The 68154-nt window shown below is 37.7% G+C and overlaps 13 protein-coding genes across 13 annotated transcripts; 4 read left to right on the plus strand and 9 right to left on the minus strand.

The window, feature by feature from the left end:
- Nucleotides 1–3600: 3600 nt before the first annotated feature.
- MELLADRAFT_105052 (uncharacterized protein) lies at nt 3601–7488 on the minus strand (the record flags this gene model as incomplete). The annotated part of the gene is made up of 9 exons (XM_007408541.1): nt 3601–3626; nt 3977–4869; nt 4944–6163; nt 6604–6664; nt 6744–6864; nt 6953–7029; nt 7127–7222; nt 7306–7373; nt 7468–7488. The coding sequence occupies 9 exons, from the start codon at nt 7486–7488 to the stop codon at nt 3601–3603; spliced, it is 2583 nt and encodes an 860-aa protein (XP_007408603.1).
- A 4798-nt stretch (nt 7489–12286) lies between these two features.
- MELLADRAFT_105053 (uncharacterized protein) lies at nt 12287–12769 on the plus strand (the record flags this gene model as incomplete). Its single annotated transcript, XM_007408267.1, has 1 exon — nt 12287–12769. One exon carries the CDS (start codon nt 12287–12289, stop codon nt 12767–12769), a length of 483 nt encoding a protein of 160 aa, XP_007408329.1.
- Nucleotides 12770–13248: 479 nt separating this feature from the next.
- MELLADRAFT_61917 (uncharacterized protein) lies at nt 13249–14411 on the minus strand (the record flags this gene model as incomplete). Its single annotated transcript, XM_007408540.1, has 6 exons — nt 13249–13405; nt 13535–13652; nt 13766–13842; nt 13929–14024; nt 14218–14285; nt 14391–14411. 6 exons carry the CDS (start codon nt 14409–14411, stop codon nt 13249–13251), a joined length of 537 nt encoding a protein of 178 aa, XP_007408602.1.
- An 11361-nt stretch (nt 14412–25772) lies between these two features.
- MELLADRAFT_124206 (uncharacterized protein) lies at nt 25773–27730 on the minus strand (the record flags this gene model as incomplete). Its single annotated transcript, XM_007408539.1, has 4 exons — nt 25773–25843; nt 25932–27353; nt 27434–27484; nt 27568–27730. The coding sequence occupies 4 exons, from the start codon at nt 27728–27730 to the stop codon at nt 25773–25775; spliced, it is 1707 nt and encodes a 568-aa protein (XP_007408601.1).
- Nucleotides 27731–28491: 761 nt separating this feature from the next.
- MELLADRAFT_116032 (uncharacterized protein) lies at nt 28492–30923 on the minus strand (the record flags this gene model as incomplete). The annotated part of the gene is made up of 5 exons (XM_007408538.1): nt 28492–29476; nt 29565–30055; nt 30141–30158; nt 30261–30528; nt 30604–30923. 5 exons carry the CDS (start codon nt 30804–30806, stop codon nt 28951–28953), a joined length of 1506 nt encoding a protein of 501 aa, XP_007408600.1.
- Nucleotides 30924–31873: 950 nt separating this feature from the next.
- On the minus strand, nt 31874–32766 carry MELLADRAFT_35039 (uncharacterized protein; the record flags this gene model as incomplete). Its single annotated transcript, XM_007408537.1, has 5 exons — nt 31874–31955; nt 32078–32192; nt 32259–32336; nt 32417–32502; nt 32597–32766. 5 exons carry the CDS (start codon nt 32764–32766, stop codon nt 31874–31876), a joined length of 531 nt encoding a protein of 176 aa, XP_007408599.1.
- A 758-nt stretch (nt 32767–33524) lies between these two features.
- Nucleotides 33525–34184, minus strand: MELLADRAFT_105058 (uncharacterized protein; the record flags this gene model as incomplete). Its single annotated transcript, XM_007408536.1, has 4 exons — nt 33525–33615; nt 33709–33836; nt 33916–33960; nt 34074–34184. The coding sequence occupies 4 exons, from the start codon at nt 34182–34184 to the stop codon at nt 33525–33527; spliced, it is 375 nt and encodes a 124-aa protein (XP_007408598.1).
- Nucleotides 34185–34599: 415 nt separating this feature from the next.
- On the plus strand, nt 34600–35437 carry MELLADRAFT_29359 (family 1 glycosyltransferase; the record flags this gene model as incomplete). The annotated part of the gene is made up of 4 exons (XM_007408268.1): nt 34600–34738; nt 34814–34956; nt 35039–35227; nt 35309–35437. Coding segments are annotated over 4 exons (600 nt in total), but the record flags the coding sequence as incomplete, so codon positions are not given.
- A 355-nt stretch (nt 35438–35792) lies between these two features.
- On the minus strand, nt 35793–38166 carry MELLADRAFT_71469 (uncharacterized protein; the record flags this gene model as incomplete). Its single annotated transcript, XM_007408535.1, has 9 exons — nt 35793–36534; nt 36634–36642; nt 36759–36841; nt 36922–37136; nt 37203–37291; nt 37376–37464; nt 37534–37641; nt 37754–37829; nt 37912–38166. The coding sequence occupies 9 exons, from the start codon at nt 37986–37988 to the stop codon at nt 36228–36230; spliced, it is 1053 nt and encodes a 350-aa protein (XP_007408597.1).
- Nucleotides 38167–38688: 522 nt separating this feature from the next.
- Nucleotides 38689–40842, minus strand: MELLADRAFT_42897 (uncharacterized protein; the record flags this gene model as incomplete). Its single annotated transcript, XM_007408534.1, has 10 exons — nt 38689–39228; nt 39289–39297; nt 39485–39533; nt 39612–39645; nt 39714–39928; nt 40005–40093; nt 40163–40251; nt 40332–40439; nt 40549–40624; nt 40702–40842. The coding sequence occupies 10 exons, from the start codon at nt 40770–40772 to the stop codon at nt 38898–38900; spliced, it is 1071 nt and encodes a 356-aa protein (XP_007408596.1).
- Nucleotides 40843–41863: 1021 nt separating this feature from the next.
- On the minus strand, nt 41864–43667 carry MELLADRAFT_84885 (uncharacterized protein; the record flags this gene model as incomplete). Its single annotated transcript, XM_007408533.1, has 10 exons — nt 41864–42206; nt 42287–42295; nt 42377–42425; nt 42503–42536; nt 42612–42826; nt 42896–42984; nt 43054–43142; nt 43227–43334; nt 43408–43483; nt 43591–43667. The coding sequence occupies 10 exons, from the start codon at nt 43665–43667 to the stop codon at nt 41864–41866; spliced, it is 1089 nt and encodes a 362-aa protein (XP_007408595.1).
- A 2146-nt stretch (nt 43668–45813) lies between these two features.
- On the plus strand, nt 45814–48174 carry MELLADRAFT_84886 (uncharacterized protein; the record flags this gene model as incomplete). The annotated part of the gene is made up of 9 exons (XM_007408269.1): nt 45814–45891; nt 45974–46143; nt 46216–46340; nt 46403–46534; nt 46595–46933; nt 46993–47121; nt 47180–47490; nt 47590–47628; nt 47677–48174. The coding sequence occupies 9 exons, from the start codon at nt 45814–45816 to the stop codon at nt 48172–48174; spliced, it is 1821 nt and encodes a 606-aa protein (XP_007408331.1).
- Nucleotides 48175–52717: 4543 nt separating this feature from the next.
- MELLADRAFT_71473 (uncharacterized protein) lies at nt 52718–54674 on the plus strand (the record flags this gene model as incomplete). Its single annotated transcript, XM_007408270.1, has 5 exons — nt 52718–52856; nt 52924–53046; nt 53130–53674; nt 53750–53864; nt 53942–54674. 4 exons carry the CDS (start codon nt 52950–52952, stop codon nt 54046–54048), a joined length of 864 nt encoding a protein of 287 aa, XP_007408332.1.
- Between the last annotated feature and the right edge of the window lie 13480 nt (nt 54675–68154).

Below are 68154 nucleotides of genomic sequence, written 5' to 3' on the forward strand. Positions count from 1 at the left end.
TCACGTTAAGTAATGTTTTACTTAATGTAGAGGTTGTTACCGCACATGATCAAGTTAACAACTGCAAACAAGTGTGGATGCTCTTAAGGGTTAGTTATATGTTACAAGTTAGTCTTTGGGTACATACATATGTACTCAGGGCTGACATCTACCCTGATCCCACTTTTTGGAGTCCAATGATTTGATAATCATGAGTCTATGGTAAAGCATAATCCATCAGTTGTTATCTTTCTGCGAAAAAATCAAATTAATAAATCCCTCAAGATTTTTGTATTTAAATTTCTATCAAGAAATCAATTTATGAATTGTTTCAAAGTATATTTAATAAACAAGAACAAGTGCCCTTTTTTCATAAGAATGCACCGCCAACATAGATGCCTCAGATTGAAAAATCCGAGGCATCATTGGATGGAAACCCTCGGACAGGTCTTGTCCAAGGATTTGATCCGAGGTATTTTTTGACGCAAAATAATACCTCGGATCAAAACCTCGGAGAGATTTTGTCCGAGGATTTGAGTCCGATGATACCTCGGATTTTTCAATCCGAGGCATCTTTGTTGGCCGTGATGTAGATTGATTCATGAGTTCTTTTCTGGAGTCTATGTATAGGTTAATTTTTAGGTTTCAATTTGTTCAAACATTCATCTAAATCAAATCTTGAATTTAAAAAACCAAATATTTCAAGATGAGTAAACCAAAAGCAGTTTGTTTGATCATCTGTCTATATAATAATATAAATTGCAGAAGCCTATATGTAAGTTAATCTCATGTGAAAGATTGACAAGACATCTTTTGTTTCTAATAGAGGAGATCTTAGCTCAGTGTTTGAGTTTGTTCTACTCAAGTCAATTTGTCAGCCCTGAGTACCAAACCATAGTACCAAAGGCTGACACATAATAATAAGAAAAGCTTTAAAAACAATAATTACAACTCAGTCTCAGTCTGAAGAGTCAAATTACATATGAATTAACATATGTAACATGTGTAAACCATATGTAAAAGACTGTGTAAGTACACAACTCTTATATTTCCTAAGATTACATACATTGTACAACTGTAACATGTATGTAACAAAGTAGAAAGGTTTATAACTATATGTAATAAAACCTAACCTTGGAACCGCAAATTGTGCGCATAAGATTTTCAATCAAGAACCCTTAAACCTGCATAGTAGCTCCATTAGTCAGAGTTTAAAGTGCTAAACACTATAAAAGAATTTAGTGTTTTTAATCAATTTATTGCTAGTCAGGAAGATAATTGATTAAGGGAAGTCACTGAAGATTCAGTGCACAGTTTCTACTAAAATACTAGTAGAAACTTCTGACAAATCCCTTGAAAAGCCTTTCTTTAAAGGTCCTCTAACTGCAGTCTATGCTTGTTTGTTACAAGTATTGAAATAACAAAACACGGAATGAAATTCTACGCGCTTGAGCAGATGTTTGCACCTGGACAGACAGGTGAGATGATTAAGCTCAAAGACTCGAAAAGACTTGTAAAGAGAAAGATGGGCGGAGGGAACTTGACGCCTTACCTGGACAGACAGGTGAGATGATTGAGCTCAAAGACTCAAAACAACTTGTAAAGAGAAAGATGGATGGAGGGAACTCGACGCCTTACCTGCAAGAGAGCAGGACTAAAACAAGCAGAAAGTTGTGAGTGAAACTTTCCCTAACGGTGTTTATATATTCCAAGTAATCAAAAGAAATAAGAGAAAGAGCAGTAAAAAGAGCTATGTATTCACCTGGACAGACAGGTGAGATGATTGAGCTCAAAGGCTCGAAAAGACTTGTAAAGAGAAAGATGGGCGGAGGGAACTCAATGCCTTACCTGCAATAGAGCAGGAGTAAAACAAGCGGAAAGTCTAGAACGGCAAGGTGAGCGGTTGTCGTATACAATGTACTGGAGACAAAAAACTTACTCTTAGTGAAACTTTTCCTAACGGTGAGGAAAGAACTCAGAGTCAGAGAGGACAGAGGTATATAAGAAAACACGAGGCGAACAAACAGAGAGAAAATTTTTGACAACATTGTATGAGCTAGCCCAGAAGGGAAACCTAGAGAACTACGGGTAACAACTAACACTCAAAGCGGATCAGTACTACTCCCAAGAGGTAAGTTCTTCCATATCTATATCACCCTTGAAACTACATCACACCTGACCATTTCTCCCTTCCATCCTTCTCCTTGCTTGTGATGTACTTGACCATAACACCCTTAATACCATACCGTGGTTTTTACCATAACAAGTATAGTACAAGAACCTTGTTTTGTCCTCCTTTAAACTTTGTAAATCAGAATCCCTACAAGTTTCTACCTGTTCCGTAGTGATTTATCCCTGGCCCCCAAATGCCAGGGATTGAGCTGCCCAAGCAATCAACTTTTTTTGTAAAACATCAGAACAAGCACCAATCCCCCCATTCCCCAAACTTCTTTCTCTCTGAGACCTAACCTGGTTCCTGTACCCTGACCCCAGACAGGTCACCAGTCTGCCAGGGAATCACTGGGGATCCTCAAGTACCATTCCCTGGTGGTTCTTGGCAAATACCCCTGAGCACAACCTTTCCCAAACTTTGATTTGTCTGCTTTTCACACAAATCTTTTCCTTGGCTTCCCTGAGGAGAATCACTCTTTTTTGACTCTCAGAATGACCCTGGGCCTGTCCATCCCCATGGTTCTGGGACCCTTTGGATGCCAAAACAACCTGCAGGGGTGTACTGTGGGGAACCCCAATTTAGAATTGCTTTTTTGACTCTCAGATTTACCCCTGGACCCAACCATCCCCATTGTTCTGGGAACCTTTGGAGGCCAGGAAAACTCCCCAGGGTGTACTGTAGGGATCCCCAATTTGACAGGTCTTGGGGCTCAACCTGACCTACCACCTGGCACCATAACATCTGTCTTAGTTTTAGAGGTCTTTTGTGAAACTGTTAAAGTTCTACAACCAATTTCACAAGGAATTTATAAAAGATGTATACTTCTAGTGACTATGGGGTGGGTAAGACCTTTTTCATCTCCAGAGAAATTCAACCTAATACTCACTCTGGTCTTCCTATAACTTCAAACTTACAGATCAGAAACCAGACTGAGATAAGCTTTCAAAAGTTTTCATCACACTTCAAAAAACTTATATGTACCCAACCTAAATGAATTTCTACAGGTAAGAAAGATTACTCAATCAAAATAATTTGACAGGCACTGTGATTTAGTTTATCTAGCTGCTCATGAAGGTCACTCTTTTAAAAATTCAAAAAAAATTACTTGGAGGTGAGGTTTTTACACCAAGGCTTAATTGGAGGTACATACTAGAAAGTTGACAAATGCATTCAAAATAAACTCAATTACAACAATAAGAATGGATGAGTTCCCGGGATGTTTGGTTTGGAAAGTTAGATTCTTCAAATCAATTGAGTTGAGTTGAATGTTTTTATTGGTCTAGTCTTCAACTTATGAAAGCTTTTTTCCCTTGCTTTCTCTCTTTCTCTCTTTCTCTCTTTCTCTCTTTCTCTCTTTCTCTCTTTCTCTCTTTCTCTCTTTCTCTCTTTCTTACTTCTTTTTATGTATGGTCATCAGTATAAGATCCTTTTCAACATATATTCAATTCTTATCCTCCGCAAAAGAAAACCCAATCTTTCAACAACATTGTATCATATTTTTTTTCACATATTTATCCAAAGTAAAGAAACCAGAACATATATATCCAAAAAAAAACGTAGCATAAGTGATATCCAAAAAAAAGAAATTTCCAAGAAAAGAAAAGAACAGCAAAAAACGATATCGAAAAACAAAAGACCAAAACTTAAAAGAAGCAAACCATCCCAACCACATAATGTTTCACACAAACTCAACCTCAACACCCGCCATCTCCAATTTCTTCAAAACATCCGTCTCATACCTAACCCCACGATTTCCCAACTTCCCATCCTCTCTATTCCTCGTACACCCAACCAACTCCAACCTAATTTTTCTTTCCTTCCTACGATTTCCCAAACAATCAATCAAATCAATTTTAGGGTTCCATAACTTAATCTCTTCTAATGTGCTAGGTAATCGGTCTAGATAGGTTGTGGTGATTAAATCGGATTTGTAGTGAGACAAATCTAATGATTTCAACCGGTTTAAACTCATTAACCCTTCATCCAAATTCATTTCCTTCCTACCTTCTTCTGATCCTAATGAGTTTTCTTTTTCGTTAGTCAAACAAGTCGGATTAAACCAATCTTCTTCAATACATAAATGTTCTAAACTGTTACTAAAGTTTTGTAAAAGATGATTGAATGGTTCAAGTTGATCAGATCGGTGATGATGGTTTCCAACTCGGCTTTGTAGTTTCGAATCAAGAGGTAAAGAAAGGTTAAATTTTAATCGGTTTAATGTATTAGGTACTAATTTTTTTAGTATTAAACATATTTCATGAATCGTTAATGGGATTCCATTCCCGATCCATAGTTCATGGATCGATAAAAGATGATTAAGTTTAGGAATAGAGTATGAACTAGATCGTTTCAAATCGATTTCTTGATTAGGTTTCAAAAAAGTATTAGTCGTATTAGTAGAAGAAGAGATCGTCAAAAGAGGTCCGCTGATGATGAGTTTCTTCAAGACTGATGGGTTAGGTAACAAACTTAATCCGTTAAGTAAACCGAATAATCCTAGATGATCACCTCCTCCTATGATCGTTAAAGATCTTAAGGAACTTAGATGATGGGAGAGATTGCTTAGAGATTTTAACACTTTTGTACAGATCACTTCGGGTGCGTGGATGTAGAAGTCTTGGAGGTTGGTCGAGAGTGAGAATAAAAGGGATGGGATTTCTAGGATGTATAGGCTTGGATCTTCTGATGGTTCGAGGTCTGGGTTCTTAGTGATCGGACTTGAAGGTTCATTAAAACAGATATTAGATTCGGTTCATGGTCTTTGGGACGCTTAGAGAGTTTGATGACTTACGTTTTAGGAGGTTCAAGTCTTCTTTGGTTCGGGTAAAGTGGATTAGGTTTCATAGGAGAAGGATGATGAGTAACCAAAGAAGTAAGTAAAGTAGAAGACCTAGATCGTACTATACTTTCTTCCTTGACAGTCACTCCATTCTGGTTCAACAAAACCATCGATTGTCGATTAGGTTTTCCATTTGATCTGGCTTGAGATTGAGATTTAAAAGAATGAAGATGAGTAGGTAGGATTAAATAACAAGATTTGATTAATTGAGATAAAGATGAATTTGATTCGAGTGATCGAGTAATGGATTGGATTTTCGTTAAATTGTTTAGAATTAAACATGACCATGAGATGGTTCGGGTGATTGATAAGAATCTTTTGGAAATTAATTTTAGTTGATGTGATTGAAGTTGAGATTCGATTAAATGATTTAAAACTTCAGTCTTGATCAAATTACTTTGATGAGTTTCTTCATTTGAATTTATGGGGATTTGTGATAGAAAGAATGATGGGTTTATAAACTTGAAGACTTTTGTCCATATCTCAATTGATAATCCATGAATGAGTTCAGGTTTGATTGGATTTGAAAGGGTTTGATAATAAGTTGAATTAGATAATTGAATTAAATCAAACTTTGGATCTCGTTTTGATTTGTGTGTTTTAAGTTTTTTAGTTGGAGTGGTATGGTTTTGGTTTAGTTTTAAATTCGAATTCGAATTGGATGGTGATGAAGGATTGATAAGGTCTTGATCTGATAGTAGTAAATCGTCTTCTTCAATCGTTCGTTTACCTTTACCTTTGATAGTTGGATGATCAGTATGATTTGATGATTGAAGTGAAGTAGTAGATTGAAGTGAATTGGTTGGATTGGGTTGGTTTGATGAATTAAGTTGAATTGAAAGTTTTACATTTGATTGGACGGTAGATTGAGATGATTGAGATGAAGCAATCAAGTTTAATAAATCTAAAAGTGATAATACTTGATTTGATGGTAATGATTTAAAGTAAGATTGAATATCTTGAGTATCATATAATTCAAAATGATGATGTTCAAGAAGTGATGTTGTTGTTGATTGATTTGGTTTGATTTCTGATGGTTTGATTAGTTCTTGATGATTTTCCTTTGGATGTTCATTTGCTGGATTTTCTTTTATGGGTGGTTGTTGTTCTTGTTTAGTTTGTGATCTTGTTTTAGGTCTGAGTGTTGGTGGTTGTTGTTGTTGTTTTGATTTCTTTTTTCGAAAGAATGATAACATTTTCTTATGCTTTGTTGGTTTTACTTGATTTGGTATTTTGGAGCTTTCTTTGAGACTTGAGCTCAGCGACAGTCTGGATGTATCCTGTCAAGTCTCGTTCGATGAGTCAATTGGCAATTTGTAGCAATTTCAATTCAACCATCACTCAAACTCAATTACAAAACATCTTCTAGGTTCTTCTTTCTTCTACTAATCCCACATCATCAATCATCATCATCAAATCTTGTAATGTCATTCCAATCCACCAAAATCAATCACAAAAACCACATCCATCAAATCACCACAAAATACATCTATCTTCTATCTATCTAGTATCTACAACCTCAAGGTCCAAACAAACCCCAATCAATAAAAACCAATCCAATCTTAGCACAAAGAAACCCAAACACAGCCTTCCAAAAAGTAATCAAAAGAACCGTGATCGGTAAAGGCAGTACACCAGAACTAGCAATATCTGAAACAAAATTATCATTTTGTCTACAACCCACCCAAAAAAACAGTGATAAATTTCTTGATTTTTTTTGACGATGGGCTTTTTTTTGGGGTGACTACTTACCGTTTGATTCGATACTTTGAATCGGTTGGGGATTTTTCTAGGTCGACTCGGATTAAGAATTTAATTCTTCTGGGCCAGATGCCTCTGGGTAATAAACGAATTTCAAGTTCTTCAGTTAATTCTATTCACCCCCCCCCCCAAAAAAAATATCTCATCATCGTTAGTTTTGGGTTTGGTTAAACTTAGATGACATGAGATCTTTGGTTTACCTAGGGTTGCTTTTGTGTGATCTTGATTGAACATCACTGCATCAAATTCGATTTTATTATTAATAGTCATCACTCGACTAATCATAAGAAATTCCCCCAACCCCGAACAAAAAAAAGGATTAAAAACCGTTTGAATAAGTTTATGCAAAAGGTGGTTTGGTCTTGATGACTTACAAGAACTTATAAATCCCTTTCAAGTTTTCTTTTCCTCTAAATCTTAATGCTTGATTAATAATCGGATGTAAGATATAAGCATCTTCTGTAAAATATCTAAATCCCCAAACCAAAAAGAAAAAAAAGACTTGGTAAGCAAGAGGGTATGTTAAGAGAGAGAGGGCTTTGGTGAGTCGTACTTATCGACATTCTTGATGATTTCAGATGCTTCATATGGTTCAGTTATTGATCTAACTACTTCTGTTAACTTATACAATTAAAAAAACAGATACCCATGGTGATCAATTCGGTTTTTGAAGTATAATTTGGAGAGTCTGTTTTGATAGAACTACTTGACTTACTTCTTTTACTGGGTTATTCATCCTTCTATTGACTTGAACGTTTACTAAAACGAGAATTATTCAGGAAATGTATATAATGGATAAAAGAAATTTAAAAATCAAATAAGTACAGTCAATCTAGATTAGCTTGGCCAATCGAGAATTTTTATTTTTATTTTCAGACGTATACAGGCCAATACAGGCCATTTTATAAGCATACATAGCCTTCAACTGCGACACCACATTCAGTTGAATGGGCCCGTTTTGACGATTCAAGCTTCTGACTGATCAGCATCTATCAGCATCAATCCATTCCGTCCAAACCCATCCTTAAATCACTTGAATCCTCTTTACCTCGTCACTAACTATCCTTTGAAAATTGTGCATATCATCTAGGCTTTCATCCCGCGATCCAACCACCCTTTCGATCTCGGCTGTAACAACTCGGCTTTGACTCAAGTAAGCTCTTTGAATATTGTTCTCATATTGCGATCGATCATCTGATCTTTGAATATCTTCCTTGTCTGTCCAATCGGTCCAATGTCCTGGTCCATTCATCAGATATCTCCAAGCTCATCGACTCAATTCCCTATCTTATTACCAATTCAGGGTGTGTATTTTCTTTGACTTAAGTCCTGTTCACCGACTAAACCCCCGCTAATTGAAATGTTACATTTCTTTGGACTCCCTTCTGCCTGTCAACTCAAGCCCTGGTCTTTGGTTTAGACACTCTAGAGTAATTTGGGGATCCAGCAATCTAATAGATCCAATCCAGCGGCGAGGATCGATCTTGTTTTATTGCAAATCATCAGTAAGAGGCTACTTACCCAGTCTGTGGATCTCATTATATTGTTTTTTCTTGCTATCCGATTTCGCTGTGCTTCTCGAGAAAAAATCAGTGTCTTATCTGTATATAGGAATTTTGTACCTGTCATCCCAATGCTCAATCAATTCAATAACATGGACTGTTTACTGTCATCATCCTCAGGTCTAGTTGATATAATTTCTGGGCTTTTTCTGTTGCCTATGAGTTCATTAGGCCCACAGTCTCAGAATGCACAAACCTCTTGCAAATGCTTAAAGACTTGCACTGTACTTTCTTACTTTGCGGTCATGAAGAACTGTCTTATTTCCTTTTCAGTAGGACCTGAGATCATACTTGGTGGTTGCTGGCTTCCTTGCATACTCCAGTGTGGAGTACACGATCTATGACTTGATCTAAGAACTGTTGGCACTCTGCCTATCTGTGACCATGATCATTGCACACGATCTCCTCACTTTCTGGCATGGTATCAATGGATTTGGAAAGCGATTGAAGCACCACATGAAGAGACTGTATCCCAATGGCAAGCTGAGGCTAGATGAGATACAAGCAGAATGAACATTGAGACAATGGATTTGATCTGATGTGACAGATTCAAAGCTAAGGAAGATAAATAAGAAGGGAACGATTGAGTTAGTCAACAAATGGCCAGAGCTTAACAGTTGAATTTACGAGTTGGATCTGGAGCCTAAAGAAGGGATTCAAAAGTGAGAACACGGGCTAAAGACAGCCCTTCACTTGCATCAAAGCCAAGATTTCAAAACCGATAGACTCAAATAGACATAGAGGGTTGAATCGAAGACGCAGAGGGCCAAATCGAAGCTTAGAGGTCTGAATTGAAGTAAAGAGATTGAATTCAAAGCCTAGAAGACAAGGTCAAGCTCACACTAGAGGTCCTTGGCTGAAATGGAATATGGGATCGATGCGTGTAGGATGAAAGTACGGTGCTGAAGGTTCATAATAGTGAAGCACTGTTGACTGTGGTCAGCAGTGGTTGGTCTGACTCATGACCAGACAAACATAAGCATATGAATCATATGTTTATGCTTATAGATTTACCTGTATTGCTGTAAAAAATAAATAAATAAAATCTGCTCGGACAAGCTAATCTAGATTGACTGTATTAGATTCTTTCAAAAAGGTTTCTCTTAAGGAATGATATGAATGACTCTCTCTCTCTTATGTGAAGAGTTTTTGAAAGGTTTTTTAAAATTCGTATGCGCATGATATGATCATGAATCATGATGTGATGGCTTCTGAAATTCAAGGGTTGTCTATCACCGAGCTTAAAGGACTGCACAGCTTTTTGATCAGTACGGTTGGTTGATTTGGTGACACAGCGTTAATCTTTCGAGCGGTTGGGTTCGTTGGAATCGAATCAGATTGGTTGTGATGCTTTTTCACATCTTTTGAACTTTCTGAAACACACATCGACCGGTTTTGTTGTTTGATTATCCAATTCATCTCAATTTCTTAAAAACCAATTCATCATAGTCATCCGTTTTCTCAGAAACTGATCCCAAGATCTTTTGAATAAAGTTTGAGATATAAATGTGTATAATGTTTTTAGACGATGTGATGAATTGGATTTTGTTTGCTCGCGATTTTAAAGTATCCAAAGATACGCAAGTAAAAGTTCTCCCTAAGGAAACTGGGATTTTGAACTTTTTTACAGAGGATGAACGTGGAGGAGATTTTAATGAAGAAATTGGTTTTATACATAGTGCTTCTGTTCATGATGAAACCAAAGCCATTTCCAAATCTCGTGAGGGATAGGTACCACTCTGGCTCATGATTCTTAAAGCTGATGACCAGATGAAAAGTCCCGAGTGATGCCAAGTCTAAGACTGTAGTCAGATTGTGAAAGATTTTGAGGATTCAAGTCTTTATTGCAGCAGAACTCAAATAACACAGATAGTCACAAAACAACTAAAACAAGAAAGTCAATAACATAGCATAGCAAATTGAGATTGATGTAGACAAAGTTTGAGTACCTAAAACAAGATCAACACAGGTATGAACTCGTTGAGTATAAGTAACTATTAGGATTAGTGGATAGTCCCTACTGTTGTCTACAATTGAAAGAAAGATTAATACAATATTTTTATTGGTTTTATAACAATCACCAGTTAATTTATTCATCTTATAACAATAGCTAGGTAGTGATCTCCTCCTGCAGTTAGTTATTCTCAACAAGACTGTTTTGTCGTGGTGATCTTTGGAGTTGTTATAACGTGATTATACTTCTTGAGTGATTGTCTTATTATGATATGAAAGATATGAGATGGAAAGTAAAATGAAATAGAAAGTAGAAAATTAATATTGAGACAGAAACTGGGCACAACTCATCATTCGAACAGGACAGTACATTATAGGAAAATAGGAGAAATAGGAGGTTCATATTCTTTCTGTGAACACATAGATTCTTTGGGACATTATGTAAAATATCAAATGGTTCTAAGAGCATCTCCAACGCGACTCTGTAAACGTAAGTTTAACGTAGCCATTTAGACATAAACGTAAGCTGTAATTTACGTTTAGCGGTTTGGCCACAAAAACCAACCTCCAGCGCGCACATGATTTGTCACAAGTTGCCATGTGTGTGATCCCTCGTTTTCAGCTTCGCGGTTCTCTCGTGTCAAGTTCTCGAAATCGCTAGGAAAAATTTGACGTTTGGAGAATGACAGAGGAATGACAGAGTTGCCGCGTATTGGACGAACGTGGTAATCTTATTCCCGCATTCAGTCGATCACAATCGATGATCACATCATCGATTGTGATTGATGGCATCTTATTATCAACTTGGAAGATAAGTATCTGGCATTTACGGCAGCCGCATAACCTTGGGTGGGGGCACCTCAGGTGCGCGTTGGAGTTAGTCAATTCTCAAAAACGAATACAGCCTGCTGTACTTCTTCAGCAGGCCCAATTCGGATGTGTATGAGTTTTACAGATACCGACTGCGTTGGAGATGCTCTAATTCTTTTGATTATGTAATTCGAGCTGAACATCATTGCTTCTACATAATACCATGACACTTTACCAGGGATGATTTCCAATCCTTAGCAGATTGATGGGGTAGGTGGTGGGACCATACACATTCCTATTGTCATTGACCTGATCAACAAACAAGAGAGATTAGGCCTGTCAGAGCGAAAAGTTCAAAAATGTTATGAGAAATTTTCGGCAGGCAAAGGTAACAAACGAATCAGGGAGTTTTTAATTTTCATAAGGTGATATCGAAGGCTTTAAAACAACTTCATCAAAAGGCTTTTTCTTGGGGGGGTTCGGCTCGATGAATCATTTCTTTTCATCAAGATCAGTTTCATCAAGTGAAAAATCAAATCAAATCCAATTTCGTTAAACTCAACTTCAGATTTAAGCTTTACAAAACCATCTCACTTGTTTGACACTTGTTTGATTGAGTGAGATCCACTAACCTTCGATTGATGAGGTTTTTTTATCTATTTATAAAATTCAAAAGGTCCTTTGGTGAGCGAACTCGCTGAGTGTTCCTCTGAGACAGGGACATGACTGAGTTTGTTTAATTCATCTTCGACTTCGAGGTCACTTTGAAATCGTAATCTTTTGAATACATCATGATAAGATCTTTCTCGATCTTGCCAAATCTCATCTCCCCACACCTAGACTTGATCTCACTTGTTTCGAAACACAAAAAAAAAAGCTTTTTTGGCCACTCCATTATCTATAAAGGCCCCACCCATTGTCTGTCTTTATCCTTCTTTCCATCATATATATTACAAAGATTCATTTATAACTGCGCACACTTTGAAAGAAACAAGTTTGGATTCATTGAGAGTAGACCTTACACTTATATTCCGAATCCAGCTTATTTATATTTTATATATTTTATATAAATATATATTATATTTATCTAAACTCCACAATCATCCTTGCTCCCAAACCCATTCTTGAACTTTTGGCGAAAAAAGCACATCTTACCTTATTTTATTTTCATATATCTAACCAAAACCAAATTCTCAAACACTAAAAAAGATGAAATCATTCTTTTTAGTTATACTTTTCTTTCCATCTTTCTTAGCTTTACCTACTCCATTCATCAAATCACTAAGATTCCAAACCGATCGACCAACTTCAATCAGACTAGCCAGACGTCATTTACTACAAACAATCTTACCAGATCATCAAGAAGTTCATCAAACCCGTCTTCATAAACGAGCCTTTAGTCGAATGAGTCAAGCAATTTTACCAGGTATGAGAAGTGGAGCTCAACATTTAGATGCAACAAATATGATACCTACTAGTGCTATCAGTACTTATGGTAGATTGATGGATGGCTTTACTGTTCCTACTAACTTTGTTGTTAAAGATGATGTTTTTAATCAAGCTGTCAAACTTAGACAGATGGATGACACTTTCGATATATATGATGGTTTTCTACCTCAGCCAGGATTAAATGTTGGTCAACTTTTTTTGTTTTGTTTTGTTGGAATCTTTTGTCTTCCTTCAAAAAGCTGATTATCTTTTCTTTGGTTTTCTGTTCATTAGCAATTCCAATCATGATAAATTTCTGGGAATTCTTTACCACTACAATGAATCTTGGGTTGATTTTTTATTTAATTTGATGGAATTTTGAATGATTTTATCAAAATGGAGATCTGGAATTATTTTTTCAAGTTTGGTTCTGTAACCTATAAGGACTTCATCTTATTTAAGCAGTTCATTGTAACTTATAAAGAATTCATCTTATTTAAGCAGTTCATTTCATTTTGAATTCATTTTATTCTATATGAAGTTTTCTTTGTTCTTTTTTCCACAACTTCTTTTGTACACTCAATATCTCACTTCTCATAAGAAACTTGATAATTACAAATACAAAAAGACAATTTATTTAAATCACCATAATCTAAAAAAAAACAAAAAAAATAAGATACATGATTGAAAAATAAGAATGGACTTTAGATTAAAAAAAACAGGTTCTTTAGTAGTCACTAGATTCAAGCTCCAAAGAATTCCTTTTCAAGTAAATATTTTCCAATGATAGCTACCCAAAAGCCTGCAAAAGATTTCATAAAAGTAATCATAGATACCAAGATCTGATTGAATGGTAAGATACCCAACACGTTGAGATCTGAAACAAACTGATCGTCTTGTCTATTGAAATCATTTCAAAAGATTTATAGAACGGAAGAAAGGTATTTTCTGGTAAGTCAATAAATGAAGAAAGGGAGATTCGTTTGGAAAAAGAATGGTATTAAATGGTTTAAAGAATGAGTGACATACCTAGTGATTCTGTATTTACCATCCGAAGATTTTTCTAAATCTAATCTACTCAAACACTTTATATGAAAGACAAACAATCCAGCTGGAAGAAATCTTGGTTCGAGACGTTCAGTGAATTCTAAAAACCAAAAACAAATCATAATGATTAATTATCATACTGGGTAAGATTGGATCAATAAGGTAAAGAGATGTTGGGAAATCAAGCTTGATTGAAATTGAAATTCATTTTACCTAGTGCTGCTTGAGTTTTGTTTTCATTAAACGTGACTGCATGAAATCTTACTTGATTATTGATTAAAAATATTCGACTTAATTTTTGGTTTTCCCCAAAGTTCAATTAACAAAATCATTGAATATTGGGAATTATAAGTAAATCGGAACAAGATTCACTTACTACACTTTATAAATTCCTTTTAAATATTCTTTTCCATGAACTCTTGCTGGTTGATTTATTAATGGATGTAAAATGAATGCATTTTCGGTGAAATACCTGTATGTATTGTAAAAAATTTAAGCGGAGATTAAATCAATCAAACTATATGATCGATGGGAAGTCTTATGGGATAGAAACCTTTCATGATTATCGAAAGGAATTTGTTTTATGAAGAGTTTCGTTGGTAAAAGAAAAGGCTTTAGTAGAAAAGAAAAAAAAGGGAATCCGAACAACCAGGTTGGAGGCTTACGTATCAAGATAGTTTGCAATTTTAGTTGCTTCATATGTTTCAGCACAGGCTCGTACCACATCAGGTAGCTCTTAGACGAAACCCAATAAGAAGTTTTGAAAGGCAAAGCAGTTAGTTTTTGAAATCACTGAAGAAATGAAGGAAGGAAGGAAACCCAATAAAACTGGACTTACTTCCTTCACCGGATCGTTCATCTTCTAACCCAAAGAAAAAGTAAAATCAAGTGATACTTAATCTACAATTCGACAAATGGATCAAAACCACCCAAGAGATAAGAAAAACACAGGTTTGATGATTTCGATTTATCCAACAAGCAAGATCGTATGATTCTTTTAATCTCCAAATTAAGTTTCAATTTATGAACATCTTCCTAAAGGAAATCAAATTGTGTGATTGTGATTCCATATAAACTAATGATTTTTAGTTCGTATTGATTTTTCTAAAGATCCTCAAAGTCATATTATTGGGTATTTCGTGGTTGATTAATTTTTCAAGTTTGTTTTCCTTTTTCAAAGAATAAAGAAAACAGTGTAAGAAAACAATCGAATCACGGATTGTTAAAAATTTGAACGGAAAGGTACCTTCAGAGAAAGCTTCAACCTACAATACCATGTCAACTTCTTTGTGATCAAACTGATCATCATCAAGGCAAAAGATCTGCATGGTCCGGAGACACTAGCTTTTGGCAATCAACAAGTGTGGCCCAGATTTATCTGTGGCGCGACCTGTGACCTGCGGGCTGGACACGGGTCCGGTCCCGGTCCCGGGTAGATCCAAGGGCTCTCAGGGTCTACTCAGGGCCAAGCAGGTCATGCTGTGCTTGGCCCTGGCTCGGGCCAGACAGGGCCAGACCCACATATACACCACAGGGGTGTTTTGCCCGCCTGCAGGCGGTCCATCCAGGCCACCTGGAGACGGTCTGCCCTTCTGCAAAGGTAGGCGGTCTCCAGGTGGCCCTCACGCGCGATGTCTGGCAGGCACCTGCTGGGCTCGCCGGTAGGCTGGCTTGCTTGCGCCCGCTGGCGGGCTGTGATCTGCCTTCCGTCCATCAAAAAAGCAGATGTACACAGTATGTACATTAAGGACAGAACCATGTCGTAGTCCTCAAGCAGATACTTCAGAATTTCCATGAAGGATTTGTTACTTTGTATAATTATATACAAAAACAAGCGACTCCGAGTTCAAACCTGAGCCAGGATCATCACGAAAGACACCAATCATATCGTGATATTGGTTTCACGAGTGATTAGCGACTCTTGATGTCCTCCAGACTCGAACTTGACAATGATATCACGTAAAAACTACACTTGGCAACCTTCTTTCCAGGTCATTGATCGTTTTTTTTGCAAAGGTTTGACAAAATTAGCAGGCAGACAGGCCGCCACCGCGTATTTGGTCTGACGATGGCCCAGAGGCCGACTACGGCCTCGATTTCTCTTGTCCATCTTCAGGCGGTCAGTGGGCCGCCGATCGATGGCCTGCCAGCCGGTCTACAGGTGGCCCTCAGGAATGACCATTCTCAGACTAAGAAAGGCCATTTCTAGACTCAAAGCCCCTCCGTGGTGTAGCGTCAAACAAGGAGTGGAGAAGGGATATTTTGGATCCAATTTATGGTTTAAACACTATACAAGCATACTTGTAAAGAAAAAACACAACTATGAGAGCCAACTTGACAATGAAGAAATCTACTATCAAGGCTATGGGAGCATGATTCACATGTGTAGAAGGCTATAAAACCATACTTGTAAAGGGAAACCAACTATGACTGCCTACTTAGAGAAGATGATGAAAAAATTGAGTTATCAGAGAATAAGATGTTCCACTTATTTCACCAATTCTTTCTTCCAGCTCTTTGGACATATTTGAGCTTCAAGATTAAGAGGAGTGGAAGAAGCGCAATGGTCACTCATGACCCTCAACACATTAGAGAAAGTACTTTCAGATGGGGCAGAAGTGAAAGGCACTGCGAGAATTGCCATTGCCACACAATCAAGGTTGGACCAAAGGTGTTGGTTGAGTTGCCAGAATTTGAGGGGGTTGCAGACTTCATCTTCTAGACTCAAGGTGCAGTCAAATATTCATTGACTTTGTGCTTCATTGGGATCATCTTGTGGTGTTTGATAAAGTGCTGAGGTCAATCAGGATTGATTGTTTCCTCAGGTTCAACAATATCAATGTTGAAACGGGATTGAACTTCATGGCTTGTTCAGTTGAGTATTTGATTAAGTTGTCAGTGACCCACCCAAGGGATTTGAGAGTCTGTCCTTTAAGTGTAGCAAGTTTCAGATGGGGTGGCAAGGATTGCAGAACAGGTGTATGGGCAGCTTTCTGATATAGGATGATCTTCTTGATCATTGGCATGATGGCAACCTTCAACTCCTTGCATTGAGAGTCAGCCCAGCCCTAGATAACAAGAAGAGAACTCAATCAGTAAGTTATTGATTAAATAAAGGAATCAAAATAGATAGAGGGAAAAATAGACTAAATGGGTACCAACTCTTTCAAGACAATCCACTAGCCACTGATAGTTGGGAATATCACAAGAGAAAATTGGGTACAAATGACCTCCAAGATTCTTGATGACATGAGCCAGAGGTGATAAGAAATGTACAAGATTCTCAACCAAGTCCCATTCTTCATCTTCCAGTTTGTAAGTCTCAAGGGCAGTGTCACAGTTAAATTGGCATTCCAATACCACTCTGATTTCCACAAATCTATTGAGAGAGGCATGCATTGATCAGGACCACCAGGCTTAGAACTTGTGCACCAATCCAACCTTTTTTTAACTTAGCACAGCTTGAAATGGTGTTGTCAAGAGCCATGTTGACCTGGGGACTATGCTTCACATGTTTGTGATAGCCACAAATTTGAGTGAGGATTGAGCTCATACCAGCATGTGGAATAGGCTCAACAAATAAGGTAAGACAAGATTGGTCTTGACTCTTGAGGTATGGCAGGATCAAGGGCATTGACTGGAGGACACATAGTCTTTTGGTCAAACACAGCCATGCCGGCTTTAGCAACAGGGTTGACAATGCTGGCCACACGCCCATGGAGGCTTTGGGAGGGATTGAAGTGAGGGATAATAGTCAAGAGACACTGGCCCATTGTGGTGTTCTTTGAGGTGTTGTCGGCGGTTATAAAGTAAAGTTGATCAGTTATGTGAAAGGAATCAAGAATTGACTTGAGTAGTGCCATAATATTCAAGATAGTTTGAGGTCCTTCTATTGGCCTCAACACTCTAGAGTTACACCACACATCTTGAAGGTGCTAGTGAGCCAGTGGGCTGTAACACCTAGCATTGCCATGTTCTTGGGTGAGGGCCAGCCACTGCAGGTGATACTAATTTGTTGGACCAAAGATACCATCATGATGATGGAAGCACAAGTTGAACAAAAGCTTTCCACATTTCCATCACTGATGGCAGTCCATGTAGATCAGAGTGTTATGACATGGGCTAGGGGATTCTGGTTCACGGAAGTGAGGATCAAGGTGCTGTCAATAAGCTCACTTATTTGACTGTTGATTGAGCTGATATATAGATTAAGGAGCTTATAACTAGTAACAAATTTCTAGAAATATAATGTAGAATAAGTTTAGAGCGTAGCAATCACTAACCTAAGGGATTTAAAGTGGTGGTTTAAAGAGCAAAGGTAAGAGTGGATTGGGACGCTGGGAGCTTAAAGGCTAAGTTGAATAACTAGAAAATTGATTTGATTATAAGATGAAGAAAAACCAAAAAGAATCACGGAAACAAGAGGCTTTTTATACCTATTAGAGCCACACAAAGCTGCGTACAAATTAGAACTATTCAAATGAAGCAATACATGTTCAATATCCGGAATCCCGTTAAGCATCATCTTTTCATCATTGATTATCCCCTATTAGACTATTTTTTCACGCGGCCAAGAACCTTCACGTCACAATATAATTAGTCACCCATTTGGCTAAGGAATCCCAGAATGTCAGACTAACGTTTCCCAAGCGTTAAGTCTTGTTTAGTTTTATATTTCAAGATGCCGGGTTGGGTCATCACTCCAACCCATTATCCAAACTGAGATACCGTTGCTTCCTGAGTTCATAACTACATCCTTCAGTTCAGGGAATTTTACATAAAATGCTCGGATTGTAGTTATCAGAAAAGAAAATATTATTTGAAATAATCAATAAAAGAAGGATTTGAAAATAGAAAGAGAAATTAGATTTGAAGAAATAGTTGGAATTTTACGAGTACTTTCACTTGTCACCTGTTAGCCAGGAGATAGGTACAACCTGTACTTATGCCCCGGCTGACAGGTGCTATCTAGTCATATGATGAGATTGTTGTATGAAGGAAAAGGACTATAGTAGTCTAGTGATGTAAGTACAAGTTAGTCTTCAATACATGATATGTGTGTCGTGAGTTTCACAGATGGACTCATAACACAGAGCAAGAAGGCCATGGAATTGATCATCACAAATGTTTCACAAGCATCTTTTACATCAACCAGGAAAACTGGGGGTTTGCAGTTGACAACTAAGTGGATTATGGCATCCTTGAGATTTGCTCTGTTGAACAGGTTGACCTGGTAACAGAATCAAACAAAAAGAAACAAAATTTCGAAATCAATTCATCAATGTCAATGAAAATAATTGAACAAAAATGATTGAACAAAAAGAACTAGTAAAACAGAGTAATAAGAATTCAAAACTTGCACTGCTGAATTTTCCATCAACAAAGTAAGAACCTAAATCAGCTTTATTGGTTTTGACAGAGGGTTCAATGTGATGGGCTCTGGAAAGGTGATGGCTCATTAATTTGACTTGAGTTTTTTTGAACAGCAAGGGCTTTGATTTCTACTGGTGAGCCAGGATTGGTGTTAGTAGAAAGGATGGTGTTGATGAACCCTTCTTTTTCTTGACAGACATTCATCATGAGGCCGTTTACTTCTTCCTGGACAAAATACCGCCAAACCCAAGACAAGTGTAGAGCAGTTGTTGCATCAGATGCAACTTCAGAGTATGAATCAGACAGAGCACAACTGTTTGTAGTCACTGGGCTTTGAGGAACACTAGAAAGAGCACCTGATTTCATTGAGTGGTTTAACTCCAATGATAATTGTGTGACAGGAGCTGAGTGTAAGGGAATTCTGAAAAAAGGTTATCATAATTTATGACAGTTATATTGAAGGTTATCCCTAATTAAGAAAGTCTATTTGTAATGAGGTTGAACATGTGTCAAACCTTGTTACTTAATCAATCCTCGCTCTGAGTAAGTGAAATGGTTGAGGACCAGGCCGGGTCAGGGCACCCAGGATGCCACCAGGTTTTTGTCAATATCACTTGGTTAGGTTTAGATCTCCCTGGGCACGGACTGTCAGCACTTGTGATACCCCTTGGGCAGACTTGTCCAACCAGGGTTGGTTCCAGTTCACATTGCTACTGTACAGTCTCCCCTCCAAGTGGCTTATGTAATCACTTAATTGCTTGAGCGGTGTGGTAATCAACCTATGAGACCAAATAAAAAAAAACAATTTTAATTACATCAATTATATTACATATAGGTTTATCTTTTCATAATCAATTCATATTCACAAACTGAGGAAGATCATTGTAACCTATTAACGAATGGATTCCATAAAGAAAAGAAAGAAAAACACAAGAAAAGCTCAAAAATATAGGTATACAGGCCCGGAAATGGGTTTTGGAAATATTGATATTAGGTTTATGGTATTGTGAGGTTAGACTATAAAAGTGGAGCATTATTTTAGCCAGTAAAAATTTTAATCTTGATGGTTGATAAGGAGGAATAGAAGTTATTGAGAAAACAGTACCTTTTTTAAGCTGGTAAACAAGGGTTTACAGGTAGTTAATTACATATGTAATGGTGGTATTATTAATATTCAAGGTTGCCACAGGATTTTCTGGGATTTTTATGGTTAAAGATGATAATGTAACATTACAGGAGCAAGAGAGTATTATTGATGGCTGTGTAAAGGGGTGAAAAGGTGTGAATTTTGTTGAAAATGGAGGTTTTTAGCTTATTACACATGTCAAATGACATCAGAGCATGATGGTAGATAGCTCATTAAACACAGAAGCATTTATTACATAACGTACCAACTTTAAACTACTAGTAGCAGAGGTGGATGAAGAAATTTATAAGCGGAATCAGGAATTGGAGTAAACTTCAAATTTTGCACTTACATGCATACATGTAACAACATTTACATACAAAAACCTTAACTTCACAACTTAATAACTCATCCATTACTCATCAGAAGTAGATGATTTTGGGACAATTATTAATTGGCATCAAAAGCTCTATAAGTTGCACTTTAGTAATCAACAATTGGACATCATTTCAAAAAACTGTAACTTCAAAAATAGGTTTTCAGCCAGATTACATATAAAGAAAAAATCACCTGTAGTCATCATAAGAAGGGCTGTGTAACATCTAATTACATCATTGGTCACTTTTGGCTGTGTAAATTACATCATCTATCAGTAACAAAGTCATTACAACACGTCATCAGAGAGGCCTTTGGTCAAAATGGATTGGTTTTTGAGGCTGTTGACCAAAGAGTTGTAAAACATCAATATATATACTCATGGATGATTTCGGGATTGTTGTTCCACCTTTTTCTTTATTATCTACACATTTATCGTCTTGTTTATCATCATAACCTATTTTAGCAGTACCTGGTCACTTAAATATGCCCTTTATTACAATTATAAAGAGAAATTTATTTTAGTGTTATAGTCAAAAAGGCTCATTGGGAATGAGATCAAAAAGATATTGCTTTATTTTCTTAGTTATCATATTGGAATAACACTATGGCAGTGTTGAAAGAACTCAAATGGTGCTTTTTGAGTTCAAATCTGTGTGGTTTTGGACCATTTAAGATACTTTTCTCTGGTGCCTTATCAGTACTCAATTCAACAGAAGTTTTCTTTTCTGATTGTCTTGTTTTAGGAAGGCAGTCTTTAGACCCTTTCTGTATAGTCATTACTTGCAGACTGTACCCTTCATGCTCTGTATAACCCTTGTTGGCTTATACGTTTACAGCTGTCAGTACCAGGGAAACTCCTGTAGGAAAACATCTGGTGACTGTGTGATGAAAACTTCAATCTTTCAAATATAAAATCCAACAGAGGTTGAATAATTGAAATGAAGCATGTATTCTGGTGAATATAAGAACAGTAGGAACACACCTTTGATTGAAGTAATTTGGACACAGTTCAATAAGTCCATTTCCAACACCACAGGGGTGCAACCTTCAACAAGAGTCAGAAATATACATAGAACATCAGGTCTGCAATGTCTCTGGGGCGGATGTAAATTTTGTACAATGGAATTAAGAAAGTTGATCAGGAGCACAAATACACATACGATGAGAAGGGTTCTGCTCATGAGAAGTGAAAGAACTGGATCCTCACTCCTCTTTTCATCTCAATGAAACTCTTAAGCATGATCACTGCCATGAATCTGTGATGCTACAACCAATGAGCATACTGTGTGATGTTGTGTTGACAGATCACTGTGAACAACCCTGTGCCAGCAACAACACAAGAAATGTTGTTGCAGCCCAAAAAACTGTTGATTTGACACATCTTGTTGCGCAGTGGGTCAGGCCGCAACCTCAAAATGGATTTTTTGGTGCAGTGCGGTCATAAAAGCTGCGCGGCAAGCGCAGCACAGCATGCAAAACCTGCATTGCTGGCCCAGGGTTGCTGTGAACATCATTGAGCTTCCCCAAGTGGGGAGGGGATAAAGATTACGAGTTCAATTTCTCATAAAAAGATCTATCACTGCACACCTGAGCCATAACACCCACATTACATATGTGCAGCAGGCTGAGTGAGCAGGCGGCTATCATGTACATACAGATGTGGCCAGTTCTTTGATCATCTGGATAGCTGAATCATATGTAATACATGTTGTAACTTTATTCAGCTGGACAAAAGCATTACAAAAATTGACACTGTGCACTGACTCAAAGTTTTGGTGTAATTTCATCAACTCAGAGCATCCACAGTGGAATTTTCATAAATTTGAAAATTTTGACTTTTGGACAGTTGGCTGTAAGGTTCAGTTTTTCCTTCAAATCTTGGTGTCCACAGTGGACTGTCCATTTTTGAACTTTCATATTCTGTACAAACATGCTTCAAGCAAGGTTGAAGCAATTCAAACAACTGTGTCATCACACTCAGAAGCCACTTTGAAAGTGATCAATGAGGCCCAATAACCCGTAAAATAGTCTTCAAGTAGTGCAGTGAATTTTACATTGACACTATATGGATATAGGCCAATACTTAAGGTTCAGTCACACCCTTCAATTTGTGTAGGTTGATCAATGAGGCTTGATACATCCCAAAGTGGATGTTATCAAGTCCAATTGGCATGTACAACATCATCATCTACATTAACAATCAAAGTCTCTAAATTTGTACAATGTGTTTTGCAAACTTGTTTTTGAGGATATCAAACAATTTTGAAACTGTGGATGGGAATAGAGGTGACTTGGCCAAGAAATCTACACAGTAAGCTGTGTACGTGCAGGCCTCCACATGATTTATTTACTTTCCAAATTCTTGACCTGACCGTCAAATTTGAAGATCAAGTTCAAACATTTGAAAAGTGAAAAAATCAAACATTGAAAAGTCCGCTGCGGCAAATTTGATGATTTCACCTTCAAATTTAACATTTGAAAAGTCCGCTGTGGATGCTCTAAACTTCATCTAACATCCTTTCTATTACTGGCAAGTGTATTTGAGAATATTGCCTGAGTAGCTATGGAGACAAAGTCAATCTCACAAAGCTTGACAAGTATTTCACACCAAAAACACTGGAATTTTGTGGGCAAACCTTGATCAAGCTTTGCAAAATTGACTGTGTATGTAGTGAATTTTTGGGACATTTTTGGCAAATTCAAAAAAGTTACATGATGCATCACATGTAATTTATTTCTTCAGATGAGTAGACAATTGAGTAGAACTGTACACCCACTTCAGTAACCGTTGTGTGACGTGTGCAACCAACTGCGCACCACCAAAAAGTTGCACTGATTTTTGGTCGCATATGTGACCCAAAAAACCAATTCAGTAAACCAAAATGCAATGGAAGACGCACACGCATCTTTGCACATATGTGCAAAAATTGTGTAAATCAACTTCTTAATCCCTGAACTCCATTCACTTCAAATAATGGATCCTCTAAACAACCTCGATCTTGACATCACCTTTTCAATCTTGATATGGCCATTATTTTGTCTATTGGAACAATCAATATTCTCATTCCAACTTACTAACAACCTTCTTTTATTGATCCCAAGTTCCTTGTTTTCCTTCAAATCACAAATCATTTCTTTTATCTCAACTCCTCGAGTGGTATCCAATCATTTGAGTGTTGGATTGTATTTGTCTCTCGCTTATTACATATTATTGATCTGATTTGAAATGGTCACTTTTAAAGATGTTTTGTTTCTGATGCAATACATGATAAACGATACAAAAAAGCTTTAAAGTTCCTGGAAAATGATTGAAATGGGAAAATTGCATGAGTCTCTTGGGTTTGAATAATTCAACTCAAAAAGCAATGATGTTGTGGTGTTGAAGGGCAAGCAATAGGGTGACGTTAAGACCATTCAACTGCTTTGGCCATCATCAAAGTCGATGACCTTGTTTACCAGTCAGTGAAAGGTGTTATTGATCTCAATAATGCTGAATTCTGATCACATATCATGTCGTATCTGTTTACCAAACGTTTCCAAAAAGTGGAGTGTTGTGTGTTTTTATACATACACACACAATGAGAAAATTTCTCACCGTGATGTAAAAGTCGCATCAAATTATTAGTGCAACTTTCTTTGCCAAAGTGGGTGGTATGTACAAGTTAGGCAACTATTTACTTAGCTTGCTGCACATATGTAGTGTGGGTGTTTTGGCTTAGGTGTGCAGTGATCACTTCAAAAATTATACACTATAGTGGGTAGTGTCTAAAAGTGTGTAATTACTGGCCGGCTAAGAAGCTGATTTATCAAGAACTGCATTGTATGAAAAGAACTTTCTCTACCGTAAAAATTGTTGAAAACAATATGTTCAATACAATTTTGGATTGCTATTGATGTGAGGATTCCAAATCTGCCCTTGGTTTCAACACTGGATCAATTATGTGGGTTTTATAAACTTTTTTCTCAAATTACCTGATTTCACACGTTCAGGCACTACCCACCATATCCCCAAGTGAAACTGGCAAAATAATGATAATTATTGTAGTTTGCTGTACACCTGAGCCATAACACCCACACTACATATGTGCAACAAGCTGAGTAAACTATTAGCTATCACGTACATACAGGTCTGCTCAGTTCCCTGCTCATCTGAAGAAGTAAACCACATGTGATACATCATGTAACTTTTTCCAGTTTGATAAAACAGTCCTGAAAATTGACTACATATACTTCCATAGCTACTCATGTAATACTCTGAAAGCCATTCAACCGTAACGGAAAGGGTGTTACATGAGGTTTAGTTAATGGAATTACACCAACACTATGAGTCAGTGCATGAGCAGACCTATATGTACATGATAGCTAATAATTTACTCAGCTTGTTGCACATATGTAGTGTGGGTGTTATGGCTCAGGTGTGCAGCAATAGATCTTTTGATGACAAACTACAATAATAATCATTTTCCCAGTTCCACTTGGGAATAGTGTATACTTTTTACAGTGTACGGATTCTTTTATGACAGTCTATACTTTGTATAATTACCCCCTTCTAATTACAATCAGTAGGCTTGGAGTGGAGTGAAAATTGGGCTGAGCACGGCAGCCCCCCCTTGCCACAATGATATCACAGGTATGTAAATTGCACTTCTGCTCATCTTGTCCTACAATGGTTAAACTGCTGTCAAGATGTCAAGACATTTTCATCAAAGCAACCACAATTGAGTATGACTTGCTTTATTTACAAAAATGCTAATCCTTCAGAATCTAGCTGTCAACTCTTTGAAGGTATGGCTTTCCCTATGTGATTTTTTTTGGTCCACATTTGTATGAAACTGATTCACTGCACTCAAAAGCTATAATCCTTACCACATCATCAATATTCTGCTCCAAAATTTGGAAAGTATTTTTTCTGAGCCCAAGGACTGTTGTTCATTGCAGGGGATATTGAGGAAAGTGAACAATGGTGAACTAGGAACAATGCTAAATTGAATCTCAAGTGATGTTCTAATCAAGGGCCCAAAGTTTCAATTTGATCCATCTCATCACCAAAAGGTGGAGTTGCTTACGACCAAGAAAAACCAAACCACATGTAAGTCCCTTGATCCTTGGGCTCACCAACTCCACATATAGACAGATATAAAGGGAATAGATTGGATCTGGTTGAGTCAGTGAAATTCACACTCATAGGGGCCTCATTTAAGGCTATGGCCATCTGAGGACACCTCTGGTTTTTCTCTTGGTGTTCACTTTGTATTGTCTTATATTGGAGCTGATTTGGAGAGGATCTGTACTGCCAATTGGTCTACTTTGAATACATTCATTTATTGTTTGTTTGTCCATATTTTACACAATGAAAAGCCAACTAAAAAACTTTTGAATGATGTTCCTGAAGAACCAACTCTTATACCTCAAGGCTTTGTGAGTCCAATATCAAGTTTAATGATAAACTCAGTCAGCTTGAATTATTTGGAAAAAAAACTTGGTGGAAATGGACATTCTTACCTGCGGATTTCAAAAGCTTATGACTTTTGTAATATCTATCAGCACCTCTCAAAGCAGCATTCTTGGTGTTTTCAACTTGTTTTTCTGTACTCTTGATTCGAGACACATACTGCCGCAAAAATGGATCAAGAGATGCTTGTTTTTTGATGAATTTACTTCTAGCTACTGCATGCACAGTTTTCCCATCAATCGGTTTTCCTTTAGCTTTTAAATCCTCTTTCAATTGGTCTGCAATTTTGTTGATCTCCTTATCCTGCGTAGCTGTCTCAAACTTTCTCTCCAATGTCGCAACTAACTCTTGGTCGTATAAAACGTCATCTAATCGTTTTTCAGCATCAGACCATTGAGCATATCTTTGATATGCCTTTATATCATAGAATGCGGCCTTTTCCACATATTGTTTATCGGTAAGCTGAGTGAAGGCTTGTGGTTCGAGTGTATCAGCATTGCTTAGTTGATAAGCAGCCTGATAGGTACCGGCATACACTTGTTCATAAGCTGCTTTAGCTTTCTTCAGTTCCTGCAGTCCTTTCTCAACCTCAGGGTACAAGACTGCAATTTTGTTGATGAATGATTCGCGGATAGACATGGTCATATCGTTCTCTGATATTCCTTTGATGTTGGACTCTTTCATCTTCTGCTGTACTATATCCTGAATCATCTTTTTGGTCTCCTCGAATTTTTTGGCCGAAGCCTTCTTATTCAAGATCAATGAAGGGTCTATCACTTGGCTATAACCCAAAGAAGCCTTGTAAAAAGCCTTTTGTTCAGCCTGGGTGTATTTCTCTGAGGCCTTGTATAAATTTCTGGCCATACCTTCCACATCTTCATTCCTATCTGCTGCGTATCTGATAAGTCTATCAGGTGAAAGTTTTGCTACTTCTACTGGTTTGATATCTTCCATCTGCCCTCTGAACAGCATTATGTTTTGATTCTTGAAAGCTTCATCTAATTCAGGAACCAAGGGAGCTGCCTTTTCGGCCCTTGCAGTAGGAGTAAATCTGAGGAGATCTTCCCTTATTTCCTTTTCAGCCAAACCGCGAGTTTCCTCGAATTTGAAACTTGCGTGGGGAGCTTCTGCAAGACTGGGATCTGCTCCCCAAAACTTGCGCATGAATCCTCTTATTTTGGCAAACCAGGAGCCAATTTGGGGACGGAGGTAAAACATTGATGTTTGAAGACCTAGAAAGCCACAGAGTCGTGTGATTTGAGCTATAAGATCAGAGAAAGGAGGGACTTTATTGAGAGCTTCATTACCATCTGGTTTTGTAGACAAGAAGTCGTGGGCTACTTGGAGATCTTTAGAGCCTGTTTGAAGTGTGTTGGGGGTATGCGGTACACGACCTTTTCTCATGCTGCCTGCTATCTCTACAGCGCCAGAGCCACTTTTTGAAGGGCCCAAATCCACGGAGGGTCGCAGGTCTACAAATTATCAAGGTCGTAAAATTTATGTAAGCTATACCATTGCATCATACAGGCATATTTCACAGAAACTTCATTACCATCTGGTTTTGGAAGCGATGGACCGTGAGCTACTTTGACATCTAAAGAGCCTGTTGAAACTTTCCAGCGCGAATCACACGGAAGATAAGCCAATAATCAAAAACAGGTGGATTGAAAAAAATGTTCTACACACTCTTGTTTGCATTCCCAGCAGTTCCAACACCTTTAACATATTCAAGATCCTGCATATACTTGCCCGCTCCCATTGCGGGGCGTCCTATAACAAAGACTTTCAAATTGACAATGACCCATACAAGGATTATCCATTTGATATGTGAATACGGTGGGTTTCTCATCGTGCATGGGTTGATACTAATGATTTGTTCCACAAGTCCTTTACTTCCAAGAGGTACGGGTTACTAGAATTGTGATCTTGAAAGCCGGCGGGTGTATATACTTAGAGATAAGCGGAAAAGAACGATAATAATGATTGTATCTGGCCAGGGAATGAGAGAGATTGGAAGTGTGAGAAGGCAGAAGTAGAAAGAATTAAAGGCTCGGGCAAATGGTACAAAATTCTACAAGACTGACAAATCAAGAACAATATTTTTTGAAAAGAAGGATTGGAAGAAAATGTAAGGACGTGATCTAAGCCAAAGCTAGTATTCAGTTGCTAATTGATTGGTGAAAAAAGTGATTGCCAAAAAAAGTGATTGACAAGATAAGTTTAAAAAATAGAAAAATCTTAGCAATCAAGGAACTTGTTCCAGAGCTTAACACAACATGCGATGAGAAAGGCTGTGATCTTGTAGTTGAGGCGGAAGTCAAGCGGAAGGACTGGCTCGTCGACATCGATGAAACTCATTTTTCCTTCATAATTGCCACAAGCCAGACAGAGGATCAAACACTTGATTGCCATCAATGATACTTATGAGACCAGTATGATTGGTGTGATGTTCCGATGAAACACTGAGTCACCCTTAATGATACTCATGGGACTAAGTATATGTAGGCAGCTCAGTGCGATAGTCAGTGAATCAAACTTCTGACCAACTCATCTTGAACTGTTCAAAGTCCTTTCAAGACCCCAGGAACACGTCTTTGATTGAAGCGATTTAACACAGTTCAACAAGTTCATTTTCAACACCAGGGGTGCAAGTTCAACCTTTGACAAGATTCAGAATTATATATAGAATCTCATGTCTGCGGGGTACATAATTCGGGCTGATGTAAAGTTTGTACTTGGCATCTGATAAAAATCTATTGGGAGCTGTTGTTCGCAGAGATTCGCACATTACGCGTAGCTACAACATGACATTCTTTGTAAAACAGGTTCGCTAAGACTATCAACTTCGGGCTCGAAAATCACCGTCTTGCTCAATACTTATAAGGAATTCTTTCAAGTGATTATAACTTCGTGATAATAGATTTTAAATAGAGGTCATAATGATTCTACGAAATCAAATCAGGATAGATTCATAAAGTGTCCATTCAAAGTATAAGTATGAAATAAATCAAAAAGTGAAATAAATCTTGAGAAAATCGAAAATTGAAGAACCCGAAAAGAAGTTAAACATCAAGTAGGATTGGTTTGAACCAAATGATCATCAGTAAGTTTATAAGCAGGTAAAGGATCTTGATTGCCATTTTTTTCATGATCATTAAGTAAAGAAGCAGAAGTAGAAGTCGAACCGGTCCTTTTGATCTCAGTCGTAGGACTAGAAGAACTAGGTCTAGAATAATTAGATAAAGGTTTAATAGTCGAAACAGGTGAAGAATTACCACTTGTATTGATAAATTGATTCAAACATTCGATTTCTAAATCTTCTTTCGCTTCATTCGGTTTTGATGGGTTTGGTCGGGTTGGTAATTTCGGTGGTGGAAATGATGGTGGTAATCTAATTGGTTCATTTTGATTTTTCAATTCACCTGTTATCAAGAATGGTACTTCAATCTCATATGGTGTCTTGGTGGTTGTGGTTGTGGTTGTAATTGGATTTAAATCTTTGTTTGTTTGTTTGGGTTGGGTTGAAGTGGGACTTGATTCATCTGAAGTTTGAAGTAACTTTTCTAATTCCAATCTATGAGTCTCTCCAAATAATCTATCAACAAAAAATGATGTAATCGCAGAATTTTATTAGCTTTGTTCTTGATTTTTGGTTTAGTGTGATCCATGAAAATCAAACATACCTTGTATCACGACCTCCTTTATTCTCGACGGGGGCCAATAAATTATTACTAGAAGGTGTTGTTGTTGTTGGAGACGGCTGAACTGGTGAGATAGGAATTTGATCAAGTTTAGGTAATTCGATCAAAGGAGCTCTATAAGTCACTAAACTCTCAGCCACAGCACCTCTAATCCAAGCTGTTCTTTCTTGACCATCATAAGTAGAATCAGTGTTCGTGGTTTCTTGAATTTCATTCAATAATAAATCACCATAACCACCCAAGATTGAAAACTTTTCACCTAATTCTCTCATTGCTTTAAATTGAATCGAATAAGTTGATTTCAATTTAATCCTTTTGATTTCTGATAATGATTTTTCTAATTTTGAAAGTTCTTGATCTGTCGCACTTAATTCTTGATTTAATACTTTGATTCTTTCTTGTACTTCTGGTTTTGGTTTAACATCTTGTTTATATTTATTGATTTGATTTTCTAAAGATTTCTTTCTATCACGCTAAATGTAATGGATCATTATGTTTGCACATCAGAATAAGAATGTAAAACATTTTCGTCAAGAAAGTTAAGCATTTATCACTCACACTTTTGGTTAACTCATTCTAGAAAGGTGTTTTTTAAGATGTATCAGTAAATCAAAATCTTATTTTTTGTGTTCGCAAATAATAGAAACAGATTGTAAAGAACAAGTTAAATTGACATACCTCAAAATTTCTAACCTCCTTCAATTCAATCCTAGATTTCTCAATCATCTTACTATAATCTAAAAACAAATCACCAGTTTTATAGATCAAGAAAGCTAGGCGATCACCTACATCAACTAAATCTAAATCATCACTAGATCCAGATTGATCTTGAGCCCAAGTGAACATAGATTGAGATGTACGATGTGATTGTCTTCCAATAGAATCGGTTTGTTGTACCAAAGTTTTTGTAGAATTGATCAATCTTTGAAGTTTGATAGTATAAGGTCTGCTTGCAAAGAAAAATCAATCATCAATTACTTTCATTATAAAATTGAAGTCTCTTCAATGAAAGATTACTGACGATTGTCTTGGATCATAATTGGTTTGAACTTGTCGTAAGTTTGTTAAAGTCGCCTTTTCGGTTATAGTATCAGTTAATGAACTAAAATAATTACTAAATAAGTTTCTTTTTGATTGAGGTGGTGAACTTGTATTAGATGGAGCTGAATTGCTTTCAACTTGATTAGAATTTGATAATGCAGATTGCAATTGATGAAAGACCATCTTGAATTATTTTAAAAGAAATTGTTAAAAAGAAATGAGGATACAATTCCGTTTCGATTTGTGTTGGAAAAACTTTTAAGAAAATTCTACAAGTCAATTTGTTTTTTTGAGTGTGTCTACATAGAATTCAATTTCCACATTGACATTCTTACATTGACATTCTTCTTAAGGAAGTGCTTTGGTATTTAGAAATTGTTTTGATTGAGTTTGCTAATTGTTTCGGTAAGCTTCGCTTGAAGTATATTAAAATGTTCCAAATCTGATTAGAAAAACAAACGAGACTTTCAAACATCAATTCAATGACCTCGCCTCGACCCTCACATCAATGCACGACTCGTTTGAATCATGAAAGGAAAAAAAGGAAAGTCACAAGCTGGATTTGATTGACTCTGATTTGTAGCTCCGACTGCTTTACATTTGCGTTGGTGAAGATGCCTGACTTGCACTCTCAAGGTGTCTTTTTGGAATCGTTGAATCTCTCTAGAATATGATCATACTTTCGTGCGAATACGACTTACATTGATAAAGATCGACTTTCGATGCAATTCATACATCATCAATGCTGTTGTCTCCTTCAGGAGTTTCAGAATGATTGCAACACCCTCCCATCCGATTGTGTTTCTTCTACTTTGAAGTTGATAGGATAATCGAAAGGTTTTATATCCTTCACCGTACAGTATCTAACTGGGGTTTATTACGAAAAAAAGCCTCACTCTTGTGAAACTCACTAGGATAAATCCTACACATCAATTTTGGCTTGCGTAGACCTACGATGTAAGATTCAGCTATAATGGTCATCTCAAGTGGTCCGAGGATGAAATAAATCAATTTGTCAGAATGTTCAGGCTTTGAGCCCACAGGAAAACCACATCAAGAAGTCAATTTGACTTTGTGGCTGATTTCCTAAAGCTCCATTCTCAACTGACGGATGATATAATCATAAACTCTAAGCTTCCAAGTAGGTTTTAAGAGAATTGATGAAAAAGAGAATTGCAGTCAATTGATCAATATCTAAAAAAGGCCTACTTATTGAATTTTTACAACACGCGAATGAGTCGAGACTGGATTTAATTCTCTAATCCATTCTCGTGCCTCCAAACTTTTGCATCTTGATAATATTTAGATACATCAACTCCATGGTAAGGATGACTATTTCGGTTCCAAGATCAAAACCAATTCAAAAAGATAGATCAAATTCACCGTCATTGAACATCAAATCAGTCAGTATATCATATTCTACACGAGTTATTGAAATTTGATTGTGACTCAACTTTACAAAGTTAAACCAAGGAATTGTCGAGAATTTCATATGAGCGAATTGTGAGTTATGATGAGCAGTAGATTGAATCCATGGTTGAAGTGTTGATTCTCCCCAAATCGGTTTACCTAATTTCGATCCAAAAATCAAGAAAATCAATAACCTGATATCTAAATCTTATTGATCAGATTTACCTGCTCTAGCCAATTTAGTGAATTCAGCTTCTTGTAATTCTTGTTCACGTTCATTCTCAGTCCATCCCAAAAATCGATCTACAAAATCAACCAAAAACACATCAATTTCTTATCTCCATATCATTCAAGATAAAATTCAGTTTCTGGTAAAAACTTACTACATGATTTCTGATAAGCCATTAAAAATCCACCACAAAATCCAATCCAAGTACCAATTCCATAAAATCTTGGTTGAGTTTTAACACTCTTAACTGGAATTCGATCACTCATATCTAAAAGCGAGATACGAAACATTGTTTTCAATAATTTGATATAAGCATCATCAAATTTAATAAAACTTACCCCAAGCATATAAAAGACCAGGAACCATAGCAGTGAGACCAGCCCAAGTAGCTAGATCAGAACCACGTAAATACCCCATCACTCTTTTGAAGTGAGGATCGGTATCAAGTACAGGATAAGCATGTCTTGGTACATATTCGGTTGTAGAAACGGTAGTTGATGCCATCGTTTCTTTCCAATTCGAATGCTGATTGTTGATTATAATCGATCGGAACGTTAAGGATTGCGAAGTCCAGATGCTCTGGTTCACAAGTTTTGGATGTCAAATTTCAACTCCTGTTACAGGTGAGTCACATGATCTGATTTTTCAATACAGACAAATCGCTACACCGTGTGAAAGGTCAAATCCAAAATATGTAACAGTCTGTTTTACAGTTCTCAGCTGATTTTGTTCGCAATGACACGTCTCTTAAATTCTCATCTGAACTTCTCCAGTCAAATTCAAACTTGTGCATAGTTAAGGGTGACTTCAAAAGCTCCTCAAAGATAAATGAAGATCAGATTGAAGAAAAGTACAGCATCTGCACAAAGAGACATTATTGATTCAACCTTCTACTCCCCGCCTTATGATTGATCAGACCAGAATTTTGAAAAAAGATCTCTAAATCAAGATCACAACTTATTTCTATTGTAGTAGGTATGCCATTGAAATCTGTTACCCAACATCACAATCCTATAGAGCGCTATCACCGCTCCATCCATAGACGGCAAAGTAAATATACAATCTCAACAGATCCCCTTTTCCACCACAATCTCTAAATTTGACCGTTCCCGGTACGATTTGATGCCTGTATATACGTGGATTCAATAGCTGAGTATGAACACAACTTGAATCAATGATCAGTTTCTTGGGATGGTGGATGAAGTTGATGATTATTTGTTTAATTATCTTTCATAACTTTTATCTTGAAATTCGAATTGGTTTTAATATTTAATTTCTTCAAGAGGTTCAGCTCGAACAAGAGACCAATCAATCTTTCGATCTAAATCAACATCAAGTTCTCCGATCACTGAACTACAAAATCATGAATGAAAAACAGACATAAGTCAATACCAAGATGATTTTTTGTTATACCAAAACTTTCCAATAAAACTCAAAGATTCTTACATATGATCACCTCTCACTACGTAAAGTCCTAAGGGAACTTCTTCCATAGGTTCATCAGCAGAATAGACTCTTTCTATAGATTCAGATAAGATGATATTGGTAGTTTGATCGAATCCTTTCAAATCTCCCTACACAAAATAATCACACCAAAAGAACCAAATGATCAGTACGAAAGTCTGATGAAAAAAAATCCATAAATTTACTTACTGTGATGGTCCTTCCATCCTGTGTGATGACCAGGACGCGCTTATCCTAGGACGATTCATCAAACAAACAAAAAGAGAATCAATTAATCAAACATTAACTCAGTTTACTAAATTCATTAAATCGATTTCCTCGGTGTCATCTTTTTTCGAGACACACACCTTGGTGTTTACATTATTTTCGTAAAAAGGTGATCTAAGAACTGGTTCAAGAACATACCAAATATTCAGCGAGCTTAGAACTCTGATTTTTATGAAAAACAACATCATCATGATTATTAGTTAGGGTAAAGCATAATTTAAGGATGAAGGTTCTAGGATAAGGACTTTACCATCTCTTCGATGTCTCGCTTTTGGAGGAGGACTAAGCTCGATGTCGATGTCGATTCACCTGAATTTGGCTGGATTCAGAGGAATATGGATGATAAGCGATTCCAATAAGACAAAACACAGAAAGTGATGCAGAGGGAAGATTGATTGACCGCGGCCAGGTAGCAGCTACATGTCAGATCAGTAACACCTCATTGGGTAGATGACAGAGACGTGAAAGATCAGCTCAGAGGGCTGTCACACTCTGTGTCAGGTAGTAAAACCTGCTCTCATGAGCTCCTGGTGGTGGCTGCTCTCGGTTCTCAAATCTCACGATGTTTCTCAATGGATGGCGTGGTCAAGTCTTGCAGTATCAGTCATCTTGTGCTCAATATTGTTATTAGCACGTTTGATCCAAGCAATTCGTTCTACTCACTTTAAAAGAAGACCTTCAACACCAACCTCAAAAAGCTCAACCCGATCTACAACATGTCGAACTTATATCCTTCTTGGCAGTGGTAAGTGAGACTTTGCATCAATTGGAATCCTTCTTCTTTGAAATCGAAACTGATCTGGTTCTTTTTTATGGTCAGGTGGCCATACTGGGGAAATGATGAGATTACTTTCAGAATTACCATTTGATCGATATACTCCTAGACTTTATATCATCTCATCAGGTGATAAACTTAGTAAAACCAAAGCACTTGAATTAGAAGCAAACAAATCTAAAGGAGATGTGAGCACTTTTATATCCTCTATACGATATCTGACACCTTCAACTTACAACAAGCAAGTTCTTTCTCTTTAAATATCTTTAGTTTTCATTCTTGGAAATTCCTCGAGCTAGAAGAGTTCATCAATCGTTTTTCACAACTCCTTGGTCCACCGTGGTGTCTTTAATATACTGTCTTTGGTATATTACACTTTCAAGACCTTATCCTGATCTCGTTCTACTTAATGGTCCAGGCTCGTCCGTACCGATCGCATTGGCTGCCTTCTTACCGCGTGTTAGTTAATTTCAATTCATCTGTATCTCCCAACATGAAAAAAGCCAATAAACTGATTCATTTGTCTTACATGCCTTGTAGATATTACATCTCAGAGCTTCTCCTCGATTGATATACGTTGAATCTTTAGCTCGAGTTCAAAGATTGAGTTTATCTGGTACTATTCTATTACCATTCATGGATGTATTTATTGTTCAGTGGGATAGGCTTGCTTTACATGTTAAAAACAACAAAAGTTATCAGTTTCTAAGTCAATTAGGATTAGTAGCTCAAATCACTTCGCAAGGTTGGATGGTATGACGCGGGTATGAATTGATCTTCCGAGTGTTCTCACCATATTAATTTGGAATCTACGGTGTCACTATAATTGGTAGCATTAGTTCAATTGGTCTTTAGGAAAATGTAGTATCATGTTTTCACTTGAATGATTGAATTGAAATTGCAAAAATTCATACATACAATACTTTATATTTGTTGCATGGAAGGAGGGTATTCGTTTAGGCTTCCAGCTCGAAAAAAGGTTGAAATCTCAGAACTGAAAGGAGACGAAAGATTGAACATATTTGGAGAACTCAAGTCTTTATTACAGCAACACAACATAACACAAATAGAAACAAACAATTAAAGCAAGAAACTATGAGCATAAAATGTTTTTGTACGTTTATATTAACCAGCCGATATCTGATGTACCTTACAAGAAAAGGTAGGTAGCTATATCATCCTGTAGTCAGTTATGTCAACGAGGTCGTTTGTCGTGGTGATCTTGTATTTGTTATAAGCTTTAGAGATCTTCGATGGGTAAATTGCATAATGAGAGAAAGATTTGATGGTCGTTATATAGAGAGATGAAAAATGAAAAATGAAACAAAATCGGGCACAACCAATTATAAAAAAACAAGAACTTATAGAACAGACAACATATGACCTTCATATCACTCTAGAGAACATATAGATGCTTTGAACAACATATCAAATAATAACATATATCACCTCTGCTCCATCAAACCCATTCAGAAGCTTCTTGTGGTGCCGACTGGTTGGCTTTTTTGCCTTGTCTATCCATAGAACTATTGCTCTGAACTTTCTCATTATGACTACAAGTTACAGCTTTTGGTTCTTCTTCTACTTCTATTTCTAAATCAACTGAGCGTTTTTTTACCGGTCTTTCAGGATCAGGTTGAAAGAATAGTGCAGGTGATTTAGAACCTATATCTGTATCTTGACCTTCGTTCAATTTCCAGTATCTGAATCTCTTCATGATCGTGTAAACTATGACGGCCACTACTGAACCTAGAGATGGACCAAGCCTGTGGATGGTTTTGAAAATTGAAATTCAGCAGTGAGGTCAGTATTTTATTTAGGTATGAAAACGTGTGATAGAACAATCGAGATGAGTTCAAACTAACCAGTATACCCTTATTTAGAAATTTGTGAAAATGGTATACGATATGAAGGACATGGATTATCAGTGATTCAAATCGGCGAGTCTTTATTTGATTGTGAGAGTTAAACAAGAAAGTCTAGAACAAACCAATGATCAGATGAAAACCCAGTGATGACAGCAGGTCCAAAAGCTCTTGCAGTATTCATAGCAGCACCAGTATAAATAACGGCCTAATCAAGAAAAGCAAAGAGAATCAGACCCAGATACAGTCCAAGCATATCCAAACTCAAAAGGACATAGAGTTACTCACAAACATATGCCCGGCAAAGAGAGCAATACCTATTCCAACAGGCGCAAGAAAAGTAGCTCTATGTTTCTCAACGGCTAAAAACAGTACAGACAAAACCAATCCACAAGTCGTAAAACATTCGATAAACAATCCTTGTCCTAAACTAGTTCCGGCTCCGAGAGCTGGAGTAACAGCTAATTGACCGGGTAGAAGACCTGCTAGAACAGCACAGGCGACTATGTAACGAGATGGAAGTATGTTAGTAAGAGAAGTCAAAGAATGTAGAGGGAAAAGGTGCGCACCGATGGCACCTGTCAATTGTGCAATTGCGTAAAGTACAAAACGGGTAGGAGTAATCACACCAATTAACATAAGAGCCAACGAGACATTGCTGTTATAAAGAATATTTCGTAAGGAAGCCTTCTCAATGAACTCGAGCGCTTTCTCTCAATAAATTTTTATCATCCAAACTTACGGATTGAATGCAGCTCCAGTTGCTCTATAGAAGATCCAAGCTGAGAAAAGTAAGCTTAATCCCATTGAAACCGAGATATAAGTTAATTGCTGATGTTAATCGTGTTAAAAGTCAGTCAAGTTTTCTAGATACATAGAGAAATCTTAGAGAGCACTAACCTCAATAGATGCAACGGTGTTGATAGCTACAGATCCAGATGAACCAGCACTGGCGGTGTTTTTTGTCGCCGCTTCCGCGAGAGTATACTGGTTAGAAGTAGCAGCTGCCTGGGAGAAAAATCATGAATCATGCAAGAAGTAGCCAATGTAAAACATATTGCTTTCGAATTTACGTGTAGAAGATCATCAAAGTGTATCAGGATGTTGGAGAAAAACTTACTTGAATTCCGCCTAATCCGACTAACAAAAAAAGGAACGTTCCAAAGAATTCACCAGATGCAGAGATGATATCATTCCTAAAAAAAGATTAACATACATAAAATGATTCAGAAGGATATCATAAAGTAGGACGTAGTTTAACAAATAAAAGGTTCGCACTCTATATCATCAAATATCTGTGATGGTCTCCAGTCTAATAATGGCCAATCTAATTGAGTTTGAGTCTTGGTTTTCATTCTGAATTGGAATTGGAATGGATATGCGTTGTTGAAGGAACGTAAGAAAAAAACTTGATATAGTAACAAGTATGAAAGTTGAGATGAGACAACTTCATTAACAACTAAGGAAAACCAAAGTTGAACTTCGTTCTGGAACACTTGTCGTTTGGTTTTCGGGATTATATCTTGTATAGTCAAAAAATATCTATGTTAGAATGAATTCACCTTTTGAAGAGTTCATCTTTCATTAACGGTAATCCTCGGTTTTTGCCCGGGCCATGAGATACTATAAAGCTTCGTTTATCAAAGCACACTAAAGTGTGAAGGAAGATATCGTTCTTGACAAGGTCTTACCGCTCGATCCAAACATCAAGGATTGATATGTACACCACTCGACAGTTGCAGCTTGACAAATGTTAGGCTGGTTTGACGCCTTGGAAAGACTCGTTAATTCATTCTCAGTGCGCTCGACACGGCTAATCGTCAACTTTTTGGTGAGCAGGCGTCTGTTTTGACGAGCCGCAGTACGAGATTGTGAACAAAAGTTTAAAAGATTTTGATTGATTGAGAATTGTTGAGAATTCTCGAGGGCTGTTCCCGGGAGAAACCTCACCGGAAGATCTAGTATTTCTACTTCCCCATTTGATCAAATGGTTTTGGTCAAACATTGGGAAAATCAATTTTGCATTACTTTTTAAATAAAAATTCACGCACATCTGGTGCTCATCTGAGAAGTTTGCACGGTAAATTTCAATGAGCCTGTGCAACAAGGAATGAAGTATGCGATATTGTTTTGTAGATGGATTTGATGGCTATGTACAATGTTTTGTTTTGAGGATTGATTTTCCCTTTCTCAAATAAGCAAAGACGAAGAGGAATGTGAATGGATGTACATAATCCAAAACCCAAACTGATATCTCTCGAGTCTCAGACCATGTCGTCACTTCCAGCAATTTTTCGAGCGGTCAAGTTTTGACTTTCCCTCTGATCACTAACCCCTTCAGGGGAGTTCCTTACACTTGCACCTCCATGTTTTTCTTGTTGTAAGGTTTGACTGATGCTAGGGATAACTCTCACAGAAGGCCCTCGCTTTTCTGAAGCCCCAGAGTGCTGTGAACGGTCGGGTTCATGTTGGAAAAGAGTTGGAGATTTACTTGATTCATCTGTATCTTGTCCTTCGGTCAATTTCCAATACTTGAATCGTTTCATGATCGCATAGATTGCTACAGCCAAGAACGATCCTAAAGATGGTCCAACCCTGTGTGACCAATGTATCAGTTTTGTTTTCGAAAGAAATAGGGAAAAAGCGGGGACATACCAATATACCCTGCATATCGGCGCATAGGGAAAATAAGTTGTCAGCACAATCCTGTCTAATTCGGAACAAGATGATACAGTCAAACCAGAAAAGCTTGTCACAAATTCCCCGCCAAATTGCTCGAGTTTTGCGGGCAAAATCGGTCAAGCTTTTCCGATTTGACCGTATCTTGATGCAAGAAGTGAAGGTCTCTCACCAGTGATCTGAACTAAATCCTGTGATCACTGCGGGCCCGAACGCTCTTGCTGTGGTTTTCACAGAGATTAACGATAAAAATGATTGATCAGTGGAGTACATAGAACAGCACGTTATCAATAAGTTACCTGTGTTCATAGAAGCTCCTGTGTATACAGTGGCCTGAAAGAGAGAAAAAAACATCAGTAACGCAAGCCAAACAAAGATATAAATGTACACTGATTACTCACAAACAAATGCCCAGCAAACAGAGTTATCCCTATGCCGACTGGTGCCAAGAAAGTAGCACGATGTTTCTCAACGGCTAAAAACAAGACTGATAAGATCAGTGCACATGTTGCAAAGCACTCGATAAAGACTCCTTGAGCAAGGTTTGTACCGGCTCCTAATGCTGGTGTCACAGCTAAAGGACCTGGAAGGAGTCCGGCCAAAAGTGCACAGGCAACTATTGGAGAAGAGTTTTCAGATATAGTAAGAGAGGGTTGATGAAAACTGTGGGGATGTATGCGACTCGAACGAACCGATTGCTCCGACAAATTGAGCGAATACGTATAGGATGAAGCGGGTTGGACTGACAACCCCGATCAATAATAGTGCAAATGATACATTTCTTCGGACAGCAAGGGTTTAATGTGAGTTTCGACTCATAAATGATGGAGACGATCAATGGATGGCTGACGGGTTGAATGCTGCTCCCGTTGCACGATAGAAAATCCAAGCAGAGAAAAGTAAACCTAATCCCATCGAAGCGGAGATGTAGGTCAGTTGCTATTAACAAAATCAAAATTATAAAAAGTCAGTGTCTTCTTTTCAACAGAGGGAGCTGAGCCCTTTTGAGCGTAACTAACTTCCAAAGATGCAACCGTGTTGATAGCACTGGCTCCAGTTGAACCATCACTAGCTGTTCTGTTCGTCTCTGCTTGGGCGAGCGTAAATTGATTGGAAGTAGCAGCTGCCTGAAGGTGGAGATATAAATCGTTAAAGCTTTAGCCAAATTCAATACCTTTCACCTTCGCATCTACATCGAGGGAATACTCAATGGGTAGTATATTTCTAATGACTTACTTGAATCCCACCTAATCCAACTAACAGAAAGATGCATGTCCCGAAAAACTCGCCAGTCGCAGAGACTAAGTCATTCCTATGAAGAAGAGTGACATATATAACTTCATTAATTCAGAAAGATTTCTTGAAGACCAGAAAGTGGAAGTTTCGCACTTTATATCGTCAAATGCTTGCGACGGCCTCCATTTCAATAGGGGCCAGTCTAATTGAGGCTTACTCTTCATCTTGAGTTAAATGGATGTTTGAATGAATGAATGCACTTAAGAATAGACTTGATTAACGAATGGATATCAGAAAAACTATCAATGAAAGTGATTACGAAGTATTGTGAATTAAGTTACACTCGATCAGTGCTTTGGATAACTCTTCTATTGCCTTCGGAATTAAATAAAAGATTAATGGAGTTGAGGAAAATCAGATTGTGCGTAATTGACACTACGGTGCTCCTCGGTGTTGTTGTGTCCACATCATAGACCCAAAGCCCTTATCCAGAAACAGAAAGAGCTGTTGATGATTGTATTATAGCGGAAATGATATAAGGCAAAGGTCAGGACTAGCTATTGGTAAAATTTGACACCAATCTGATTTAAGATCAATGGTGACACCTCAAGCTAGCAAGAGGCAATGGGACCAAGAAGTGCACAAATTCGTCATACACATCAAGACAAATGGATGATATTTTGCCTACCGATACACATAATTCTGTGTTCCTTAAATGGAAAGCAACTGCATCCTACGTCTAGACAAATCGATCTAGGGAAGGGCCTATCATACTGAGGAAGCACGACCCTCTGTTGAAGTGAACGAGCTTAACTTTTTTATTCACACAACCTCAACACAAATATGTACAAAAATCCATTGGCGTCGCTCAAGTCAACCTGGTCTCGGATCGCGAGGCGAGGACATCTCGCATGCAGATCCCGAGCTATTCGTGGTCCCGATTACTTCGAATGAGCCCCGAGGCATCCGAGTCCCGGACTGTGTCGGATCAAGATCGCCGTCGCTCGCGACTGGAAGTTGAACTTTGTGAAGTTAATAAAATCTCCGATTGTGACAATTTACAAAACATGCGTCTGGTCAAGAGTTCGAAATGATTTGGTCAAACCTTTCATGCCCTGCGCTTATTGAAAGATCATTCAGGTAAAAAAAAATGGGGGCTTGAAGAGAATTCTTCACCAGGCTTGACAGGGATTATTGCCACTTTGGGCGATATTTGAATGAGATGTTTTGAAAGTGATAATTTCCCTTGCTCCAAGATACAGATGTAGAAAAAATGCGAAAAAGTGCTACCCAAAATACAAGATAGAGTGGAGTGTCAAACCATCTCTTCGATACCAGAAGGATGTCTAACCATCAAGTTTTGCCTCTCCCTACGATCACCTTCAGGTTCGTTAATTACAATCACACCTGTATTTTTCTCTCGCTGATCTTGACCTTCTCCAAGGGTTTGACCAATGCTAGGAAGAACCCTCATGGAAGGCGCTCGGGATTCTGAAGGCTTAGTTTGGTTCGTATGTTCGGGTTCTTCTTGAAAGAACAGAGCTGGCGATTTGCTAGATTCATCAGTGTCCTGTCCTTCATTCAGTTTCCAATATTTGAATCGTTTCATAATCGCATATATTGCGACAGCCAAGAAAGCCCCTAAAGTTGGTCCCACCCTGTTTAAAAGTTACATCACCAGAGTTAGATTGGAGTTAGAGTGGAGTTAGCAGAGAAGGTAGAGAAGTTGAGGACTAACCAGTATACCCTGAATGCCAAGCGGTAGAGGTAAAGTGTCAACATAATCCTATAATATTCGGGATATGAACAGAAGGTAAAAATATCTCACCAGTGATCTGTACCAAATCCTGTGATTACTGCGGGCCCAAAAGCTCTGGCTGTGTAGTAAATCAAAGGTCAAGATTACGGATCAGCGGAAGTGATGCAATGAGCAGAACATCAAGTTTTTGCTTACCCGTGTTCATGGCCGCTCCGGTGTATACAGTGGCCTGTAAAGTTGCAAGATGAAGTGAAAAAACATTAATCAGTGAAGTGTCTCAAAGACATATGAACATGCTACTCACAAACATATGACCAGCAAATAGCGTGATTCCAATTCCGACTGGTGCCAAGAACGTAGCGCGATGCTTCTCAACAGCCAAGAAAAGGACTGATAAGATCAATGCGCAAGTTGCAAAACATTCGATGAAAAGTCCTTGACCGGGATTTGTCCCGGCTCCTAGTGCGGGAGTTACAGCTAAAGGACCTGGAAGAAGTGCGGCTAAAAGCCCACAGGCAACTATTGAATTATTTTTAAAATCAGTTAAAGTTTATATCAAAGTATAGGATGTCTCGGGGTTGAACAAACCGATTGAACCGAGAAATTGAGAAGATGCGTAAAGGATAAATCGGGTTGGGCTAATGACTCCGATCAATAACAGTGCAAATGATACGTTTCTGTGGAAAGTGAGTGATGTGAGTGTTGACTCATTTGTCCTGAACGATGGAGAGTGTAAAATAACTGACGGATTGAATGCAGCACCAGTGGCTCGATAGAAAATCCAAGCTGAGAAAAGTAGACTTAGTCCCATGGAGACGGCGATATAGGTCAATTGCTGTTGTTTTTCAGGCGTTCAGACCGACACGAGACCCGTCAGTGGTGATTGGATGATGAGTAAGAGCAAGAAGAAAAATCGAACCTCGATGGAAGCGACAGTGTTAATAGCACTTGATCCCGTAGTACCAGCACTGGCAGTGGTCTGACTGGCAGCTAGACGTAAACTAGCTATATTAGAAGTACCAGCAGCCTATAGGTGGAACCACGCAGTAAGTGGGGTGATCACAATGGTTCCGCTTCAGCGAAAAAACGAGGAAACTTACTTGGATACCTCCTAAACCAACCATCATAAAGGTGACCGTACCAATGAATTCTCCAAAGCTTGCCACAAGGTCATTTCTTTCGTGATGATGATGTCAAGAGGAGAGGAGAGGATGGTCAACAAGGCTGAAAACCCATATATATGCACAAACGAAGTGGGATTTTGAGATGCTCCGTTTGCTTACTGGATGTCAGCGAGTAGATCACGAGGTCTCCATGTGAGGAGGGAAAGGTTCATCTTGGTCTTACGGGCCCCAGACATGTTGAAAGGTGTGTATAACAAAAAAGTGGTGTCAAGGATGAGAAAAGTCAATATCTGTTGACTTGTGACGGGCAAAAGGTAAACGAAAGCGGGGTATCACGATCCCAAACTGTGGAGCGTCAAAGTATTTATTGAAGGAGATGGTCGATCTGATAGCCTACTCACAAGTTCAGATCGACGAGTCTGACTGAACTGAGTGTTGAGACGGTGGGCTTGTTGAGGTCAGTTATATTATTATTAGTGGTCTTGTTGAACCAGCGACAGATGATTTGGCCCGACAAACATTCACCGCTCACAGTCATTAAGCTCATAGTAAGGAACACCCAAAGCCTCCTCAGTCCATATGAAGATCGACTCTGACATCTTTCACAAGGCTGGAAATAGTGCATCAAGCATTCCAAGTGGACTCAACTCATCAAACTCGCCAATTGACCAAGAAATCAAATCACCTTGTAGCAATGGTTTAAGCACTGCCCCTCATGAGTAATTCTTCTCATCTTTCTTTCTCGATCCACCTCAAACTTTTCAGAATTGAGAACTCCAGCAACGTGAGACATCTTCAAGAACCCTTTTTTTCATCGTTGACAAGAAAAAAAAAGCACACGAGAAGCACGATTGAGTTTGGCCTAACCAACATTCAGCAGCCACAGCTCATAGTGACGAAAACCTGAAAGCTCACAGTAAAAGGCTGGAAGGAGTCGATTTGTCTTGGGTAAAAAAAGACTCGACGCAATCCATCTCCTAGTAAGCTGTACCAAACAACGAAATCACTTGGAAATGGTTAAGCACTGCGCCCCTCATGACCGTCATTTCAGATTTTTATTTTATTCCTTCCTTCTCGATGACATCACACTGGGTGCATGTGTCCAACGAAATCTCGACAAAGCTTCGTCCCGCAAGGTTTATCTACTTTTCATCACTTCATAAAGATCGAGTGTATGCATCGGACATCCACTTGATTCAATCTGTACAAATCAGCTCGGAGGTCTCCCGTGATGGTGCAGGACCGTGCGCAAAAACTCAACAGCCTCCTAATCTTGATAAGCACCCACTGGGAAATTTTGGGTGGGCAGTGGATGAAAAATCTTGGACAAATCTTTCAAAGAAATGTTTGTTGACATTTTAAAGGTCTTCCTGTAGTTTACGTACTATCTGTTCCGTGTTTGTCGATTCGCATAACAAAGATCTCAAACGAAAAATGATAAGTATGAGGCCGGCTCCATCAGTTTGATAAACTTCAATTTATCACGTCGAGTGCCTAGCAACCAGCTGTACCTTCTAAGTTCTGACCCGCCACGTGGCTCCTGGAGTAAATTTGGTCTTGAAGAATTGTTCTTTTCAAAGATATCTTGAGGAATTCCGAACATTCACGCTGAAGTATCTTGCTGAGCGCGGTGAAGTTGCTGTGCATTGAAACAAGTCAAATTCAGCCAAGGTGAGATATCTGGATTCGGCCGAAGCTTCGACCAATGACAGCTCAAAAGCCCTCCTTAACTTAACAAAGTCCCTCTTGCGGCGTCTCTCCGGTCTCCCCTCTCGCGGCGTCCCTCGGATCCTGAGGGACTTTGTCAAGATAAATACCTCCTCACTATTGAAGCGTTGCATATGCCCAGATCACAAACATGCCACATCAAATCAAACATCCATCATCGGAGGCCAATATGGACTCTGAAACCTTTGATGAAGACTCATTTTCGTCTATTGCCCGCACCACAGCTCTTGAAGATACTTTCACCACCATAGAGTTACACCCTTGGAAGAGTAGAGACGCGCGGAATATTTATCTCCCAAATTCCATGGAAGAAGACGTCGGGCAAAACCCAAGAAGCTTTTCAACGTTAAGCACAGATGACGATGACAAATCGGAATCAGATGCAAGGTAACTTGAATTATTGCACTCATTCCAAAAGCCTTTTACCAATTTGATGAATCACACATCAGATCCTCGAGACTGAAATCATACTGACATATTTTCTTCCCTCCTTTTGCACAGCCCAGACCCCGATCCAAGATCTATCTACTTCAAACTTCTCTCGCCGTACGCATGGTCAATCGTATTGGGAGAATTATGTGTTATGATCTTTGTTTTTGGTTTCATTATTGTCACAAGTCTGTGTCAAATTCCATTACCACCAAGCGTAGCCCAATGGGCAAAGGATTCTCCAAAGATGATGGCTTTTTGCGTCACGGCGATTTCAACATCTCTTTCGGTATTATGCTCATTGTAAGTTGACATTCTTTTTTGCGAAGATATCAAATATGAAAAAAGTAACGTGGCAGCCTTCCTCTGCAGCGGGTTTTCCAAGGCAGTACTTTTGTATACGACCGCTACTTTGACTTGGAGTCCTACTTCACTCTTTGAACTTTCAGCCGTCATTGATGTTTCAAGAGCATCATTTGTTTTTCGGAAATCTCATTTAACGATCTCGATTATGACCGTAGCTAGTACTATTGTACTAAAATCTATGACAGCCAGGTGATTAAGAATACTTGTCAACCAACTCATACCACAGAGCTGATGATTTATTCTTTTTTCTCACCATGATAGCTTTGTCACTCTTCTGACACCAACACCCATCATGTTAAGCCATCATATGTCGGGCCAAGAAATTGATTTAAGTACAGCAGAGTTTGGAAGAATGTTACACGAAGATATACGCTGGGATGATGAAGGTAAGTTTTTCTTATCGAATGTTTTTGATATCTCATTCTGATTCCACTTTTGCGGAACTTAGAACGCCCCAATCCTAAGGTCAGGACACTATTTGGATATACAGCAGTATCTAGTGGTATGTCAGCGGCTTTCTCTCACATCGGATATCCCCGCGATTTCAAGTTCAACGGAGCGGCGTATTCGGTCCCTACTGGTGAGCATCTTTTCAATATGTTTTTTTTACCAGTTTGAACAATTTTATGCGGTTTGCTAGGGGGAATCCTGGCCGTTGGTCCAATGGGCTCAGTAAATCACGATCCACGCAATAAAGGACACTTGCTCGGAGATGACATTGGAGGTCGAATGAAAAGACTTTATCATGTTGATGGAATAGCAGATGACACTGTCTTTAGCTCTTCAATAAACTATACAGCTTATCAAATGGGATTACGTGGAGGGGTCTCATGTAAAGCTATAGGTTCATCTGGTTTAGCAAGGTCTCGTTCTAGAATTCAACTAAATCTGTTCAAACATTGGAAGTCACCTTCGCCTCGTAATCAAAGTTTCTCTGATTGGGTTTGGAGCGGAGCTTGCCCGAACGGAACAGAAATTGGTGAGCGTCCGCCCTTTAGTAGAATTTTCATCACCCCACTAAGTGTCTCCTTATGTCAGATGTGCCTACGACTACATCCCGGTACATCCCGGAACTGGGAAAGAAGCCAACAAAGATTATGGGCCAAGCTTTCGCTCATGTTTGCTTCGATCAAGATTTGACCGGTGCTAAATCGACTGGAAATCATGGTGTGTAGCATTCAATTGAAACCGACTTGTTCTGTGGACCCTGAAGTATGTTCTTCAGTTCTCATTCTGGCTGGAAACGGATCACAATACGACTTCTTGAGGCCAACTGTGTGTGAAATCCGACCAAAAATTGGCACTTATCAAGTTTTCTACAATTACTCAAGTGTTACGATTAACCAAACTAGTTTTAGTGAAACCCATCAGATGTCAGAAAAGACTCAGTTTCTTTCAGAGTACCTTGCCATGTTGACAAGGGCAATGGTTTCTAGCTCTCAAACTTTGTGGGCAAATACCTTTAGCGATGATATCCGTTCAGTGTATGAAAATGCTGCTGAGGGGCTCGAGGAAGACAAATTGGACACAATTCTTGTATGTTTCTTGTCAAAAAAATAATGGTTGATGTTGATAAGATCTGTCTGATGGGGTTCTTCTTCGGGACTGCGGATTTCTTTCCCTCACCTCGATCAGGACCATTACTTCAACGGTGTGATAGAATTTGCGACAACAGTGAGTCATATTCCATCCAAGATGGCCTGGCGGGACGTGTTCATAAAGGCTCTCAAGTCCAAGAACAACATATTGATTGTCAATGTACCTCAAAAGTTTTTTCGAGCCCACTTTTCTACAGTCAATCTTGAACCAGATCCATACCACTTACCAAACAATATCTCACGCGAATTTAATGGTACTTGGATGATCTCAACAATGGGATGGGATGCAAAAAGCCGTATCTTCGGACCTACCTTTCTTTCAATGGTTCCTATCGTTATGGTGTCATTTTTTTCGATCTGTGCTATCTTAGTTGGATCTTATAAAAGGTTAATCTCATCACCTCTTCATTTGAATGAACCTATTCAATTTGATCCAAATGATATGACTCAGATCATTCGTGTTGCTTGTGCTGGTAATCTTTCTGAAAAGTTTTCTCAAATGTCTGTTAATCAAGTAGGACAAAGTGGTACAGAGAAAGATTATGATAAAGTTCATGTTCAGTTAAATTATGATGATGATGCTCATGGTAAATTGATATGGATGGAACCTCAAAGAGTTTGACCTCTTGAGAAATTTGATTTGTATAGTTGAATCATATTCATACCCGTACAAATTTAGGATACTTTCATAAAACTTATTTCTTGTTTCTTCCTTTCTTGTCTCCAATCGTTTTCAATTGACTTTGTATAATTATTTTATGTCTGTGCCCATACATTTCACGCAAATAAATTGACAATTGCAATTCTCGATATTCACTGTGCTGCCCAAGCTTTTAATCTATTCACTTCTACCTGATATGTACCAAAGTCATAGCGGAGTCCAACTAACTATAAAAGTGTTTGAGGTGGATCTCAGGAGCAAGCTTTACCCTTCCAATGAACCATGCACTTACTGAGTATCAACTGCTTCAAGGAATATTGTGTGTCAGGGATCAGAAACCACCAAATACAAGGTGAGTCATCATAACCCAAGGTATAATAAGCTTAGAGAGATTGTAGGATCTACAACATTTCATCATTTTTAAATCAGAAAACATTGACGGGAGAGAAGCTGAAAATATATGGAAAGAGTTTTCAGCATGCATATATCACTCCCAGCAGAATTAAGTTGACAAGAACACAACTAAAGATGATTCAAAAGTTTTGGAAAAAGTGTTAGTCATCCAACAGGCTCAAGAAAATCTGACAAATGAAAGAGTAGAATCTGATCCAGAAGGATGTTACCTGTCAGATTCTGAACACAACAAAATGAATGATGATCATCCACTATACTTTTCACATGGTTTCAATCAAGGGGAAGAGTACAATAGTAATACATCCATCAGGAGGCGGCAGCTGGGAAGGGAAAGATAATCCCTTGTGGAATCAACAATTGTCAAACGGGTAAAAGCCAAAACTTCTTCCTCAGGCTGCAACACATAAATTTAACCAAATTCTATGATCATGTTCAACTTTAAATGTTCCAATTATTGTACAACTGATAGACCTATATGTGAAAGCTAATTTTTTGGTTTTGAGGGCATGAAAGTACTCTCAAAAGTCTTTCTACTTTGAGCTTCAAGACTTATGTTATTGAAAACATGTGTTCTATAGGGTCCCCAACTGTCAGAAACCTGAGGTCTAAGGTGTCAACCCCAAATTTCAGGTTCTGATGTTCTGTAAATTGTTATGAAAATCTTCAGACAAGTGATATTATATATCATCACTGTTTGGGTTCAAGGAAATATAAAAAATTCAAGGTGATTTGTCAATTCTGGGGTCATGAAGGTCTTCAGTCATGACAATTTGGAAACCATCTAGGTTGGAAACCATTCAGATAATTCAAGCAATAATCTGTTCGAATCCCTTTCATAGAGCCCCAGAAAGCTCCTGCACAGGTCCCTGATGAAAATGATCAAGGCTTTGGTCACAAACCCCACAAAAGTATTCTAATTAAAATCATCAGGTTGTGTACTGAGTTTTAAAATTTCTCAATATATTTGATCATCAAAAAAAGTTTTACCAAGTCTTGAGCGCTGTCCAAGTAATTCAAATCCTAGTCTTGGATATTAAGGCTTGCAAGGTTTGTTTGATGGTGGTATCTTCAACACTCAGACCATAATGGAACCCCGGAAATCTGTGATTATCATTAAAAATCATCTTAGTTCTGTCACAGTCATCATAATTCAATGAGAAGAAGTTGATGATGTGATTGTAGGTTCTTTATTTAGCTTGCACTCTGGTTGTTTACCCAGACTGAAGTGGGTAACACTGCTTGGTGAGTACTGCAAGATCTCAAAAAGAGCTGTGCCACATATTGGTCCACACTTTTTTGTTGACCCAGATTTGTCAGTTTCCACTCTCACCATCTGAAGCAAGGGAGGTCCTTAGACCTTTGCCTTCCTGGATGCAGCAGATGTAGTTTACTTTCTCACACCATCTACAAGCTCTGAATTTGTGTCTCTGAAGTTGATACTCAGTACCAATGAATATCAGAGAGATGTTGGGCAGGGAGGCTCCATTATTAATTGTTTGACCAGTCAGTATGAAGTCAAAGTCTCAAAGAACCCATCATGTAGAGATTGAGCCTGATTGAAAATGAGTGATATACACATACTTTCTTATATATGTTTGAATAATTTTTCTCTTACTATCATTTACCTAAACTACATCCATAATCAAAAGTCAGCGCCAATCTGTTTTGAGATGTTTTGTCAGTTTCCACTGTCACCAACTGAAGCAGGGGAGGTTCTTAGACCTTTGCCTTCCTGTATGCAGCAGATGTAGTTTACTTCCTCACACCATCTACAAGCTCTGAATTTCTGTCTCTGAAGTTGATACTCAGTACCAATTCCCATCACATAGATATGGGACAGGGAGGCTCCATTATTAATTGCTTGATCAGTCAGTATGAAGTCAAAGTCTCAAAGAACCCATCACGCACAGATTGAAAAAGCGTGATTTACACATACTTTCTTTACACTCTTATGTATGATTGAGCCACTTTTCTTATCTTTTTCTTTCTATTCAAGAGAAATTCTTCTCTTACTATCATTTACTTAAAATACATATATAATCATCAGTGCCAATCTGTTTTGATATGCTTGAGCAACTTTTCTTGTTTTTTCTTTCTATTCAAGAGAAATTATTCTCTTACTAATATAATTTACCTAAACTACATATACAATTCAAAGTCAGTGCCAATCTGTTCTGTCAAATGGGCTCCCATTGTTTTGTTTGAGGTTCATCAATGAAATTGGTCAGGTTTTGAACCCAAGTTTTTGAGCTTCCTACTTTGCTTTGGGCAAAATGATTGGGTTTTTTCATGTAGGTACCGAGACTGCAGCTTTCTAGGGTCCTCCTAGGTCCTCCTTTGATTTTACTTCATTCAATTCAATAGAATATTTGAAGTGGCTGTGTTCAAAATCCGCAATTTGAAATTACCTGATCAAAACCGTTCAAAAGTCAAAAAACATCACGTGATATGCTACAACATGGATGCTTGTAACTTGTTTATGCTTATATGTATGCATGATTCAATTATTTTCCAAGCAAGTCTCTCAAGTCTCAAGGCTCACACGGAACCACGACCGGACCGGCGAGGTGGTCTTTCGAAATTCGAAGTTCCGAGCCCAGGCAAGTCCCGAGGAAGATTCATCCGAAACTTGCTGTAGTTCGTGGGTGTGAGAGAAAGGAGTCGAGATGAATGAGGATGTTGAATAAGTTTGGATAGGATTTCAAATGGATTTGAAATATATGTATTATCAACAGATATATGTAGATAAGCTTATGTAACAGCCAAGAAGTGAACACTATCGCCGAGGTGATATCTATAGGGATGTATATTTTAAGCGGTGAAAAATCAAGTTCTTTTCTTTTCTTCTTTTCTTTTTTGTGTGTGTTAAATTTGTTGATCACATCGCATTGAAATGATTTATTTTATTTTTTTATTTTTTGATATTTTTGTAAAATGAAATCTTTGTTTAATTAATTTTGAAATTAAATTCTTGTCGATCTTCATTATCAGTACCTTCTTCCTTGATCGATTTTCTTTGGATTTAATTCTTTTTGCGCATTTCACTTTTACATATATACTCAAATTCGATTCCTGATTACTGAAGATTAGATCATCAAGACTTTCAAAATTAAAATCATTGTAAAAGGTTTTTAAGGGAATTTTAAGTTATTTAAAGAAGATTTTAAACTTGAATATCATTTTTTTTTAAAAAATACATTTTTGGAGTTTAAATTTTCAGTTTAACCTTGACTGATTCACCACCACTTCAACTTGATCAACAAACATCCTGTTTACCTTTTACTACACACTACACTTTGTTTCTTTCTTTACCATTTATCTATTCTATTCACTCTTCAACTTCAAAATCATCATCGGTTCTAGTTTGACTAACACTATTTAGCAGTAGTAGTCGTAGTAGTAGTCGTAGTACTAGGATTAGTAGTGTTCTATTTCAAGTAATCTACTTGATTGATCGATTAGTTTTGATTTAAGTCAATCGATGAAACGGTAAACTGATTTTAGGATTATCAATCACTTCATCAGTTCATCATCATCAAACATGCAACAATCAGCACCTCAACATCAAGATGCTTACTTTTCATTCACTGTACCACCTAAATCACAACCTACTACAATCTATTATCAACCAGTACCACATCAACCTATCAATCTATCCAAATCATCCAATCTACCTTCACAATCACCCTTGACTATCAACACTTTCCAACCATCACCATCATCAACTCAACCAACCTTGAACATTCCTATTCTCAACTCTCATAAAAACAATCTTGATCCGATTCATCATGATTTACCACTTTACCTAGATCTACTCAATCGATCTCCTTCTGGTGATTCAACTTCAACTTCAATCATCAATCAAAGACCTTCTACTTCTGCTGGTCAACAGTTTGCTTTCAATTTACCTACTACTCCTAATCGATCACAACTTTCATCCTTTACAAATAACAACAATCACAACAAAAGACCAATCTCAAGTAATGGATTGAATTCTACCACTCCTACCAATTCTACTTCATCATCTTCCACTTCTTCTACTTCTAATCCTTTAACCAACCAAAACATTAACAACCTTTTGCCTAACCATCCGAATCAAACTCCACCTCTCTCTCGTCCGATCGTTCGTCTCAATCTTTCAAATCAATCTTCTGCTACAACTAACACCAACACCAACACCCCCAACTCATTCAATCTCCTATCAGCTCCTTCTACTTCATTCCAATATGGTTCGTATCCTTCATGTCTTCAACCCTTGATGATCTACATAATCACTCACTTTCTCTCATTCTTTAGGTATAGGACCTCATAACACTCGTCCCATGACCGCACCTGGTGCAGGTTGGGACGCAGGTCAATTCAATCATGATTATGATTACACTTCTGCTAGTGTTGGACTCTACGGTAATGGTCAACTGAGTTCGTACCATTTCTGAAAATCAATTTGGTAAAGACTTGATCTGATGGAAAAAACTCTCCGCTCTCCACAAATCCATTTTCAGTCTCACCCGATTATTTAGGTGAAAGTCCTGAACTGTGCTCAAATAGTAGACCAACTACTTCGGCCCATTTTTCAACTTTGAGTCCAGACGTCACACAATCGGAACAATTCCTTTCACTCTTTCCAGACTTTCTTAGTCCTCCTTCGACTACTACTTCCATCAGACCTCAAACTCATTCTGGAACATCGAGTATTGGATTTGGTGAACAACAAAGACCTAACACTGCTTATCCTTCAAACCTTTTGATTAACAATTGGCGACCGAATGCAACGCCTCTGGGTTTAGAACCTTCGCATAAGATTGCCTCATCTTATCATCCTTATCCTTCTTCTCATCCTCCTCCTTCACATCATCATTCTCTTCCTAGACTTTCAATCGATTCGATCACTAGCAATCTTTCCTCTTCTTCACCTGTTACCTCTTCATCAAATTCGTTGGAAACGGTTCATCCACTTTTACCTCATCAACTTCCAAGGCACGATTCACAGCCGTATCAGTTCAATCTTGGGGCACCTAGAAAACGTGCTCGAAGACGATTTGATGAAGTTTGTTCATTTTTGCCCTTTTTCCAAAGTGACTTACCGGTTCATTTGTTGACTTGAATCTTTCTTTTGCTTTAGGTTGAAAGGTTGTATGATTGTAATTATCCAGGATGTACAAAAGGATATGGAACTTTGAATCATTTGAATGCACATATTGCAATGCAAAAACACGGACCTAAGCGATTACCACAAGGTTTGTAAAAAATTCTATCACGTTTCCAGCATCTTCAAAGAGACTGATTCCTGATGTCTGTCTTCTTTCCATTACAGAGTTCAAAGAGATTAGAAAAGAATGGAGAGCCAAGAAAAAAGCTGAAGCTGAAGCTAGAAATGTTCATAATCGATCTAATGGTAATCCACATCATCCACATCACTAAGCTGTCCATGATTTTACCTCATCAAATCGGATCTCTTGATCATTTTTCTCTTATTAAAATAATTTTTGATGGACTTTCCTTTCTTCTACTCTTTTTTGTTTGTGTGGATCTTTTTTTCCCTTATCTATTGTCGTTTTTTTGGTTTTTTTTATTTGTGTATAATTCAGTTTTTCTTCAACTTTTTGGTTTTTTTTATTCTTTTTACTTTTTTTTATATAAGAAATATGAGGTGATCTTTTTTTCTCTTGAAGTTTTTGTAGGTTTTGATTGATTTCTTTGAGATTTTTTTCTTCATTTAGCTCTTATATATATAAATTCTAAACTTCTTGTTTTTTTTTCTATTATGATTATTACTCTTCTTGGTTTTTTCTTCTTCTTTATCTTTTTTCCTTTTTTTTATAAAAAAATCAATCCTCTTCTTGTTGTTGTTTGTTTGTTTGTTTGTTTGTTGTTGTGATTTAACAATAGATGTTCTTTGATTTGGTGTTTAGATTTTTTTTTTGTGAAATTGGTTTATTTTTTTGTATGATGGGATCTTTGGAGGTATATTACTTGTTTATAGAAAAAAAGAAATGATGAAAGAAGATTGTTAAAAACATAAATGAAGAAGAAGTTTTCTTGGTTTTATTGATGATCATTTGGTATGACTGATCAGAGGTTTTGTGTTTTGGTTTTTTGGTTGGTTTTGTTCCATTTTTTCGTTGCTTTAACATGCTTGGTTCTGGTCAAAGGGTTTTAACAATACCAGGATTTGTAGGATCTGTTGAAGGAAAGGTTTTTGGCCTAGAAGGACTTTTGTTAACTGGGCAAGGAGAGATGAGTGGTTGAATAAGGTCCTGGCCACAGCCACATATGTAGGCTCAATATGCCAAAACTTATGGATACAGTTGTAATGTTTCTAGTTTCACCCATAACCTTCAGGGCTGGGATCCAAATTGATTTTGAGGTCTTTGGTAATCTTTACCAATGGTTGGTTGTTTTTTTGTATATCTACTACATGAGAGGATCCATGGCCATGAGTGATACATAAACCATATTTGTAGAAAAACTTGATGAGAAAAATCATTCATGATTTGTTTTTCAAAAAAATTCACATAACTAATTAATAGTAAAAATCATTTTGTCATAGCAGACTTTTCAAGTTTTGATTTTTGATTTTTTTGACTCTTGAATTTTTTGAAAAAAAAATGTCAAAATTCAAAAAAAATCACATATGTACCAACCTGTACATGTACAACTTTCTGTGTGAATTACTTGGTCACATCACCTTTATTCCCATCCAAAGTTTTTAAATTGTTTGATCTTTTTGAAAATGAGTTTGGAAAGCATATTGTACCAATTTGAAAACTTTTGATTGTTGAAGTAGATCAGGATATTTAATTTGACTTGATAAAAAAATTGCTTGGAAATGGATTTGGCCACATTGATCACCTTCAACAAACTGAAGTGTTTTCCAGAACTTGGGTCTTGACATAAATCCAGATAGTGTCAATGTAAAAATTCATCACTGCCCAAAAGTCAGACTTTTCAAATTTACAAAAAGTCCACTGTGGATGCTTTAAGCACCAACCAGAAGTTGAGGCATAGGTTCTGGATACATAAACCCCTGCTTTTCCCAATTTGGTAGAAAAACCAACTTGACATAATTCCATGATTCCAGATCATCACTTACTTAATCCTTTGCCAAGAATATTGAGTGAGGTGATTCTATTAGGAGGGTTCAAGTTGAAAAAATGCCTAAATTACAACTGTCCCTACATCAAAATTCTACTTAAATTTTGAGATTTTGAAAACACTATCAGAAAGCTCCACCTGATAAGCACAATACTAGCATTTTATTTTCCAAAAAATGTATTCTTTAGGGCTGGGAGGGCAAAAAGCATAAAATGTTAGACACTTTTTGGCCAACTTGAACCCCACTATTGTGTTTGATCTCATGGTTTTATAGTCCTCTTTAAGCCCTTGTAAGTTATAGAGTAGTGCTTCTAAGCTACTTGGACTAATTAGAAGTAGAGAAAAGCTTTAGAATAGCATAGGATGCAAGAACCTGGAGAAACTCACCTTGACAGGATGGCAACTAATTATGATGCCAGTAAACAGGCATCAGTCTCTACGGCTCTGAAAACTGAAGACAAAACAAGAATCACACCTCACAATGCCAGTAAACAGGTGTCAGTCTTTACTAATGCACCAATTGACCTGGTTGAAGTTCTGGCTCAAGATTTCTGAGCTTGCCTGGGGCTGGCATAATCCAAGACTGGGTTGGCCAAGCCCAGGAACACAAGCTCAACAAGAGTTTTGAAAAAACACCAATCAGCCATGAGATTTACACAAAGTCATACAAAATCAAGGGGAATTGTGTAATTCTTTGACTATCTTTACACACAAGCATTAGATATTTCCTTGATAAAAGCAGTGGATGGAATTTTCAACTTCATGTATTTGAAGAACTGATTTCTTGTGTAGTTGGAAGATGATTTCACTAAAAATGTGCCCTGTTTCCACACAAGCAGGGTGGTATGGGCTGGCCAAATTTTGCCTCCAGCCTGGCTGAGACCTGCTCAACCCAGTCCTGGTCTTGGGGTTGAACTGTGTTTTTGGGTTAGGGTTGGTGCAACAGTCTTTGTGGGTCTGAACACCAAAAAGAATCACACCTAGGAAGGTGAAAGAAAAACAACTATATTACACCACTTTATTCCTCAGTGAACTGATGAGAAGAAAATGATGTTTGTGCATCAGCAATCTTATTTAAATTTTGACACAGTGATGACTCAGGTTTGAGTTGAAACAAATTAGGTTTGAGTATGGGTTTTAATATTAAGGGGACTCGAAGTTGAAAGGTAGATTCTTCCTTTTCCAAAACCTAGAATACTTGTTTTTTTAGTGGGGAAAAAACTGATATGTAGCCCTCACTTTGAAGTTCCTGTGCTTATAATTCTCATCTGTCATTGACTTCACATCAAAACCCCCTCTCATTGTCAAGCCTATCCTTCAACTCAAAATGATAGCAACTTCTGCAGTGAACTATCCTCTTGGTTCCATCCCTGAGTCATGCCTTCACAACTCAAGATGCAACTTCCGCATGATAACCATGCAACAATTGCACAATCCTCAAATTCATCATCAGATACTGAAGATTCAACTATACAACAGCTCATACTCCAATTCTGCCAAGATCACCTCAACCAGGTTGTACTCCAATCAGTAGTAGATCCAAATATTTGAATAGATCAGTTTAGGCTTACATGGGACTGATGTTTTTTAAATTGTCAAATAAGTCCTTTTATTGTTGTACCTGGGACATAATGGGTTGGAGTAGATCAATTGATTTAGATAACTTTTGAGTTTGAAATACCACCTCAATGGTTTTTTTGATACTAGAGACTATGCACGCATGCGCGCAACAGGGGAATAGTGTGCTATTATACATGTTAATTGTTACCATTGTTTCTGTCTATTTACAATAAGAAACTCTTTTCACCACATCATCGAGCAGACCCATCGAGCAGACCAATTCAAATCTCAGCTGACATTCGTCAATTATAATACAAACAAGTTATACCTCAAGGCACTATTCTACTTGATCTTTCCTGTCCTCTGATCAATTTGATTAAAGTTGAGAAACAGTACCCAAGGGACTGCAAACATTCAAAGATCTGGTTTTGACTTTATTGGTAGAGATCGACATTTGGATAGTGATTAGGAATGATTGCGGAGGATAATTTCAGAATAGAGTTATTGGCAGGGTGAATTGAGGGTGGCCGATTAAAAAAATGTTCAAGAAAAATGGGTAGACAATGTTGTAATAAGGAGCAGGTAATACAATGGGACAAAAGATGCAACAATGACAAAGACATTTTATACGCAAAGAGTCAAACAACAGAGACCGCCCAAACGGACGCAGGCAGGTTTTGCAACGGCCTGATTGCACAGCAAAAGTTGAAAGGCAACAATGAAAATGCAAAGAGACAAATGGTTAAAGTTTTGAAAAGGGGCGAGAAGCATGAGTATCTACAAAAGGCACCTGATTAAGCGGCAAATTGTGGTAAGGAGACACTTGAAATTGACAATGAACAAAAACAACAAAGCCAAAGCATTGAATGCTTTTAAAAAGGCTTGTGGAGCTAGACACAAAGGATGACTAATGAGTAACAACAAAAAAAGCAAAATGTCTTGTATATAAAAAGATGATCAGGGAGTAAAAGCAAAAATAAATAAAAAGTTGCCACAAGTCAAGAAAGACAATTTGACATTTGCAAAATAAACGGATGAGTAAGGAGTGGAGAACAAAAAGAAGCAAAATGTTGCGTATATAAAAAGTCAATCAGGGACTAAAAGCATAAACAAATGAAAAGTCATGAAAAGTGAAACATCAAATTGACATTTGCAAAAGAAACAGGAACAAAGAAAAGATAAAAATGAGGAGTATTCCAACAGGTAAACCACCACTACAGGGAAATACTTGCGGCATGAAGATACCCGATTGATGGGAGTGAATTCTCACATTTTGTTATTTAGATCAGTCAATCACAAATTGAAACCTCCCTTTCATCTGATTTGGATCAATCAAACAAAATTTGATTGATCTGATCAATTCAAATCAGTGGGTTCACTCACTTTGATTTGGATCAACTGATTTCATTCAATTGGTGAGTGAATAATTTGTCAATTCACTCACCGGTGTGGTGATCATTCTATGGGATCAATCAAAGAAAATGAATCATTGGTTGTTTACTAAGTTATCAGAAAATCTCAGCATAAAGGAAAACTCAAAATTGATGGAATCTGATCAATATAAGGTCTTTTAGGCTAATACATTGCACATTATGTTATTATGAGGACATTTAATTCAAACAAATTATTACTATCAGTACATTAACTTTAACAAAAGATTGGGAAAAGAAAAGAAACAAAAAACATAAGCAAAATTAAAAAACATAGGTATATAGGATTGGAAATGGTTTTTAGGGTATTAATATTAGGTTTATGGGTATTGAGAGGTTAGAATATGAAAAGCACAGCATTATATTATTCAGTAACAAATTCAATCATGATGGTTTATAAGGAGGAATACAAATTATCAAGACAACAGTACTTTTTTGAAGTTGGTCAACAAGGGTTTTACAGGTAGTTTACATATGTAGTTTTTCCGGGAGTTTTCAGGTTATAGATGATGATGTAATATTACAGAAGCAAGAAAGTAGGAGCAATAGCTGTGTAAAGTGGTAAAAAGGGGTGAATTTTGTCAAAAATGAAGGCTTTCAGCTTATTACATATGTCAAATGACGTCAGGATTAGATGGTAGATAGCTCATTCAATGCCGAAGCGTGGATTACATAATGTACAAGCTTTAAGTCATTAGTAACGGAGGTGTGCAAAGAAAGGTATAAGAGGAATAAAAAATAGGTGTGAACTTCAAATTTTACACTTACATGTGTACATGTAACAACTTTTACATACAAAAACCTCAACTTTACAGGTCAATAACTCATCCATTCCTCATCAGAAGTACCTGATATAGCAACATTTATTGATCAGTATCACGAGCTCTACAAGATGCACCTTAGTAATCCAAATCTGGATATCATCTGAAAAAACCCTCAACTTCAAAAATAGGTTTTCAGCCAGTTTACCAGGAAAAAACCACCTGTATTCATTATAAGAAGCACTGTGTAGCATCTAATTACATCATTGATCACTTTGGCTGTGTAAATTACATCATCCATTGGCAACAAAGTCATTACATTGTGTCATTACATGGTTTTCAGGTTTTTAGGGCTGTTGACAATTGTAAGCGTTGTTACACATCAATATATATACTCACAGATCATTTTGGTATTGTTGTTCCCCTCTCTGCAACTTATACTTTGTTGTAGTGTTATGAATCACCATTTATTTACTACATTTGTCCCAAGTTCACTTAGATCTGCCCCTTCAAAGCAAGGAGAAATTTATTTATGTGTGTTCAAGACTATAAGTCTCTTTTGGAATAATACTTACAACAGTATTGCTAGTAATTGATATTGTTTTGTGTTCTTTTTGTGCTTAAACTGGAATAGTACTTATTAAGAGTATTGAGAACATTTCTCTGGTGCTTATTATCTTTTTCTCTGTGATCAAAAAGTGGTCTGCAAGTGCCCTTGTGCTGGTTTCTTCAAAGAAGGCAGTCTTTAGGCCACTCCTACTATTCTCACATTAGTAGATTATTCCTTCTTAGGTGTTGTAAAGCTCTTGTTGAGCTTTAAACACTACAACGGTTCAAATTGGGACTTGGTTGATGTGACCATGGGATGGTCCAAGGAACGCACACTAAGTCGTCTGGAGCTCAGTGATGGCCAACCACCAGAAATGACAGACAGAATTCTTTGGCTAAAGCAACCCGGCCAGCCAGCTGGCTCTGCCAACGTGAATTGGGACCCTCATTCTTTGTACCAGTTATATTCCGCCAGCACCAAACCTGGTAAGCTGAACCAATGTTGGGGAACTGCGGTTATGGAGTCTCTTCTCCCAGCTTTCACCCCTTTGTGGATCAAAGGATCCAAGGGCAAAGGCCAGGACACGACTTTGAAATTAATTTGGCATTATTCTTCAAGACTATCTTTGGAGAAGCATTGATAATCCCACATCAAGTCTGTATTATCTCGAGGTCTTGAAACCAAATTTGCATTACTAAAGTGCATCTTGTAGAGCTCGTGATACTGATCAATAAATGGTGCTATTTCAGGTACTTCTGATGAGGAGTGGATGAGTTATTGAGCTGTGAAGTTGAGGTTTTTGTATGTAAATGTTGTTACATGTACGCATGTAAGTGTAAAATTTGAAGTTCACACCTATTTCTCATTCCTCTTATAACTTTCTTTGCACCCCTCCGTTACTAATGACTTAGGGCTTGTACATTATGTAATCCACTCTTCTGCGTTGAATGAGCTATCTAAGGACCCTGGAGAGCTCCTACCAAGGCATACAATTTAAAAATTGGTCTTACACTACCAACACACAAATTGTACCGCGGGGAGTTAAGGGCTACGGTGTGGTGCAGTATGGTAAAATCACCATTGGCTGCGGTCCAACCGGGTACGGTCCCACCGTACCGTAGTGTGAGCTTCCTGAGAAAGTATGGGGTGGTGGCCGTACCGCTCTGACAGTATCTCAGGTGTACCATCACCGTAGTTTGGAGTGATAACTGTCACTCCAATTCTACTTCCACTATTCACAGCCTCACATCTGCATTCCCAAAATGGGAAGAATCCAACAATTCTAGGATTCTTATTCCCAATTGGGATACCTTCATTCCAAACAAGGAAGGGTGAGACTATCATTGGTATGTTATTTCTTTTTCACTTCGTTGATTGTTCCTTTTTGTTATCTATTTTTCTTTCTTTCTTGTTATTCTTTTCTCCTGCCGTTTCCACTCTTCTGATGCCCAGAAATAACGCAACAACACAAGAAGCTAACTTGATGTCCTCTTTCATATTGGCTCCTAAGAGTTCCCAAGCTTCTCAATCTTCACAGTCTTGATGCTCCTCTTGTTATATTCCTGCTTGTCGTGATTCCAATTTTGTCCCTACCTCTTCAGATTCACGTTGGTTGTTATATTTACCTGATGACAATGAAGATGAAGAAGGATCTGAGGAAAGAGCCGGTGACGTAAGCAAGTCTGGACCCAAAGCCCATAATACTCCAACACAATCTCTTGCCCCTCAAAAAAAAAACGAGCAGCCCCATTTAATTCCCAAGTTCAACCTCAGCAAGCTAAGAAGTCTCAAAAGAGCAATGCAAAAGGTAAAACTCAGGCCACAGTAACAGTAAGTGTTTCAACATTCATCTTTATATTCATTCCTTCATGAATCTCTATTTGATCTCTTCTTTGGCATTGATCTTATTATAAAATCAATGCTCTTCTCAGGACTTCACCGTGCCTGAAGATGTTGATGTTGATTAAACAAGCCCACAAGCTGCACCTACGAAAACCTTCAGAACGCAGAGCAAAGCTGTTGAGCATCTGCTGTCATATTTTAAACCTGACCCGGTCCAAGTCACCAAAGATGTAAGTTTTTTTATACTCGTATAAAACTCGCTACAATTTGTTATTTGATTGACTGAGAATGACTTTCAACAGCCTATTGGGGTGCTGCAAGGATATGAGTGTAGATGGTGCCCTGAAACATACACCTGAGGTAAAGGTGGAAGTAGCAATCTCTACGGCCATCAAGATGGCGGCAAGAATTGACTTCCGTGTGCTTGTCGTGAAAACTCAAAGAAAGTGAAAGATCACGGACTACCTCTAACATATCAAGAACGAAAGAAGTCACGCAAAGCCTCTCTTACTGAATCATCATCCGCTGGAATGATGAATACTTTGATCAACTGTCCACCTTTCAACATTGACATCCTCAATGTCTTATTGGTCATATGGTGTCTGCAACACGCGCTTCCGTGGATTAGATTTCAGGACCCCACCCTCCAAGCAGCATTTCACCTCACCCATGCCAAGGCCAATCTCAGGAGGCATACTTGGGCAGCAAGTATTGCAAAGGAGCTACATACGTCTATGTATGACCAGCTAATTAGCAAGATACAGGTTTGTTTTCTTTACTTCTGAATTGAATTTCATTACATATTAACTCTTAGTTTGCAAACTGCAGAATAACCAAAGCAAAATCTGTCTCATCCACAATGGGTGGACAACTAAGGGCAACCAATTAGCTTTCATTGGTGTCAGCGCTTCTTGGATAAACTCCGATTGGAAATATCAAACAAGCCATCTCATGTTAAAGTTGGCAACATGGCACCATTGTGGTGCCCTACTTGCCAGGCTAGTTGGCAAGTTTTTGATCAAACACGGCCTTCATAAGAAGGTCGCCATCAATAGTTTTTTTTCTACAATTGTTTTAATTTTTACTAATAATTCCAATGTATATTTTCAATATAACCTCTAGGTATTGGCACAAACCACAGATTTGGGTTCCAACAACAAAACAATGGCCGATGAACTTGAAAACATGTTCAAGAATGCTGATGAATTGGTATATTGGGATTCATCAGCAAATCATGTGCGGTGTTACTGCCACAAGCTCGCGCTTGTGGTCAAACACAGACTCAAGACCATGAATGTTCCAGCAGGCCATGTCAAACCCTCAACTCGACCAGGAGCAAAAGTTCCCAGCCTAGTCCTCAACACCGGTGAAGATGATGTCAATTTACCTTTGTCATCTGACGAGGACGATGCGGGTTTAGTACCCACCACAACTGATCCCAATTGTGAAGATGACAAATCTTTGCCCAAGGAACCCAGCAAATCAACTGAGCTGGTTCAACGTGCTTTAATGAAGGTCAGTGTGTGACATTTGTATTCTTTAATGCTCAAACTCTTGCTACAGTATGACTTGACTTCAATTGCATATCCTAATCTCCAGTGCAACAAGATGGTTTCAATGATTTGTTCAAGTTCATCACGTCGACAATGGTCCAATTCGCGTGCAAAAGCCCAAGGCGTCAAGAGTATCATTCACGGATGGGATGTCCGGTGGAATGCTAAGGCTGATAGCTGCAGGCGTGCAGCGGCTGGGCATGAGGTCATCATTTTCACTCATTGATTCTTTTAGAGGTTTACTTATGCACTTTCTGATTTTGTTTTCACGTGGAAGCAGATCATCAACAGTATGTTGCACACTGATTCCAAAAGCAATCGATTTTTCTACGGAATAAGTATATCAGACAAAGAATGGAACACAGTTTGGTCGGTACACACAGTACTCAAACTGAGTCTCTTTTGTATATCATTGGACCAGTCATCTAATCAAATTGTCATACATTTCACATAGGTCTTTGAACATGCTACAAAACGGATGGAAGGAGACTTTGCATCTGGATGCAAATTCCTTTTGGAATATTGTAAGGTACAAAGTGAATTGCAGTCACTGCAAAAGAGCAGCACATATCCCAGCCTAGATGTGATGATAACAGAAATGCTCAAGCATCTCAAACAATACGCAAATAAGGCTGCAGAAACTAAAGTTGTCCAGATGGCAACAGTTCTCAACCCCAGACATCAATTAAATTATAATAACAAATTCACAAACAATGCCAACTCCACAAGCACCTTTGGTTGAGGTTGTTGAGGCAAACCAAGCGGATATCAGTGAAGACAAAGAGGACAACATGTTTCCAGCTGCGCCTTCAACTGAAACAACTCAGGATTGCCAAATTGAACTCAAACATTATCTTGAGGGTGCACACCCAATTGGAAAAGGGACCAGTGCTATTGACTGGTGGTCAGTGAGTACAAGGTTTAGCAGTTATTACCATTGTCTTCTTACCTGTGTACTGATAATAATATACATCCACATTTGATCTAGGCAAACGAAAAAAACTTCCCAATTTTGGCCACTATGGCTCGAGACTACCTGTCTCCGCCTGCCACTTTGTGCGCAGTTGAGCAAACCTTCTCATCAGCTGCAGATATTGCAGTTTCAAGCCGAGGATCAATGAAGCCTTTGGCAATCTCACAGGCTGTTGCTTGTTGAGAGTGGTTGAAGAATAAAGAGGTCCCTTTGGGTAAGTTTCAGGACACAGTGACATATCTTTTATAAGAAGAACAGAAAGTCATTGATCAAGGGGTTGCCAAGATCACTCAGAAAAACCCCAACACTCTTGGCAACATCCCTTTTGTTTCACCTGAGGACCTTGATGGAGTGGACAAGCAGATTATCAAAGACTCACCTCCAGCAACAAATGTCACGGCACCACTTATATGTTCTGGTGCAACAGCAGGGAAGTTTATGCATGGCAAAGAAATGTTCAATTGGGCTAACCAGGCCTTCACATCCATAGGTAAGGATTAGGAATGTTTCTTTGCATGATGAGTACAGAGCTGACTTGGTTTCTTGCCTAGCAGTCAAAAAAGAACCAGTCACCAAACCAAAAGAAGATGTGCCTGATTCCCTGTTTGACTTGCCATCCAACAAAAACCGCACAAGTAACTTCCATTACATCACCTTTGTTACCGGCATTGGTTTGGACTGACAACTGATTCATGTCATCAGATGATTAAGTTTTTGATCCCAATGTGAGAGAATAAGAACTTCAAGCACCTCTCGTTGGTGAATTGAGTGATCAATGGGGCTCAAGTCAAACTAATTACAGCCCTTTCTTAAAAAATTGGGGAAAGTTTTTTACGGTACCGTGCGGTAAAAACTTCTCCTAATTTGTAAAAAAGGACCAAAAAAAATTCTTTCGGATCTCCTTCTGAGCAGTAAATTTACGCAAATTTGCTGCTTAAAAAAATTTGGGATGTTGTATAACATTTCCCAATTTCATAAAATTTTGCGCAAATTTTATGAAATTGGGAAAAGTTTTTTACAATAAAAGTAGTAATTTTTTTTCACTTGAGCCCCCCTATTGTTCTCCTCCCCCCCACCTGATTCTTCTCATTGCTGAATCACCCTCTGCTCTACCTCCAAATGTTGTGGTAATCAATCTATGAGACCAATCAAAAAAATCAAAAAAATCGAATTTTTAATTACACCCATTATATTACATATAGTTTAATATTTACATCATCTTATCATTTAAACAAACTTAGGAAGATAAGTATAAACTATTAACAAAGAGATTACAAAAAAGAACAGAAAAAAAAACAAGAAAAACTCAAAAATAGAGGTATACAGGTTAGAAATGGTGTTTAGGGTATTGATATTAGGTTTATGGGTTTAGTAGAGTTATAATATGAAAGAGGAGCATTATGTTAGTCAGTAACAACTTTAATCATGGTGGTTGATAAGAGAAAGTAGAAGTTATTAAAGAAATGGGAAAAAGTCGAAGTTGGTAAACAAGGGTTTACAGGTAGTTTTAGATATGTAACAGTGGTATTAGTAATGAATAAGGGTGTCAAGAGTGTTTTTTTGGGGATCTTCACGGTTGTAGATTACTTTGTAATGTTACATAAGGAAAGAAAAGCTTAGTAAAAGGTGTGTAAAGTGAAGAAAATAGGTGGAAATAGTCGAAAATGAAGGTTTTTACCTGATTACATGTGTTAAATGATGTCAGAACATGATGAGTAATAGTTCATTCGACGCAGAATCATCAAATTCATAATTTACAATCTTTAAATCATTAGTAACAGAGGTGTATGACAAAATTTATAAGTGATCAGAGGATTTGATTACACATCAACAAGATCACAAATCATTAATAGCAAGCAATTACATCATTGACATGCTGAATCATCATACGATCAAATCAATATTCATTCTAGAACATTCAAAACACAGCATATACACAGCATATACACATCATTTGATCATAAGAATAGGAATTAGTCATCTCTGCTGGTCAAATTAGTAATAAATCTTATCAGATGATGAATAGAAGATCACATTACATCATGGGTTGGTGAGCTAGTGATGGCAAAATTCAGGAATGTCGAGAGTGGTTGAATCATTAGATCATAGCTGTTTACCAATATTTTAGTCATCTTTTGGTTTTTTAGATGGTAAAGAGGATTTTTAAGAGCTGTTTACCACTTCGTTGATTTGTGTATAAGCTTGTGCCCTTTGTGCAAAATTATGTTTCTTTTCTTCTTCATCTCTTACAGAGCTTTAATTTTATTTATCATCATAAATTTATTGTAACAGTACTAGGTCACTCAAATCAGCCCGTCACTAAGGGGTTTCAAGTTGGGATTTTTTTGCGTATTTTTTAAAAATTCAGGCAAGTTTTTTGAAAAAAAAAATATGCAGAGAACCAGCATATTTTTAAATTGGGACACCTTTTTAGGTGTCCCGCTTTGAAATTTTATGTGTATTTTATAACAACAGGCAAGTTGTTGTAGCGTAAAAATGCTTAAAAATACTCAACTTGAAACCCCCTATTAGAAGAGAAATTTATTTTATGTGCTTTATATGACACTGTCATTCTGGAATAATATCAAAAAGATATTGGGATTATTTTTCTACATTTTGACTTGACTGGAGAGCTTATTTCTCTGGTGCCTCTTCAACAGTTACTTTTCTCTTATTATCAAAGACCTGGTTATATTTTGGGTTGAGAGATTTTTGCACTCAACAATTTACACTCAATATTGGGTGTAAATTTCATTGAGTGTAAAAATCAATGTGTAGGGGGGTCAGATGCAATTTTACACTCAATCTGACTGATTTTCTGAAGTGTAAAAAATCATGTGTAAATTATTGAGTGTAAAAATGTAAAAGAACATGACCAAGTTAGGGCCCGTTCGGCTGTTTTTCCCAAAAGTTGTTACACAAAAGCGACTTTTCATTTTGCCCCGTTTGCAAGGGGCAAAATGAAAAGCTGAATTTTGGCTTTTTTGTTTACCAAACAGTCAACCAAAAAGGTCAACGAAAGATCAAAATCATCATCGTTGACCACTTGATCACCGTTCGACTGTTCGGTAACGGTGATGTCAAAGGGGTTTTTGCATCAAAACTTGCAAATTGACCGAATGATTCTTAAAACCATCCATCCATCAATAGGACATCCAAATCACCTACTGTTACTCATCAAATTCTTAGTATAAATAAACTAGTAAATCTTGAACATCAGAGTTCATTACAAAAAATCACAAATTGAGTACTACAAGTTCATCTTCAACAAGAATTAATCGAATCATCTTAAATCATCAAAGATCAATTAATTTAAATTAAAGAAATAGAAAGAAATCTTTGATCAGTTTACAAAGTAAATCTACTACTACTGATGGATTTGATTTGATTAAAGAGATTTGAATTGAAAATGATGAGAATAATTGAATAATCGATTAAAATCATTGAAAGTTTGTAATGTTTTTGTTTTCTTTTCGGATCGATTCGGTCATAAGTCGATAAGTGACCAATGATAAGCCGATTGAATTGGGCTAAAAAGAAAAGTCAATTGATTTGATAACAAAAGAGTGTGATTCCCAATTTCTCTCTTTGTCCGCCTAATTCCTTTGTTTCTCTCTAGACGCGCTTTTCAGTGCTTTTCACTTTTCTATTTCTTCTCTTCTTTTGTTTCTTTTCTATGTGTTGAGGGGCAAAAGTTGCTTTTGGTCTCAAATGCAGCGTTGAGCCAGCTTTTGAAGCTGGACAAACTTTGATCCAGTTGTAC

This window comes from Melampsora larici-populina (genome assembly GCF_000204055.1).
Source record: "Melampsora larici-populina 98AG31 unplaced genomic scaffold MELLAscaffold_12, whole genome shotgun sequence".
NCBI lineage: Eukaryota > Fungi > Basidiomycota > Pucciniomycetes > Pucciniales > Melampsoraceae > Melampsora > Melampsora laricis-populina.